This window comes from Hylobates moloch, unplaced genomic scaffold, assembly GCF_009828535.3.
Source record: "Hylobates moloch isolate HMO894 unplaced genomic scaffold, HMol_V3 SCAFFOLD_13, whole genome shotgun sequence".
NCBI lineage: Eukaryota > Metazoa > Chordata > Mammalia > Primates > Hylobatidae > Hylobates > Hylobates moloch.
The window spans coordinates 50,676,746-50,744,496 of record NW_026652288.1 but is presented as its reverse complement, the minus strand read 5'-3'; the positions used below and the strand labels follow the sequence as shown (position 1 = coordinate 50,744,496).

Sequence of the window (67,751 nt, the reverse complement as noted above, 5' to 3'; positions counted from 1 at the left end):
ACTCTTTTCAAGGGTGAGGGTGAGGCTAAACTTTGAAAGGTAGTGAATCTGCTTTTCTTACTGGTAACATTTGGAAGGAAAAATTCACCACTGTTTATGAACTTGCCCCTACTATTTAAGTACAAAGCATTTTAAAGATAAGACTTAAAATAGGAACTTTGTAGACCCCAGTGCACCAAGTTTAAAAGTAGATTTGAAACATGACCAACTGTAAGTGCATATTGTCATTGTAGGCTTCTGTATAAGACATAACCATGCCATTTCATATGTATTGTATTCAGCAAATGACAACAAATACAGAGCCACATCAAAATTAATAATAAGATTCCTGAGAGCTGAATAATTTGCTTTCTTCCTTTGCCATTATTCCAGCTAAGATTAACCAGCTTTTCAGAAGTCTATTATCATGGTTTCTCTCCCTTTGGTTCCCAGCCCTTGCCCACCACCTCCTACTTCCCCACATTTCTTTTTGAGCCCGAGATTCACTCAACCTTCTTTGACAAATCTTTATAGGTGTATGATTATCTTTGTCACACTTCCCTACCCCAAAATTGGGCTTAAACAACAGAAAATAGTCTTTTTATTCATTTGTTTCCCCATTTGGGAGGACCCCTTTCCACAGGGACCTGTGAGGGGAGAAGAAAGGGAAGGCTGATTCTTGGTCTTGGCAGTGGATGTCGTGAAGAGAAATTGGCAGTCAGGCTGTGTCCCTCTGGAGGCACAGGGACCTAGCTCCCGATCCTCCGCGTCTGTTCATACAAGCATGCTCATGAATGCCCAGGCCCTAGGGTGAGTCCGCTGTCTACCCACACACTCAGAGCTCTCCAGGAGCTTACTTGAGTCTCTCCTACCCCCACAAATAAATGCACCCACCTGTGTGCTCAGCAATAGGTGCACATAACGTACACACAGGGCATCAATCAGGATTGCGTGTGTGACTATGCCTGCCCCACTGGACCTGCTCTAGCGCCGGGCAGTGGAGCGGGCGCTTCCTAGTGCGGGCACTCATCCTGCCGCTCTCCAGTCGGCCATTTATTGTCTTGTGGGGAAGGGCTTTCGCCAAGAAGCTTGGTCTGGGTTAGTGAAATAAAATACTAAACAATTACTGTATGTAAATTTTTAAAACCAGCATATTAAAATAAACTAAGGAACTCTCTGTCTTGGGAGAAATCCACAGGAAAAGGAAGACAAGGAGTTAGATGCTGGCGCTGAGTTCCTGGCGGAGCCAGGCGGCGGTGACTCCTCAGGCTGAGCGGAATCGCCAACCGGGCTCCGCAAGCGACCCGAATCCCAAAATCCGTGGAAGAAAATTGCGCTGAAAGAACAGAGCCAACGCCAGCGTACTGCCAAGTTTGGTGAGATGGCAAGTTGGTTTCAGGAGCACAATGCCGCTAAATGATGCCTAAGAGAAAAATCCTCCCAGAGAATTGTCTGGGAGCAACAGCAAAGACGTGGTGTTTTTATTCTCTTAGACACGGTGTTTTTATTATCTATTAAAAATATAACTCTAAAAAGCATCTCTGCACTTACATATACCTAAATTCCATTTCTGTTTAATGGCTGACAGCATTAGAAAACAACACGAATGGAAATGCATTTTAACAAAGCATCTGTACTAATACACGTCTTACGTCTTTACCCACAGAACTATAGGTTGGTCAAGCCTCCCCCATCTCAGTGTGAGCATAAACACAATTAAAGCCTTTAAACTTTTTAATTAAACATAACTATGTTGTCATATTCAAAGAATATATTATTTTTAAAAAATTGTAAGATTATTGTATGGATAATAAGGTAATCCTAATTATATGGATATGGGTATCTGAGGACACATTTCTTATGTTAATATTTATCTGAAGTTCCCATAACACCAAGAAAAACATATACTACATACTTTCTTGTAGAAATAAGTCTATAATAGATGAGAGGAATAAATCTATATTTCTTCTTTGGAGGGAAATTCATTAATAAGCCAAGCACTGAAAAGAGAGCTACAAGTGCTTTAAATCACAAACACAGGCTATAGCAGACTATTCTCCCAAGGCCTCGGAGTAGGAGAAGAATTGCACAAGGTACCCTGTTTTTGGGCTTTAAGAAATGCTGCTCTGCAAACTTGAGGATGTTCTTCTTTCCCATCTATTTGCTTATAGTGGTTAAGCCTAAGGAGAGAAGACTGTCTTTGAATAACGCAGTCGGGTCTTTCCCAAGCTCACAATCTAACCATGTTTTCTTCCTTTTCATGTCCACCTCATCAGCCTGCCCCAACCAGCACCACTGTTACAACACCCACAAATGTCTCCATACTACACAAGCACAATGCATACTTGTTTTAACACATGTTCCCCAGCATGTGCACTGTCCAAAAACCAGGACTTAACAATCATGTTCCCCAGAAATGCTAAAGACTATCAAATTCGAGGTGTCTGGGGTGGTCTCTTTGCCTTGCAAGATATTTCCTCTGATTTGAGTTAAATTTTTTCTGACTATGCAGGTGAATGCATAATTTCAATATTTGGGAAAAGAAAAATGAATGCCCCCATTCTCCTTTCTAGTTCCTTAGATTTCATCAGCTTTGCTGCATATACAAGGCAACACCAAGGCTAAGATTTAAAAACTGCCTCTAAATACTCCCTGAAGAGGGGGAAATTTGAATGAGAGGGAGGAGGCAGTGAGGGAGGGAAAGTTTAACAGTCCCCAACTCCAAGGATATCAGAGTGATAGTTTCCCTCCAGTCACTAAAACTGTATCAAATTATATATGTTTAGGATGATTTAATTAATTACTACCAGCAAGAATCTTGTCCCAGATACTCAAATGTACAAGCTCCCTTCTACCTTTTTGTTCCATAGATCCCAGTCAAGGTTAGTCATTTTAGCAAAAAGGTGTTTCTTTCCCCCTTTAGTTGAGCCTTGGGTCTGTTTTCCCTCTCTTTTGGAAGTGGAGGGGTTAAATTTTCTTTCTTTTGATGAGGCATCTTCTGAAAGTCCTTTAATTTCTTGTATTCTGCTCAGTGATTTTCATATTAGAATGTGCTTTGGCTGCAACTGCTGAGGTGTCTGGTCATGGAGAGAACTAGGCTGTGATCCATCTAGGATATAATTTTTCCTCTTCCCTGTGATGAAATATATATATATATTCCTCCCATTATCTCCCTTTTAGGACCCCACTTCGAGGCCACCCTCACCTCATAAGAGGTGAAATGCTCGGCCCCTTCCGCTATGCCTTTTGTATTTGGTCATTCTTTGGGACAGGTTAACCAGTGCACTTTGACCCAGAAGAACGCTGAATTGAGGCCCATCCCTTCCCTGCCCTAAGAAAAATGTTATTTTCCATATCTGTTTTTAAAGTAACTGGAAATCTTTTAAAAGAAGGAAAAAAAGATTGGCTGGTCTGCCTCCCTTCCAGGAGCCTCAAACCTAAACTTTAAAAGATGAAGGAAATGATCGAAAGTGATAAATACCTTTTCCAGGCATTCGGTTTGTTGGCTTTCTGACCAAAAGGGGCTTTTGTTAGGTCTCTACGAGGAAGCCAAACTCAGCCCCCAGCAAATACTCCTCCACCTCTTCCCCATCCCCGCTCAGCTCTCTTGTCTAACTTGAAAATGAACTTGGACTTCCCTCTCAGACAGGCCCTAAAACCGAGAGAGATTTTATTTCTCTGTTTCTGAAGGGCTTCCTAAAAGGGGAAGGGTGTTTAGTGGGAAAGGAAGTGGACAGGGGCCCTTTTCCCCCAGTAGAGGACAGGGTGGGGGTAGGGGCTGTGGTGAAGCAGAAGGTGGGAGGAGATACTTTGTTAATTTCTTAACTCTGTGTTTATTCCCTGAACTTCTTTTGTCAATGAAGGGTAAGAGTAGGGAGGGGGCCAAGTGACTGACTGAGATACTGCCCAAAAGAAAAGGCGGTGGGTGGGGTAAGAGCTAGAAAAGGGCTGAGGCAGCAGGGAATGAGGAGGGTTGGGGAAGGGGCTCTGTGATGAGCTTGGCAGGGCTAGGAGGGCGGGGAAGCTGTGAAAGAAACAGGACTGGGGTTGGGGACTCCAGAAGCCATCGGAGGAGGCTTCCTGACAGTTCTCCATGGAAGGGGCCACTTGACTTCCCCCGACCAAACCCAGTACACCACCAAGCAGAGTCTGCAGCTAGGGGCATGCTAGAGGAGAAGCCAGGAGAAGATTTGTGATAGCCTAAACTTGGACCCCCTGTATGGATCCCTGCAGAGCCAGAGAAGAAAAGGTCTTCTGGGTGACCCCAAACCTCAGCCAGCACTGCAAGTCCTAACTAGGCAGCAGAGAGGAATGGATTTCCCTGATATCTACCACAGGAAAATAAGTGGGGCCTGGAGGAAGGCAAATTTGGGTTTAAGAGCAGAAAACTCTGAAACAAGGAGCAAAGTGATGCCTCAGCTACCCTGGTCCCATCTTCCCTCAAGCTGGGGGCCTAGGGAGGGAGAACACTAAAGGTGGAAGATGCCAGGATGGCAGCTGCTGTCCAGGAGGTGAGTTCCCAAGCTAGTAGAAGAGGCCCAGTGGCCCTTTTCAGAGGCTGGGCTGTGGGAGTAGAGAGATCAAAGTAGAGCAGGTTCCAGAGGGATCCAGGAGCCTGGGAGGTGGCATCCATGTCTGCAGGGTCCATGGCTGCAGGGACGAAGGGACCTCCTGGAGCCCAGAGAAGTGGAGGGAACGGAAAAAGGAGGGGAGGGGATTGGGCAGGTCCAGGGAGCTCCAGGATCAGCCAGTTTTCTTTCCTTCTCTACCAACATCACCCTCTGCAGCCCATCAGGAATTTTCTCCAAGCATGTGGGAGGGTCTTCCCACACAGACACACCCTCAAGGGTATACCCCCTCATATGCCCTTTCTGAACCCCCAATCCCTTCCTATAAGTGGCCTCTCTCAAACATCCCTTTCTTGGCTGGCTCAGGCCCTGTCCTCCTCTATCCTCCACAAATCTCCTCCTCCATCGGCAGCCTGAACCTTGGACAGGAAAAAGCCCCCAAACCTTTTGCCTGCCCTATAAGGCCCCAAGTCTGGGCCAGAATCCAGACCCCATAGTGGTGAGGCTTTTTGTTCTCCTATAGCCTCAACCCACCCCCTCCTTTTTTAAAACTGGAATTTCTCCCATAAAAAGCGGGTTGGGGGAGCAGGAGCTTCAGCACTTAAGCTCCCCCCACCCCCCGCGCCCACATGGAGGAAACAGAGAAAAGGGCTGCAGGGAGAGAAATCGTCTGACACCTAATTTTCAGAGGAGGAAATCTGGGCATTGAATAAGGGACACAGCAATGCCATTTCTTTCATCCTTTCCCCTAGCCTAGCATTGAAGCTACACCCAGCCCTCAAATGTGTGCATCAGGCTTGCTCCCTCCGCTTGCAAATGTTGCTAAGTTACACCTCTGACTTCGTCTTAGATACAGTGGGGCATGAATTCCACCCCTCAGCTTCAAAAAGACACAGACATCTGCTTCTTCATTTTTCTATATTTTCCTGGGGGATGTCCTTGTAAGTCGGAAGAACATGCAAATTAAAAGTGTATACAGACAGACAAGCAGAGACCTTTATTTGCATACAGAGGATTTAGGCAGAGAGCTGGGTATCTTTAGGAACACATTTGGGCTGTGTCCACAAGGCCGTGTGCTGAAACAGTGCAGGCAGCCTGCACCCATCCCTAAACTCGCAGGCACGCACGCGCGCGCTCGCGCACACACACATACACAGACGCTTCCCGTGAAAAAGCATATTAAATATCTCCTTTCTGTGTTGGAGCATTTAAAAGAAAACATTTCAGAGTTGAACTTAGCCGAGTGCTCGGTTCATGGGCTGTAGCTGAGGGCAGAGTGGCTCCTGCCGCTCCGCGGTTGTAGAAGTCCCTTTGAAAAAGCAGCCGGGAGCAGAGCCAGGGCTTCCTGACGAGGCTGAGGAGCCGTTTTCCATTTTCCTTCCGTGTAGTTAAATGCTCCGTCTTTCTCCGCATACCAGGAGCTGGATTTTCTCTAAACTTCATCCACAGTCAAACCTCACCGCCTCATCCCCGAAGGCCAGCGGGGCGAGCCCTGGTGAGCACCGCAGCCGAGGGTTTCAGCGCCAGGCCCTGGAAAGGCTTTCTAGGGCGAGATCGCCTTGGAGATATAATTACTACGTTTCTAGTGGTGTATATTCTCCTGGAGTGTTTAATTTGATTTTATTTGTGTCTCAGCGAGATCCACATTTTTTTTTTCGGGGGAGGGGGAAGAAACCACCCCAGGCTTAAAGTTAATTAACCAACAAGGCTTTTCTTTCCACCGCCCTCCTGCAGGCTCTTGCCTCGGCGCCTCCCTCCGCGATCCCGGCGCCCCGCCCCCCGCCCCCCCACCCCCGACTTGGAGACTGCGTTTGCAGGCGCGAAAGGTCTTGGGGAACCGAGCAAAAGAAGAGGGAATTGTTCAGAGCACGCGGACTTCCCCAGCCGCCTTTAGCGCCCTTAGCCCAAACTTCCCCTCCAGCCTTCCCACTCTTCCAAGTCGCTTTAGGGGCCTACAACTTCGGATGGTCTTGAGGAAGAGGACTATGGTTCCCTTTCTTTCTTCTCGCCACTAAATTTTGGCCACATAGTGCTCCTAGTAAATGGAATTGTAAAGTTGCCGGGTTAATTAAATCTATATCTCATTGCAATAGGAATAGTTAATGCTCTTATATAAACCTGGAAAAGACCATACTATTAATTTTATTTATTGCTTGGCCGCCCTGCACCCAGATCCTTCACGCCGTTCTGGTTCCTACTCCCGCCATTCTGGTTCCTACTCCCAAAGGCTTGGGACGTGTCTTTGAGTCCTGGCCCGCGGAAAACGGGTCCGGCGTTGGGCCTGACCGGGGAGGGAGCCCCAAGAATGGGGTGGGCGTTTCAGGCCCTTTGTTTCTCCTGGCAGCCCTGCAGAACCCTGTCCACAGCGCCCCAGTTCTTCCACCTGGCAGCAGCACTTCACAGAAGGGGAGGCCAGGATCTGGGTTCCACCTCTACTACCCGCGGCTGGAAAAAGGCAGGCGTCCCCACCCACCCACCCCCACCAGCCAGGCCTTAGGCAAGGGGGCCAAGGTCATACAACCCAGTCTAGACTTGGCCAGGCCCTGTTTGCTCTCCTCGTTTTACCTTGACCTTGGACTCCAGCAGCAGGATAAGCAGTTTCCTAGCAGAACCGGCTCCCAGCAAGACGCTATCTTCCACTGGGCTCATCTCTCCTCGCCCTTCCGTCATTGCCCTCAATGCACACTGGAGCTGATCTCCTTATGTCTTAACTCTCTTTCTGTTGTATTTTTCCTCCTAATGCCAGCCCAGCCCGCAGCCTGCTTTCTGAACTCTGAGCTGACCCTTCTGGATGAAGATCACCCAGATAAGAATTACTATCCTAACTCACCAATGTCCGGGTGCTCTCAACCGTCAAACACCACCTTCTCCCCACAAAGAGGAGGGAGGTGGCCCGAAGCGGTCTCTGCAGACCTGTCCATTTGCTCTCCATTTGAGGAGTGCAGTAGGTCTGGCTGAGCGAGGCGCTGCTGTGTGGCCATGGCCTGTGCGCTGGCTGCACACGACCACTCAGCATTTAAAATCTGTAGCAGAGGCAGGCAAGAAGGAAATGCTTTCTTTCTTATTTAATATTCTTTCCCCTCTTATTTTTCTCTCTTCATTACGATTTCTCAGGGAGGTCCTGTGCTGAAAGGCAACTTGACTCAATTCCACGGAGATGCTCCCTCAGAAAGAGTTGACTCTATTGAGGCTCCTGACAAGTTGGGAGATTGGGAGGAAAGAAGGGAGAGCTTTTGAAGAATCAGTAAGTTGGTGTTAATTTTTTCTTTGAAATAGGGGGCAGTTTTAGATCATGAAACTATTCCGCACTAAAAGAGGGTGACCTAAGAAAGCCGTGGGAGCTCCAGTGCGGGTATTCAAACTGGGGACTCTGTCGATGTGGCTTAACCCAGGCCCCTGAGGGCAGAGGTGGGTTCTGCAGGGTCCCCCAGAGTGGCGCCAGAGAGAGGTCCCTCCAAAGGTGTAGCACTGAATCTCCCCCATTTTCCACGTTTTCTTTTGTATACCTATAGAAAGCGCGCTCTCCTTCGCATCCAGGGCTTTTAGCTTTCCCAGGCTGAATCTTGCGCCCCACCACCCGCATTTCTTTGAAAAACCTCACTGTGAGATTTTTTATTTCTATTGCATATTGAAATATCAGTCTATTCTATTGCTTTTATTTCCCTCGTTTTATTCTTTCTCCATTTATTGCCGAGTATATCCCATTGCCTCTCAATCCCCTGCCCCAGGTGATGAATTCTGTATTTGGGGGTTGTCACACCCCTCTCCGCTTGAGAAAAATCCAGCGAGGTAAAGGAGAGTGTCCTTTTCAGACATCTGGGGTTTTGGGGAAAGTGGCTGAAGGTAGGAAATGGAAACACAATCCCGGCATCAAAGGCTCGCTGCGCAGCATCGGGTTCTTTCCAGCCGCGAGCGGAGGGGAGCTGCCAGGGCCGGAGCGCTCCTGCCTGTTTTCTATTGTTTTCATTTATTATTTTTTAAAATCTGATTTCTTCCCCACCCTTACCTTCAAGTCCCAATCCAGAGACTTGGGCAGTCACAGTGATCGGTTTGGGAGTAGGGGTCTGTTTCCCCGGTGCACATCCTATGCCTAGGCGGAGGCTCCCAGTTACAGCCCTCTCCTCCCTAGATCCCTTTGCGTCGGCCAAATTCAGCCTCCCCCCCACCCGCCTCCCTCCCTGGGGCCTGCCAGGGGCGTCTCCCTGTCCCTTTAAATCTCCCAGCTCCCGCCTCCTTTGGCCTACCTGAGATCCAATCAGCAGAGACCTTTTTCCTTTCGCCCCGCCCCACCTCGAGGGGCGGGAACCCCAGGAGACCTGGCCGGAGCATCACGTGCGCAGAGCGGGTCACGTGGGCGCGGGAGGGGTGCTGAGAGGCGGAGAGCGGGAGCCGGCGGATTTCTTAATGAAGTGTCTCCGCATGCGTAGAGGGAATGTAGGGAGGGAGGTGGAAGCGCTAGGAGGAGGGGAGGGGTGGAGAGAAGAGGGGAGGGATGGGGGAGGGGAAACAGGAGCGAGGTGTCTCCCCAGCTCGCTGCCTCTGGCAAGTGGAGTTTTTAAAAAGCTCCAGCAGATCATGTCATGACGACTTCGCTGCTCCTGCATCCACGCTGGCCGGAGAGCCTTATGTACGTCTATGAGGACAGCGCGGCGGAGAGCAGCATCGGCGGCTGCGGAGGAGGAGGCGGCGGCGCGGGCGGAGCGGGGGGCGGCTGCAGCGGAGCGAGCCCCGGCAAAGCCCCGAGCATGGATGGTCTGGGCAGCAGCTGCCCGGCCAGCCACTGCCGCGACCTGCTTCCGCACCCCGTGCTGGGCCGCCCGCCGGCTCCCCTGGGCGCCCCTCAGGGCGCCGTCTATACGGACATCCCGGCCCCGGAGGCGGCGCGCCAGTGTGCCCCGCCGCCCGCACCCCCCACCTCGTCCAGCGCCACCCTGGGCTACGGCTACCCCTTCGGGGGCAGCTACTACGGCTGCCGCCTGTCGCACAACGTGAACCTGCAGCAGAAGCCTTGCGCCTACCACCCGGGCGATAAATACCCGGAGTCGTCGGGCGCCCTGCCCGGTGACGACCTGTCCTCCAGGGCCAAGGAGTTCGCCTTCTACCCCAGCTTCGCCAGCTCCTACCAGGCGATGCCCGGCTACCTGGACGTGTCGGTGGTGCCCGGGATCAGCGGGCACCCGGAGCCGCGTCACGACGCGCTCATCCCCGTCGAAGGCTACCAGCACTGGGCTCTCTCCAATGGCTGGGACAGTCAGGTGTACTGCTCCAAGGAGCAGTCGCAGTCCGCCCACCTCTGGAAGTCTCCCTTCCCAGGTAAGGAAGGGACCCGAGCGCCGCCGCCGCCGGGGACCCCTCCCCGCCCTGCCTGCCCCGGGGCTCCGCGCCCCAGCCACCCCCGCCGTCTGGCCCCGGCGCGCCCGCTCGGCTGGGCTGCCTATGGAGCCGGCCGGGCGAGCTGCACTGAGGAATGCGCCGGGGAAGAAATCTGCTCCGACACGTTCTCTGTAGCTGCCCGGCCGAGAATGAAGCAATCACAGGCGCCCGAAAGCCGGGCCGCCGGCTCTCCTCCGTCCGGTAGCTCGCCTCCGCCTCCCCTTGCAGGCTCCAGCCTCCCGCCGGGCTCTTGGCCCCTAAACCCGCTTCCAGCCAGGGATGGGGGCGGGGTGGGCCTATAGTGCCTTGGAATCCAGGACAAAACCACCAACCCACCGAATAACTGGGGAAGGGGGAGAATAAGAACCCCCACTTTCTTTGACAGAATTTGCAGGATCGTTCAGGCATTAAACAGTATTTTTTAAATAGGGGACTAATTTGCTGGGGTCTACAGAAATGTGGGATTTCTTTTTTTCCTTTCTTGACTTATTTTAAAAATCTGGCCACGAATTTCCTGATTGTTGAGGGAACAGAAGATCCAAAATCTCTGGAGAGGGAGTGGAGAGGAGGCTAGAATCCCTCCCCAGCGTTGTAAAGTTTTCTTTGCCTCTTTGGTATATTGAGCTCAAACCTGTAGACATTTCCACTGCCAACTCCCCCATATGTGGTCGAGAAAAAGAGTTAGTTATTGGTGCCCCAACCACAGAAAGAAGGGCGTGGGGATGAGAAATGAGAGAGGAAAACCTGTTCAGGGGCTTCTGGAGTCCAGACCCAGGCTGGGGACCCCTTGGTCTTGTCTGGCTAAGGATGGGAAGGGAGAATTCATTCCCCTCTTGTTCCGTTTCCAGTTGAAGAGAGAAAGGATCCTGTAAATCCCACCGCTCTCCTTTCGGACAAGACCAGTCCCACGTTTCCCAAAATCACACCAAGAGCTTTGGATCCTGCCTTGTGCTGAGAAATCAGGATTCCGGTCTAGGGAGTCCAGCATTTGAGTCTGTTCTCCCTGTAAGCAGAGCTCAGTGGGAGAGCGTTCTCCCTTCTGATGCCTACAGAGGTCTTTGGGGGTGGGGGGCCCAGGGCAGCCACAGATGTCTCCCGACAGTGCCCAGCTCCCCGACCAGCTCCACATGCCAAGCTCAGGGATATTTTCCTTGGAAAGCATAGACCCAAAGACCTCCTAAGGGTGGGCCTGAAATTCCTCTGCATACGGAATTGGAGGCAGAGGTAGGTGGTTTTAAAAAAAATACTGAATGATATTAGAGAGTGTAGCAAATAACATTCTTGTGAATATTATGAAATTACTTAGTATAACACAACTCAATACCAGGGTATGACTTACACTAGGCACCCTGACTCCTGATTGCCAGAATTAAGGATAGTATAATTTTAGTACATGGTATTATGCATCACCTACCCTGTATTGGCTATAATATTTTTATATAATATGATTTCTTTTATTAACTACCTAATATTAAATATACAATAATACATTTCTAGAAAGACACGTCACATGTTCATAATACAGCAATGTATTTTAGAGAGATGGCCCTTTAATTCTCTATCTCACCAAAACACAAAGCTTCTTAGGAGATTGGGGTCCAGCAGGAATTCCTGGGGCAGGGAAGCCAATGGGCTATGCCGAGGGGCTAAGGGGTAAGGGAGCAGGTGCCCACCAAACCCACTGTGGATGGGGGCACAGGCCCAGAGCAATGTGCAATGGGTTTAGAGTGAAGAGGTAGAAGAGAAGGAGCTGTTCCATGTATGAATGTGTGTGGAGTAGGGGTGAAGGATAGGAGAAAAGCTGAGAAATATCTCTGAGCAAAATAAACATCTCAAAGATTCCCAGGAAAACAAAACAAAACAAAACAAAACAAAACAAAAAAAACCCTCCACTAAAAATAAATACTTTTTTGATCACAGCCTCCTAGAGAAAAATATCTTTGAAATAAAAAAGTATAGCCCAATTGAGATTTAATACACTTGCAAATTATGGCATGGAAATGTATATAAAACCTAGCATGCCTCAGCAGCAGCTATGTGCTCCCACAATCCCTGTGTGGAAATAGAATTGGGCTGATGTATCTCAGTGAGTGCAGAGGTACAGGCAAGAGGCAGACGAATAAGAAATTATCTTCAGACACCCTCCATCTTTCTACCCACTCAGAGATCTTTTAGAAGTAGTGAGATTTCAAGATAACTCTGTCTATGCAATTGTGGTTTGTTCGGCAACATGTAGGCATAAACACTGCTGTCTCTCTACAGTGCCTCTGGCTCTGAGAAACCTCATCTGTGGTAGTCTGGGCTGGTGTGGGAGATGGAGGCAATTGTTCAGCAAGATCCAGATAATTAGGGCCGAGATATGTCGTGGCTTCTTCCTTCTCCCAATTATACAAACTCTTGCTTTATTGCTCTGTTGTTTTTTTTTTCTCTCCCTATGGTGAGTGTAGACTTTTTAATTTTTTTTATTTTTTTTGAGAGACAGAGAGGCAGAAATTCCAGGAGAGAATCAGAAAGGGAGAAAAAAGAGAGATGGGGTTCAGGAGAGAGAAAGAGGGAGAAAGAAACAGTGGGCTCTTTGGACCATACTAGAAGTCTTTACTGACAAGCCTTTGGATTTGGGTTGGGAAGAGTAGCAAGCCGGATTTCTAGCTGGACAAGGCACTCTTCAGAGCCCAGAGCTCGCTTGTGGGGGGCGGGTGGTCAAGAGTGGGTGGGCTGTGGGGAGCTGAACACAGGGGCCCCCAAGCCCAAAAAGAAAGCCATGGCTGAGCACTGAGATGATTTTTATTTACTCCTCAAAAGTGTCTATCAGGTTTCCAGGCATGAAGTCATTCGTGTGTGTGATCTGGAGGGAGACTAGGGAAGGGGTGATTGTAAGACTAATAACTAAGCCCCCACTCACTTTAGGCAGTGTACACACATCTCCAAGTCTAAGCTACCAGATGTTTCTTCACCTCTACATACCACTTCCTTTCCAGATAAGGCAGCAGACAAAGAAAGGGGGCTTCTTTGAGAAGGCAAGACTGGAGTTATTTCCCCAGGAGGCCAAACCAACCTGCAGTTGGTCTGATCCAGGACAAATTGGCTAAATCAATCCTTGGCATCCTATAGAGAAAAATAACCAGTTTAAACCAGTTGCCTACTTTTTAAACTGAATTTTTTTTAGGGTTGATTAAATCTCTTTGGAAATTTAGAGCTAGAATTTAGGAAACCAAAATTGGATAGGTAATTGTGAGAGTTTAAAGAAAGTAAAGTAAAAAATTAGGGACAATTATCTGGCTAATTCAGAAACAAAAACCCACCTTTACCCTACTTTATTCTTCTCCAGGGAAAAGGAAGTGTCTTAAAGCTGGATTGTATTAGCTGGCCTATTTCCATTTGAAAACTTACTGTATCATTTTAAGAGTCAGAAAGTCTGGCTTTAAAATCTGGTTCTGCCACTTAAGTTATTTTACCCACTCTGAGCCTCAGATTCCTGATCTTGTAAAACGAGTTTAACCAAATAATCCTGAAAAAATGTTCTGAGGATTAAAAACAACAATAACAACAACAAAAGCAACAAACTCATGGTATCACTACTTATCCTCTTCATTTTATTCTTCTCAACAAATCATCAATTTCCCAAATCATGGTTACCTCTGTAAGAGTAAAACAAATTTGAGAACTGAGAGATTTAAAGGCAAAGGTCTTGTTCAAAAACAAATACTTTTTAACCTAAAAGATCCATACTGTTTAAATAAAGTTATTTTGTTTCTTAGATTTTTTTTTTAAATCATGGTCTATTCTCACAGAGGCAGAGAAAAATGCCAGGTCCAACAGTTTTCCTGAGAAATTGTCACCAGGACAGTCAAATGAGGCCATTGGACCCCATGTCTCCCATTTTCTTCCTGAGCATTTTGTTTTCCCCTGTGTCTCACTGTGACCACTACTCTTCCCATTGTGTATAGAGTCCCTGAGAGAAAGCAGACCCAATGGGGATGGGTACAGGGAAAGCGTTCTGTGAGGGTGGGTTGGGAACAAACATTTCAGAAAGAACTTTGTGTCTTCCCTCTGGGCTGTGTCTATAGTTTCAAAAGGTGGTAAGAATGAAGGGGAAACCCCAAATATTCAGCCCTCCTCATTAGCTTTCACCTAAAGTCTAATAATTACATGGAAAAAATTGAGGGCTGAGCTATCCAGATAATCTCCCTAGTTCCCCCACTTCCCCTTGAAAGTGTTGCAGTGACCTTTATTGACAGGGATGAGGGTGGAGTAGAAAATGGAGTTAGAAGTGATATATATTGGTTTTAGTTTCTGTGAAATTCTCAGAGCCTAAAGAAACAGAACTGGTAGTATTGGTTTGGATGACAGGTATCTAGGGTTTAGGGTTATGGTTGGTGCAAAGGATGTAGACAGTTTCCTTCAGCCGTGAAGGAATGGAGAGGGAAGGGGGTTGGACCGGAATTTGTTCTGTTTTGGTGGGACTGCGGTGTGGACCCTCTACTTCCAGGGACACCTGATTCCCTATATCTCAGGTTCAGGACCCCCCACCTTGGGTGTTGTTAGGTGGTTCACAACATTGGACCCCCATTCCTAGAGTGTGGACCTCCAAGCAGGCTGGCTTCACCTGGACATTTATCTTCTATCTGTGCCTCACATCCCTAAAGTAGGGCCAGTGTTCAAAGGCGTGAAGACCCATCTGGTGGTCTGGGCCCACTGAAGCTGACCCCCTGCCTGCCGTGCCCTCCCTGAAACATATAACAGAATGTCTTCCTCTGACAACGGGGCAGAATATAAACTAATAAGCACCCAAGCAATCTAACTGCAGGAAGGAGGGATTTTTCTGAATATCTGAAATTCTGCAAATATGGCAGGCCAGGCTGGAATTTGGAGGGCCCCTTCTAAGTTCACAAGGATCCTAATATTGAGTGCTGTGAAGAGCCATATTGGGGCCTGAAACAAAAGAGAAAATCAGTAATACCGAACCCATGTTTATTTTTTTAATTGATATTTTGTTCATCATGGATGTTTTTGTATTCGTTTTGCTTTTTTAAACATTGCATTAAAATGTCATCTTAGGCCGGGAGCGGTGGCTCACGCTTGTAATCCCAGCACTTTGGGAGGCCGAGGCGGGCGGATCACGAGGTCAGGAGATCGAGACCACGGTGAAACCCCGTCTCTACTAAAAAAATACAAAAAAATTAGCCGGGCGTAGTGGCAGGCGCCTGTAGTCCCAGCTACTCGGAGAGGCTGAGGCAGGAGAATGGCGTGAACCCGGGAGGTGGAGCTTGCAGTGAGCCGAGATCGCGCCACCGCACTCCAGCCTGGGCGACAGAGCGAGACTCCGTCTCAAAAAAAAAAAAAAAAAAAAAAAAAAAAAAAAATGTCGTCTTGATTACCGAGTTTTTGGCGCCCCCTCCCTTAAACTTCGAGCCCAGTGGCCTCACCATAGTTGTGGTCTTGCTAAATAACAGAAATGAAAAGCATTAGGGAACTTCACTATGCAGTGCAATCCTCTGGCCCCGTTGAGCCCCTGCCAGAACTCTGTGCCTAGGCAGCCTCGGGTCCTCTATCCCAGTCCAGCCGCGTGCCTCACTTCTTCCCGCTTGCCTTATCTCCCCGCAGACGTGGTTCCCCTGCAGCCCGAGGTGAGCAGCTATCGGCGCGGGCGCAAGAAACGCGTGCCCTACACTAAGGTGCAGCTGAAGGAGCTAGAGAAGGAATACGCGGCTAGCAAGTTCATCACCAAAGAGAAGCGCCGGCGCATCTCCGCCACCACGAACCTCTCTGAGCGCCAGGTAACCATCTGGTTCCAGAACCGGCGGGTCAAAGAGAAGAAAGTGGTCAGCAAATCGAAAGCGCCTCATCTCCACTCCACCTGACCACCCACCCGCTGCTCGTCCCATCTATTTATGTCACCGCTTTGTACCATAACCGAACCCAGGAAAAGACGCTGCGCGGGTGCAGAAGAGTATTTAATGTTAAGGAGAGAGAAGAACCCCGCCGCCTGGAGGCAGAGAGGCTCCATGGCCGTGCTGCTGGGCCATCCCCAACTCCCTATCCCATCCCCAGCCTCCACCCCCATCCAGATGGGACTCACCTGGCTTCAACAGCTTTGGAAATGGGTCCCGGGTGGGCCCTGCGAGGAAGGCTGTCGACCTCTACTCCTCCTTGAGCTCACCTTGCCAGAAAGTCCGGTGGCAGCGCAGAGCCCAATCATTCCAGCCACAGCAGGGTTGGGGAATCCCGAATGGCCCCAATTCTTGCCTCATCCTATGACCAGGCTGGTAGAGGACCTTCTCTAAGGGCGCAGTTTCCGGGCAGGATCTGTCCAGCTCATACTTTGCTTCGCTGTCCCCCGCACTCCTTAGGCAAGATTTCCCAGTAAAGATTTTCTGTGCATATTTTAAAAGTCGTGTTAATACTCATGATAATTATTAGGGATCTGGCAGCATGATTGGAGTATGGATGTTTCCGTAAAAGCTGGAATTTTGTAAAAAGCGTTGACACAGCCCCTACACTCCATCCCAACAAAGAAACTGCATTTTTGGGGGCCAGGTGGGAGCTGCCTTTGCCCCACTGCCTCCCCTGTTCTGCTCTGTCAGTCAACATGTGGAAATCCAAGGAGGACAGAGACTCCAGCCACGCTGCTAAATAGGGCTTCTCTCTCCTCTCTCTTTCTCTCTCCAGGTGGTAAGGTTGGGGATTAGGCCAGGCACAGAAGCAGAACTTTTTTCGAAGGATAAACATCTCTTCCAAAGGGATGGAGAGTGGGTCCCTCAACAAAGTCCCTTTCCAGTTACCTTTCCATCAAGGCACTAGCCCAGGAGGGACTCCTCACACTTTCACTTTTACTGATTTCCAGAGGAAAGCTAGAGGATCTAGTTCAAGAGGCGAGAAGATCTGGCCCTCAATTAGCTAAATGTAGATGCTGCCTAACAGTTCCCTCCTCAAAGGCCACCTTGGTGCTGTGGGGGCTCCTTGCCTCTTCCCTTCCCACTGGTGCATTACAAAACAGTGTTCTTTTGAAATGTTCATCAGGAATAGGCTTTTTTTTTTTTAATGTTGTGTATCTGTATATAGTATTGTGATGTCTGAATGACAATGTACTGAATGCAAAAAGGAAAAAAACCCACAAACATGTTTTTAAAATAAAATCTTTTTTTGCCTTGATTTTATTGCTCAGATTCTTTCTGAAGTCTATTCTGTCCACTGGCTCTTCAGGACAGTCTACTATGCCCTGACTCAGCCAGAATGATCAGGGGGAGGAGAACAGAGATCACTCCCAGCTGGGTAGATTCCAAACCCTTGTTTTGCTCCACTTAAGTTTTTGAGTTATCTATACCATCTATATAGGAGAAAACTTCCCATCCTGATGCCCAACTTAGATGAGTGTTTGTTGAGGAAGTAAAGATGTAACTGGTGACTGAAAGGCCTGGAGGCAGTGACAAAAATACATTGATGGTCACTTCGGTTAATAATTGGGGCTCAGATCTGGTTCTGGGTACTGAGAAAGTAGCATCCCAGCTGGAAACTGGATGAGGTAAATGTGGTGAGAGCCGGCGGCAGTGAGGAGCTAACCTTAGGCTCCTGGTGCCCTATTGCCCCAGAGGGCCCCAAATACCTTCAGCCAGTTCAGGACTGGAGTTGGGGCTGGAATGGGGTCAGCACAGCCTGCCAGGGGCAGCTTCAAGCTCAGCTTTTCCTGGCTGCACTCTTTTCTTCCTCCCACTTAATCTATGTAGAGAGACTGAGCTGCTAGGACCCCTTTGGCCCCCAGTTTGCCAAACCAATCCCACTTTTACTCTCTGCATTCCTGGGAACCCCAGTCTTCTAGGCAATGAGGAGCCTATGTAGATGCTACCACTAATGTGTTTTCCTGGTCGAGTCAGTGCCTATCTCCCTATCTGGCAGAGTTAATGAGATCATTAAGTTGTCAGGTTAAGAGACTTTTTAAAAGCAATATAGCTTAAAACAATGTTATCTCAGATTAAATCTTTACTGCAGCAATTTTTATTTATATATAACATTTTTCCTCTCCTGAGACACAGAAACACTGCAGATGTCAGGCTGGAAATCAGAGTTCTCCATTCTCCCTTTGCCTGATGGGGCTGAAGATTTAACAATTTCATTTAAATAAATGTTCTTGGGGAATAAACACATGCACATTTTGCGCGCGCGTACACACACACACACACACACACACACACATCCCGAGTCTGAGAGAAAAAGAACCTGAAGAATTTGCCGTCTGTGGAGGCTCTGCTACTGACGTGGCTGCCAGTGTTGTTCTTCTGGGTCTCAACCCTGGGTTAACTACTAGAGAGCCACACCCTGCGCAGTGGAGATTTGAGGGAGAATAGGTGAATTTCCAGGAATAAGGTTAATTCTTAATTCCATCTCTCCTTTTTCTCCCCACCCACCATCCCAGCCTCTCTCCCAAAATCCCTGGGTTTCCCCTAAGATGAAAGGAGTTGGAGACTGAGTGTGTGTGTTTGGTCAGAAAAAGAAACTAAGTGGACAAGAAGCCTGGGGCTCTGTTACTATGACCCCACCCTTCCTGACTGCTTTGGGTAGTCCCAAGCACAGCTGTAGGCAAACTGGAAATTGGGGACTCTGATTAAAGAGAAGTCTAGAGTTCTCCGAGGAATCCCTCTGCTTCTGCACACAAACCCATACATAATCATATGAGGTAGTCATCCCATATTGAGGGAGCCACCCTAAGGCTCTAGAAGGGAATAATGAAAAAAAAAAAAGAAGAGGAGCCAGGCGCGATGGCTCACGCCTGTAATCCCAACACTTTGGGAGGCTGAGGCGGATGGATAGCTTGAGCTCAGGAATTTGAGACCAGCCTGGACAACATGGTGAAACCCAGTCTCGCCGGGCGCGGTGGCTCACGCTTGTAATCCCAGCACTTTGGGAGGCCGAGGCGGGCGGATCACAAGGTCAGGAGATTGAGACCACGGTGAAACCCCGTCTCTACCAAAAATACAAAAAATTAGCCGGGCGTGGTGGCAGGCGCCTGTAGTCCCAGCTACTCGGAGAGGCTGAGGCAGGAGAATGGCGTGAACCCGGGAGGCGGAGGTTGCAGTGAGCCGAGATCGCGCCACTGCACTCCAGCCTGGGCGACAGAGTAAGACTCCGTCTCAAAAAAAAAAAAAAAAGAAAGAAAGCCAGTCTCTACCAAAAATAGAAAAACTTAACCTGGCGTGGTGGTGCATGTCTGTGGAGGCTGAGGTGGAGGATCTCTTGAACCCCGGTGGGGGGCAGGGGGGTGGAGGTTGCAGTGAGCTGAGATCTCACCATTGCATTCCAGCCTGGGTGACAGACTGAGACTCTGTTTTTAAAAAAAAAAGAAGAAGAAGAAAGAGGAGGAGGAGGAGGAGGAGAAGAAGAAGAAGAAAAAGAGGAAAGCCGGTGCAGGCTCGCTGCTGGTGCATTGGGCCACTGGTAAACCTAACAAGGACTGCAGTTCCTGAGTGCCTGTGAGCCCTCGTGCGGTGCATTAAATATACCCAGATTTATTTTGGAGGAGTATCATGCCTGGACTTATTTGGATATGACTTTACCATAAGAGTAAGCAAACACTGTGTGAGTGTGTGTGAGCATGTGTTTTGGGGAGGCACAATTGTGAAATGTATTATTCTTTCCCTGAATAAGGATTTCTTCTTCAACACAACTCTGATTGTGTTGATCTCTTACCTTTCCTTCTCCCAAGAATTGGCATTGTCTTTGGGGACTCTATGAGATAGTTCATCTCTTAGTCATGTCTCTAATATGTCTTTCTCTCCAAGGCCAGTCTCCTAGTGTTTGTGTTAAAAGTAAGACTAAGTGTGAAGGCAAATACGAGGGTACCAGGGGATACAGGGTGATCTGAAGGGCTCGTGAAACCTCTGTGTAGAAATGCAGACACACAGAGGGACTGAGACTCCTGCTATCTTTCTCATAATCTGATGGCACTCCCCACTTCCCCTATCTCCCTAGGCCAGAGCTGGGAGGTCCAGGCAGCCAAGGGCCTCACAGGACTCTCCATCTAGTGGTCACTCTCCAGGGTTGCCAGAGAGGGCTTCAAGAGATTCTTTGCTGAGCTTGGGGGAAAAACCCTTCCCTACCCACATCTTAGTTTCCAGACAGAGGCCCAGCAGAATGGGCCTTTCAGCCAGCAGTACCACAGCCCGAACCCACCTGAGAGAACAAGGGCAGCAGTTCTTTCCGCAGATCCCTCCATGGCTGTCTGCTCCTGAGACCATCTGCTCCTGGGGTTGATCCACAGGCGGCTGGGTCAGCAGTGTGGGGACAGTAGGCCAGTGTGGGTGCAAGGCAGGGGCAGGCCCCTGGGGCAGCCGCTATCTCTCTGAACAGCTCTCCCATTGGAGGTGGGGTTCAAGCGGCAGGCAGCCACTTCAGTGGCTCCATCTGTTCGAAAGAGAACTCCCCACCCTAGGATCTGCCGGGATCTGTCTTGGGTGGTATTGGAGCCCACCCCCAAGAAAACTCCAAGAGCAGTTCAGGCAGATGTGTATCTAGACCGGCACTGGTGGAGAATTGAGGGGCCCTGGGGAGCTAGGGCCTTCTGGGAGGAGGAGGAGGGGGCCAGAGCCTTTTCACAACCAACCAGGCTCTTCCTTTTTTAGCCTTGACCGTGACTAGGTCTTTCTGACCTTGACATCACAGGGAGCACAGGGAAGGGGGGGGAAGGGTGGAAAAGGCCTTGATCTTCCGGTGGCCAGCGAAGGGGAGGGCTGCTTGCCCTCTTGACGCGCCATCCCCCTTCCCGCCAGAGCCCGCCGCATCTGTTTACACACAGAGGAGGTGTCGTCTCCAGTCTAGACAAGGGCGCTAATAACGCCCATAAAAGGCGGCCTCTCCAGAGATGCTCTGGCAACTCCGCTCCCGCGCGCCTGCCGCTGGCCGCTTTCTCCACCTCCCCCTGCCCCGCCCTCCTCTGATACCTTGGCGAGGCCGGCACACGGCCTTGGGGAGGAGGAATCCAGAAGGCATCTAGAGGCTGAGAACTCCTATCCCTCACCCTCATGAACCTCTTCTGTCTCCAAAGGTAAGTGGACCCTCGTTCCTGTCCGCGCTCTCCCAGCCCAGGGAGCCCCGGGGTTGGTAGTCCATTCCCCACCCCCACCCTCCTCCTGGGCCCGTTGCTCCCACCCCAATCTGCCCAAGCTCCCCTCCTCTGCCCGGAAGTGGGGCCCCAGGTTTGGAAAGCAGTTGTGTAGCGGTGCTGAGCAGACCCTAAGCAGATCTCAGCTCCTCCCCAGAGCTGGGCCGGGCCAGTGGACAGGGTCAAAGCCAGAAAAGGAGGCCGAGGGGCGAGGGCACACCGGGTAGTCCTCACCCCCACCCAGCTTAGAGGTCGGTGGAGACATTTCACTGTTGCATTGCAGGCGGCTATGGGTGTGGCATTTGATGCGATTTTTTTTTTTAACTCGGTTCCCACACCTTACCTGACACTCAGTAATTCACTAGGTGGAGGAGATCCTCTACTGGTGGAGGGGGAAAATGTCAGAGCTGCGGCCCTGTTTAACTGTTAGCGCCACCGAAGGAAACACGAAACGAGGGAAAGTGGTCCATTTAGGGATGCTCAGGTTGGGGTCGAGAGATGGCCTCCCAGATGTCCTTGCCAGGGGGCTCTCACCTACCCCGCATTTTCTGAGAGGCAATCTGGCTGGAATCTTTTGGTGACAGAGGACTAGAGAAGCCGCGGGAGAACTGGAGGAGGTAGGGGCTCCGTTGGCCCCAGGCTACTTGCCTGAGCCTAAAAGCCTTACTGGGCTCCGTCACTGAGCGTTCCTACAAGCCTGCCTCCTCCAGGCTGCAAATCCCTAGAAAGCAGCACCTGGGGAAGGGATTTCCCAATCTGCTCCTTACCTCCCCGGCACCGGCAGGGAGGGCTGGGAGCCAGGTGGGCTCCAACCCCTGAAGGAGCCTGGAAGCCACGAAATAGGAGACTGAGCTCCCTACTCTACCCCCCAGCCTTGTTTGAACCGGACAAAAGTCAGGTCCCAAGCCCAAGTTGCCCCGAAGGGGCAAGATAGACAGGGCTGCAGGGTTGGGCGGGGGGCAGGGAAGGGGGCAGGCCCTCCCACTCAGCCCCCTTTTCATCTTCCCTTCTCTCCGCCGGCCAAACCCCTTCTGGTGCTGAGTCCCGGCCTAATTTGCATACGAGGCAGAACCGCTTTCTGCAAACTAGACAGTGACCTTGAACTGGGCCGCTGAGGCCTCTGGACAGACCAGGGGTAAGGCAGCACTGCGCGGAATCACTCCCGACCACGGGTCGGCGGGGGAGCCAGAACGCGGTCACTCACAGCCGATTCCCCGCGGCCTAAGCCGCCAGGAGCCACGTTGCGTCTCCCACCAGAATCAGCGTAGATTTTATAATTAACTCCTTTCGCTGGGCTCAGCCGCAGTGGAGGCTGCTAGGATGCAGGAGGGATGGAGGCACAGAGAAGGTGTGAGAGAGGCGGCGGGGCATCCAGCTGGAGGACGAGCTGAGGGACGCGGGCTGCCTTGGTCTTCAAGGAAAGGCTTGGACCGCATCCTTGCTTTCAGCTTTAATTAACACCGAGTTAATGAGCGAGGCTTAGTCGAGCCTGGCCAGCTGCGGCGGGAGCCGGTGGCCCAGGGGCCAGCAGGCAGGCCACCGCTCTAGCCTTGTGATTTGATAAATGTGCGGGAGAGTTCGCACCAATCGCTCCACGGTTCGGGTGCCTCGGCCCGACCACCTATAGTTTTGCGCGTGGTCAGCGAAGTGCCAGCGGGTTAAGCCCGGCTAGACACGGCTGCCCCAACTCCTTGGGCTGCGAGTCCCTCCCAGTCTCCTCACCCAGCCCCGGCCTGCTCCTGGCAAGCATCTCTCACCGAGGCTGGATTTTAGATTTCAAGCGTCTCACCCGAGCCTCCCGCCGGCCCCGGGGACCCAGGTTGGGAGCAGCATTTTTGTCCGAGCCCGGTTAAAAAACGGGTGCCTGAGTTGCGTGTGTCTCGGGGTTCCTTAACCGCAAACGGAGCCTCGGTGGTGCACCGGAAGGCTGGACGCTTAGATTACCTGGGTCCTTGCCAGAGTCCTGAAAACCCCTAAGTTCCCAGTGGGTCTCGGGGAGCAGGACACCGGGGATGCGAATTTTGCTAGTGGTTGTCGACAGCTCTCCCTGAGAGGAATCAGGGTCAGCTGCAAAGAAGAAAGAGGGGTTTGTGCGTGCGTCTTTGCCCGCCGAATCCAAAACCTGGGGAAAACGGCCCGCTTTGATGAGGCTAAATCAGGCTAGAAGAAATGCGTGCCTGGAAGAAGGAAGCCTTCAACCAATCTTCATTTCTCCTGCGTTGCATCCGCCGCCCTGTGGCCGCTGCTCCTCACGCTCAGCGGCCTGGCCTGGGAGGGCAGCGAGCAGAGCTACCGGCCTGGGATTTGCCTGCTGGGGTGGAGGGAATGGGGAGAGGCTGAGACCTTCCTCTTGGGGTCCCTCTTCTAGGAGTTTGGAATTATCTGGGAAGGGAAAAGAGAATGAGGAGAATACTCCACCCCACAAAGGCTAGTGATTATTTGGCAAAGCCCAGCTCGGCATCCCTCACACCAACAATAGCGGCTGAGCTCAGAGGCCTGGAGAGCCTGGGCGGAGACCTAGCTGCCCGCACGATGTTCTGATTGAAATCAGCAGCAATATTAAAGTCACACCCTGTTTATCTTTATGACCAAATTAACCCTCAAATAAAATGTTTTTTAAAAACTAAAATTTCAATGGCGCTCATCAATGCAGCTTGAGAAGGGGAAATAAGATGTTACAGATGCTGTGACCTGGAATTTGCAGCTGAGGGATGCTCCTCTCCGCAGCCTCCCAGCCTCTTATCAATTAGGCACAAAAAGGCCAATCCAGGCTGAGTCTCCTGCTCATTCCTTGGCGCCACCTGCTCTAACTGAAGGTGACCACTTCTCGTTTGCAGCCCATGGCTTGCCCTAAGTTCCGACAAGTGGGCCTAACGCGGGGCCGGCTCCTGGGGGCGAGAGGGGCCGGGCCAGGCCGGACAGCTAGGCGAGCAGGGGCGGGGAAGGGGAACCGGCCAAGCAGGGCGAGGGGCAGGCACCGAGCTGCGAGCTTCGAACTGCTCCGGGCAGGGCGGCGCCCGCGGGGACACATTTCTGTCGGAGTGAGCAGCTACGGTTTGGGATATGAAATCGCTCGGGGAGCAGTGGAATTCAAAGAATCTGCGTTTCTCTCTGCCACGTCCTGCAGAGGAGAGAGGGGAGGGAGAGGAAAAAAAGGGAGAATCTTCTCTGCTTCGATCGCTTTTGTAGCTTTGGTTTATTCTCAGGCTTTCTCTGATATTTAACTTTCACCTAAATGGGTTTCTTTCGCATTCTCTCCGACTCTCTGTCTCCAACTTTCTTTCAATCTTCTGGTATTTTTTCGTGTTTAGACGTTTACTGAACTATTTATCCAACCTGTATTACTTAAGCCGTGCATTGGTTAGAAGCTCGAAATGATCACATGGAAATTCGAGTTTTCTCTATTAGACCCCAAAAGGAAACATCCGGTTTGAGGGAGTTTTATTTTGTCTTTCTTTTTAATCCGCTTGGCTGCGTTCTGTGGACCTAGTTGAGATCGGATTGTGGTTTTGCAGGTGTTGATTATCTCACCAATGGCCATCATTGCTTCTCGGCCTTCTCTGGAGGGAGCTTCTGAGTTTGCACCATAAATATAATTTCACCCCCCAATAAGATAATTCTTCAAGGGTTTTTTCCCTCAATCCCAGCCCCCTCAGGAGGCAACCTACTGCGGGCCTCTGCACTGCTATCTGATGGTCCCAGGGGCAGGCTGGGCCGGTTCTGGGGTGCGGCTGTCTCCTCTGCAGTGAGAATTAGGCCCCTCTCAGACCAGTCAAGCCGTGTTAGGGGTCCAAAGCTTCTCGCTGCAAAGACTCCAGGAGGCCCCCAGAAGCTCCTCAGTCCCCCGGAAATGACAGCGGAAGAGTAGTTCGAGTCCCCAGATTTTCAGGAGCAGGCAGGCAGGTCCATGCGGAGCTAGGCACCTCCTTTTGCTGCATTCTCTACCTCCCTTCCGCATCCTTCCTCTAGCTGTGAGTGGAGATGTGAGGCTGGGTGGCTCCCGGCTCCAGCGGAAAACCCGGCATTATCAATTATCCTTGAGTACTGGGGAAGAGGACTTCAAATGTGTCTCCAAATTTCTGAGGATAAAGAGCTGATAAAGAAGCGTGCAGCAGCAGCTGGGGCGGGGAGAGATAACGGCAGGGAAACCTGTCCTTATCCCCACTTCGCCTCCATTGTAAATAAACCCCGAGCCAAAGGGCTTATCCGTCTCCTTAAACAGCCAGTAAACTTTATATGACACAATATCTAATAGTCATTTATTGGGGGAGATATTGTAAATTCCAACGGTTTTAGTTAATAAAGAAGCTAATTAAAGAGGGACGGGCTGTGCTTGGCCAGCTGTTGGCGATAAGATAATATATGGGGGGGTGCAGGTTATAGGGGTGTATATATGCGGGCATTTTTTGGTGTGTGTTTTTTTCCCTCTTGGCCCGTGTTGGGCAATTGCTTTACTCTCTGCGTTAGGTTATATACATTTTTTTTAAAAATCAGAATTCAGCAAATAAACCTGCCCCCGCCCTTTGTTCCCCCACTCACCCCCAGGATTGAAGAAGGGGGAAGTTGGAATTGGTGCGGGATGGTGGGGGGGGGGATCGGTTGTCCCCACCCCTCCCCCTGGCGGCGGTGCCCACGTGAGTGGGGCGGCCAATGGGTGGCCGGTGCAGGTTTAACTATGTTTAATGTCAGATAGCAATAAAGTAGAAGCTGCCGGTCGGGCCCCGCGGAAATGGGCGAGCATAATCTCCTGAATCCCGGGTTTGTGGGGCCGCTGGTAAACATCCACACGGGAGACACCTTCTACTTCCCCAACTTCCGCGCGTCCGGGGCGCAGCTTCCTGGGCTGCCTTCGCTGTCCTACCCACGCCGCGACAACGTGTGCTCCCTGCCCTGGCCGTCGGCGGAGCCGTGCAATGGCTACCCGCAGCCCTACCTCGGCAGCCCAGTGTCTCTCAACCCTCCCTTCGGCCGCACGTGCGAGCTGGCGCGCGTGGAGGACAGCAAGGGCTACTACCGCGAGCCGTGCGCCGAGGGTGGCGGCGGGGGCCTGAAGCGTGAGGAGCGCGGGCGCGACCCGGGAGCCGGGCCTGGGGCAGCGCTGCTCCCGCTGGAGCCGTCGGGGCCGCCTGCGCTCGGCTTCAAGTACGACTACGCGGCGGGCGGCGGCGGTGGCGACGGCGGCGCAGGACCTCCGCACGACCCGCCCTCCTGCCAGTCGCTGGAATCCGACTCCAGTTCGTCCCTGCTCAACGAGGGCAACAAGGGCGCCGGCGCAGGCGACCCCGGCAGCTTGGTATCGCCGTTGAACCCCGGCAGCGGGCTCTCGGCCAGCGGTAAGGACCCCGGCCACTCACGCGGCGGATTCAAACCCGACATCTTACCAGGGCGGGCAGAACAGGACTGAGCTAGGGACGCCCAGGGTGACAGAATGTGTGGCCAGGAAGAGCTTATTTTTAAAATGAAGTGCGGGTGGGGGGAGCCTATAAACATGTGAATATCCCCATAAAAGAACTGGAGAGTGTTCCTTTTTCGTCCGCCTGCGGCTGGAGGCGGCAGGGATTCTGGAGTTGGGGGATCCTGACGGGGACTCCCCAGGCCTGAGGGTGAGGAGGTGGGGGGGACAGAAAGCCCGGCCCTAGTTCTCCCAGGCGCCTCTCCCTCCACCTTCCCACAGACACCATTACTTCCATTTCAAAAGAAACGCCAGTGGATGCGTTTACTCTGCCATTCGCCCATGTCTGTTCTAACTGATCCGGGATCCAGTCCTGAAGGATGTGAGAGGAAGGGACCAGGAAATAGGGAAGAAGAAAATTGGGGAGAGGTTTGGGGAGAAAGGAGGGGACAGGGACTTAGAAGGGTCATGAATACTGCAGCAGGAGGTAGGGTTGAGGAGGTAAGAGCAAAGAATGAAAGGAAAAAAAGAGTAAAGAAGGTGGGGGAGTTGGTGGGGATGGGGGTCTGGGTAGAAAAGGAGATTCAGACGACTGGCGGCAAGGAGAAGTGAGAGAAAGGGCCTGGAGTCCAGCCGTGAGGCCAAGGTGAAAGGGTCTGGGGAAGGGCCAAGGGCACTGGACTGGTCACCGTTAGATCCTTTGGCCAACCACTGCCATTTATCTCCACCCAGGCGCGCCCTGGTACCCGATCCACAGCCGCTCTCGGAAGAAGCGCAAGCCCTATTCGAAGTTGCAATTGGCAGAGCTGGAGGGCGAGTTTCTGGTCAACGAGTTCATCACACGCCAGCGCCGGAGGGAACTCTCAGACCGCTTGAATCTTAGTGATCAGCAGGTCAAGATCTGGTTTCAAAACCGGAGAATGAAAAAGAAACGACTTCTGTTGAGGGAGCAAGCTCTCTCCTTCTTTTAAGGGGCAAGACACGGGCGCCAGCCCCAGACTGAGCCTGTCCCTGGCAGAGAGCAAAAGAGGGCGCCGCCTAGAACACAGTCCCCGCTTAGAACGCCAGGCGTCTCTGGCAGGCCCTCCCTGGACATCCTCTTGTCTGTTTTGTTCGTGGTTCCCTCCCATACACACCCAAAACACCCTGCCAGGTCCCAGAAAGAAGGGAAGAAACCTAGCCAGGGAGAGCGGAAGCCGGCAGCTGCCCGCGGTTGGCAGGGACAGGAAGGCTGAGGTGCTGAGGGCTGGTTTATTTGAGGCGGGACTGGGGCGCTGCACCTCTGCTGAGGATCTGGAGAAGCAGCGGCCCAGATGTCCCCTTCCTCTATTTCCCTTCCGTGGTCTTAATTCTCTTTGCTGGCAGGAGCAGAGAGCAGGGCCAGTGGAACCAAGGCACCTCAACCTCACAGTTCCTGGGGTTAGAAGAGGCTGGGAGGAGAGAGGAGGGTGGAGGGTCAGCAGAGAGAGCTGAGGGGGTCAGGTGGCTCTGGTAGGGCTGGAGGAAGTGGGGAACCAAGGAGGAAATGTGGTTTGTGAGAAAATGATCAGCAAGAACCAGAGTCTGCTTGGGTCTGGGTCCCCCAGGACACCCAGTGGGCAGAAGCTTGGGCATTTGGCTGGCCAGGCTGTGGACAAGGACTATCAGCCTCGTGTTCCCTCTAGGACCAGAACAGTATCCTGATCCCCAGCCCTCTCCCGAGCCCCCTGCCCGCACCGGTCGAATGTCTGTTCACAGGTGTGCTGCCATCCACTCCTCCGTCGCCTGCGGCGGCTGTGGGCCTGATGCAGCAAGCAGGGACCTGAGATCCCAGCGGACACAGCCTCAGGTTCATTAGCCACCCCAGAGGTCCCCAGCTGGCTCTCCAGACAGAAAGTGCAAGAGGCTTAGATGGGGCTACGGAGAACCACACTGATTGGCCGGGAGAATTTCTGGCAGCCACAGCCGAGGCCTCTGATTCTCCCTTCCCCGCTGGCGTTCATGGTCACGGCCGGCCAGAGGCTGGACCAGCCCTAATTTACGAGGCGGGAGGAGAATTCACCCTTAAAGGGGCTACCAGCCATTGAGGCCCCACTTAGTTCCAGTTTCCCAGGCTGGTGACAATGAAGGAGGGGGGCGCTGCAGCCCCTCACCCAACTCCCTTCTCTCTTCCCCACCCGCCCCCCAACATTGCCCTTTGTCTTCAGAAGGGCTGCCTCCGCCTCCTGGCCTGCAAACCTCCACAGCCTAGCACATGGACCAGAGCAGAGGGAGGGGCACAGCCCTAGAACCCATTGGAGGTCTGAGAATGGCTTCTCTGAGTGGGAAGGCCTTTCATCCAGACTCCTTCAGACCCCAGCCCCAGCCCAGTAGATGCTGTGCCAGCTTGGAAGAGAGGAGCAGTGAGAGAACCATCAACCTTTCTGCACTTCATTTTTATCCTTCTCCCCAAGAGTCCCCCAGCCTCCCATCTGCTGTCCGGCCCTTTCCAGGAGCAAGAGGGGTGAGAAGCAGGGCACTGATGGGAGTTAACTGCAGCCTGGACAGTGTGAAACTGGCCTGCTGGCTTGGAGTGTTTCCCATATGGGCAGAGTCTCCCCTAACAAACTCTCCAAGGGCAATCCACAGAGCTTTTTACTCTCCCACCAGCACACAGCTTCTGTACAGGCAGAGGCAAAGGCAAACACACACACACAGCTGAGCCCAGCACAGCACTGGGCCCACCCCACTCTCCCTAGTGCACTTGCAAGCAGGCAGCCTCATAATCCCCACATGGCCCAGAAGAGTGGAGATACAATCACATGCCTCCATCCCCCGCTGGGTATCTGACACCTGGCAATTCCCCATCCACACATACTTGTTTCACCCATGTGCAAGTTCCCCCAAATTACCACCATTCCAGCTGTCTGCAGTCTCCTGTGGGCTTCCCCTGGGCATGAAGCACTCCCCACCTTGCCTGGTCACCCACTGTACCCCCTTTATGTAGCCCTTTCTGTGACCTCTGGGCTCTAGGGTGCTGGATTTGAGCTCTACCACTCCAAACTAACCTGATTCCCAATCTAATAATGAAGAGAGACCAGAACACTCTAAAAGGGGTGAGAGGACAAAGATATGCAATATTCTCTTTCCATTTGCTTTAAACTTGACTTCTGTGAGCTTCTCTGTCAATCTGTGTCTTGTTCTCTGTGTCTGTCGCTGGTACCTAGTGTAGTCCCCGTGGATAGTTGCCCTTCCCCTAGCTGCCTCCCCAGCTCTCTGTAGTGTAATTCTCCTATTCAAACATCTGTCTTTAGCACGTTTTCCCTTTATATAGTCCTTGTACAGAGTTGCTTCATCATATTAATATTGATAATAATAATTAAACATGAATTATGATTATGTGATTTTTTGAAAACAAAAGTTCTACCCCAAAATAATGGGAGTCCCAGCCTCCTAGCTGTTCTTCACTTTATATTCTCCAGCTCAGGTGAATAATAAAAATAATAAATGTATAATAATAATAAAGGAAGAGTGGTTGCAGGGGCAACAAAAATATATAAGCAACCAAGATCTGTTGATGAGCTACCATCTCTAGTCCCAAGCAATTATAGCAGAGAGAAAATTGGGGGGTGGTAGACGGGGCAGGAGAGGGAGCTGTGGGAGGTCATGGGGCCATAAAAATAATGTGGACAGCCTAAAGGAGGTTGAAACCAGCTTCAGAAAAGGAGGTCTGTGCTTCAGGAACTTGACAAATAGAAGCCGGGATAGGGGCACTGGCGATCTGAGCTGGATACTGGGGCAGTAAGAGTAATTCATAATCCAGGGGCTGAGATGGAGCAGGGTTGTTGGGCCTAGAGCTTCAATCGTGTGGTCTTAATCCTGTGGCTTCACTCTGAGATGACGCTTGTGTATTGCAAGATGTTGAGAGGGGGCTAAAGACTCCTTGGAACTGGCAAAATAGGCTCCGCCTTTTGAAGCCAGAGACTCCCTCTAGGCCATGCCAGAGGTAAGCCCAGTCCCAGGCCAGTGGTAGAGTCCAGATGTGCCCATGAACCCTCTGCACCTCCACCTACCCCTTCCTTCGGTAAGAAATGCCCTCTCTCTTTCTTACCCTTTTGCCTCTTCCCTCCCCTCTCTCCAGTTACCTTTTCTAACTGTAAAGCTCTTATCAAAGGAGTCTCCTCCAAATTCCTCTTCCACACTCCTGAGCCTGTACCAGAATCCTAGGGGCCCCCACCAAGTCCAGCCTCTGAGCCACACCTCCTGCTCTGAAATCTTTCTCTCTTTCCTTCCCTTTCTTTATTCCTATAATTAGAGAAACTAGCGAATTTAGATCAAATACCATTCTCTTTTTTACCCCTAATCCCCAGTTGCTTTGCGAAGCCGAGGAGTATGGACAGGAAGGAGACCCAAAGCCTTAGGGTGCTCATATAAATGCCCCACAGAGTGAAGCATCGACCGAAGACCGGCAGCTTGGGCAGCCATGAGCTGGGGGAGGGGCCTGGTTTTTGAGCCTGGGTCTGAATAGAGGAGGGTAGGAGGAGTCAGAATCCCAGGAAATCCAGGCAAAAGAATATCTGACTCTTATGACGTGTCTACACAGGAAGGATCAACAATAGGGACATCTCTGGCAAAAGACAAAGGAGGATTTAGGAAGGCCGCAAATAACTGGTCTTTAATTTATTCCCAGAGATACTCCCAATTTGAGAGAGAAGGCATCTAGTTGGGTGGTGTCTCTGCAGGTCCAGAGACTCAACGCAAACACTGGGGATGTTGCCAGAGAAGGATGTTGCCTCCTCTCTATGACTGAAAAACAAATCGTTGGGTCTCCCGGCCAAAGAGGAGGTCACGGTTGGAACCGCGATCCCAATACTTAGGTCGCAGCTGAGCTCTCCATCTGGGTGAGGATTTCTTCTCTATTGCAACTATTTGTCCAGTTTAAGCCCCCAAATTACAATGTATTCCACTAACTTTAAGACAAAGCACTCCGTGTCTCTCGCCGGGTTTTGAGGAGCAAGAAAAGGGAATAAATATCCAAATAATTTAGGTAGACAATAATTCTGCTGTTGTGCGTGTATAAACTTACGGCGCCCGAGTGAGTTCTGTATTTGGACCTGGTTATTGTTGCAGTTATTCTGCTCCACTCTGACGTGCACAGACGAAACTGAGTATTTAAAGCCACTAAGCCGCTATGGAGCCGGCAGGTGATGGGTCTGGCCGTCTGGGTTCTGTGGATGCTAATGTAGCCGGAAATCCGGCGCGATCGATAGCTGAGACCCAGAGCTGAGCAGGGACCGCTGGCCCCGGTCCACGAACAAAGCAAACTCCGGGGACTGGGGGTTCCGGCCAGGCCGGAGCCCCTGCCCACCCTCCCTGCTATATCCAAGAAAGCAGAAGCGGTTTTTCGGCCCCAGGCCGCGCGAGAAACGCACTCGGGAGCCGCCAATCCTCTCTGCATGGCACCTGGAGGCGCGGAACGTTCCGGTGTAATTCAGCGGGAGGTGGAAGGCGGGCCCCGATCCCACAGCGCGCCTATGCTCAGCCTTTGGTCCGAGCGGCCGCCCTTGTGAGTGTGTCTCGGTCGAGACGGCCCTGCCGGTTTTCCGCGGAGAGGCCGTGGCCCGCGTCCGCCGCTGCGGGACTCCCCAGCTTCGCCCTCCGCTCCGCGCTGCAGCCCTGCGCGGTGCTCGCGGTTGCCACTCTAGCCGAGGCCCCGAGACAAAGACGCGCCGGGCACTGGTGGACGACGCGGGCGCCTGGGACACTCCCTGACTCGCGCCTGGAGTGCTCAGCATCCCGGCCCTGTGGCGAAGGCTGTGAGACCTTGGTCCAATTCCTCGACCGTCGTGGTCCCGGTTGCGGTCCTCTCCAGGGTTCAGGGTGAGGAAACCCGGCGCGCCCACAGCCCCGGCTGACCTGAGCAGCTCCCGCGCCCGACAGCGCCAGCAGCTCTGGTCTCCTCCGGAGGGCTGCTGTGCCCCCGCGAAGGACGAGATGACCCCTGCTGGCCGGAGCTGTGGAGGCGGCCTCGCCGAGACCCGGATCTGTCCAGTCGCTCGTCCCTGAACACCCTAGGCCTGGGGGGACGCCCTGTGAGTGTGAGAGACCTCCAAGAGCGGCCGGAGGAGTCTGAGGCACTGGCCGGGCTGCGTGAATTAGACCTTTATCATAAGCTCCTTCCCTCTGCCGGGCACTCGGTGTCCCCACAGCGGCTGCCCGCCCTCCTGCCCGGCTTCTCATCGCTAGAGGCTCTGCCCAGGAGGCTCCTAAGACCTGTGCTGCCCGCTAGAGCCTGGCATAGGAGCCAAGAAACTGGGCCTCGACAGGACCAAACACAGCTGGACCTTTAGCCAATCTAAACCAGGCTGGAGGAAGTGGGGTTGCCAGCAGGTGATTTCTCTTCTTCCAGCCAGAGCTGCTTAGGAGGCAAGTCTTCACTTTGTCAGTTTACCTGGCCCAGAGTGGAGAGCTTCCTTCAAAGACAGATCTGTGAGGATGGAACCCCCCAGCAGCCCTTGCTTGGGAAGCTCTATGTAAAAGGTGCATAGTCCACATGCAGAGCATGGAAAAGATGTTCCATAAAGCACACACCTGGTCATAGTGCTGCCAATAAATTGAAACACAGTCTAAAATGCACAGATATCTCTATTATGGGTACATTGTTGGCATAGAAAATTATTTCTTTATAAAATATACACACAGAGGCACTTTTATCTACTATATGTGAAAGCAACCTACTGGGGAAAGATTACGTACAGCATGTGTATTCACCACATGTAAAACTTTATTTATGCATAAAACCACCACACACACACATCCTGCACAAGGAATGTGCAGTCCTGAGTCTATTTAGCTACATGTGAGTATATACTACATAAGGCATATAAAACCAGTGCATAGAAAATGCATCCAGATATTAATATATCTACATTTTAAAACTGCATGGAAAATACATTATTATATATACACAAAGTGCATACCTACCCAATGTATGGAAAATATATTCTGTGAGTTGTGTTTATATACATACTGTGTGTGTACTAAATACATTGAAATTGCATTCTTCTGGGTTCATGAACTGTTTAAGACATAATTCTCTAGCAATCTTAATAGCAGGAGGAAGTTCAGGCATTGGGAATGGTAATCTCCATCTGCTGAGTCTTTTTTCTGTTCTTCTGTACTTCTATTATTTCTGTCTTTTAAATACCCCTTCTATGTCTACATGCATCACTTATTTAAGTGTTCTCCTATGTCTATGTTTCTACTGCAACTTTTGTCCCAAGGTGGGGTCTATATTTAGAGTGCAAAGTCCCGTTTGCAGCAGGGTCCCACTGCATAATCACTCCTGTATGGAATAAGCATTATATAATTAGGTTACCCATGTGTCTCAAGATGCATTCTTCTAGATCTAATATAAGCATATTATAGAGTTGCTCTGTGCTGCCAGTTAGAAAAGCGGTGCCACTGTGGCTTGGAGAGGCGTGTAACAGGCAGGTGGATTCCTGGGTGGGTGCTGAGCCTTCAAGAGCTTCCAAAGGCTAGGGCTGGTTTCACTTTTAAAAATTTGTTTTTGAATCTTAAGTCTAGGAATCAGCATGAAGCAAAGGCTGGACCTCTGCTTCTATGTTCCTCTCAAATCCCGGAGCAGCTCAAGTCCCCTGCATCCAGCCGGGACAGAGAGGCTTCCGGCCTACACAACCCCTTCGCTTCCTTGTAATTTTTAAATTGGGCTGGGTCTACACAAGAGGCAGGGAAAGGCTTTCCTATAACCCAAGCTTTTTTCCAACAAAACACACTCCCAACCCCTTTGGGGAAGCATTTTCTGACACTGAACTCTGGGCCTCCTAAAATTAGTCCCATTTGGGTCTTTCCTTAGCAACTAAAAATCCAGAACCCTCTGACATATGCCTATGGAAAAATTATTTGAGAGACAGTGCACTCACGCCCAACAGAGATATTGTTTATGAGTCCGTGGGTTCCGTGTAGACGCCGCCATATTTTACCGTCCAAAGGAATCAATTAATTAGTGCCTCCCAGTCCCCCGCCGGCCCGGCCCCTGCTCGGCTGAGCGGGGGCGGCTGAGATAGATGTGCGTGGCCAGCTCTCTGGTCTTGTTAACAAGCCTCGTCATAAAGATGGAGATGATAAGAAGAGCAAGGAAGCCCGGGTGGCCGCGGGGGAGGGGGTGGGCTTGGTGGGCCCGGTGTGGGCCAGTGGCTGGCCGGGGCAGCACCCGGCTCAGGTTTTTCCAGAGTTCTCTCCTGCTGGGCGTTCATGCCGCGATCTAGACCCGGATTATTCTCTCTGTACTCCCGTTCCCCAGATTTTCCCTTTTCCTCATGGAACGCCAAATCAGATTTTAAAAAAATAAAAATACATAAACCTCTGTCTGTGAGTGCCTGTCTTGCCCTCTGCCACGTTTGTTCCGGGAACTGCCGCCTTGCTCCCTTGCCTGCATTTCTCTGCGTGGTTCGCTTTCACCTTCGTCTGGAGCTCTCTTCCCTCCTCTGGCTCTCTCTCTAGTTTCGTGGTTGCTTTTTCTACCAGGTCGGTGCTGGCTCAGGCCCCAACGAGCTTGTAAAAAAAAAATACAAATGCCCCCTGGTTATCTCTTGCCAGAGTGAACACCCCCAGATAAGCCAGACCCAATGAAAATAAAATTAAAAAAAAAAAAAACCTTGGGTGTAATTGCTGGTTTGGGTTGCAGCACTTAATTCTGTTTATTCTCGCCAATGTGCATACTTAATGGAGAGATATTGATATTAAAGGGCAGGGGGGAGTTAATTTTACTTTTATAGTCATCTATTAAGAGCAGAAGATGATCTGAGTCTCCTTCAAAGGGACTCAAAAAAGGGGGAAGGGAAAGACAAAGAAAGGGAGGGGGAAGGGAGAAATATGACTGAAGGGGAACAAAGATCTTTGCCTGAAGAAACAATGTAACACTAGACAGAACTATAAAGTCTGGGAATGTAAGAACGCAGGACTCTCTCCGCTTCCCCCATTTGGAATTCTGTCCCCTGCACTTCCTGCTGAAATCCTGACCCTGACTACACAGTGGTATTTCAGGAAGAATTCATGCAATTATTCGGATAATTGTAGTGGGAGAGAGAGAAAGCATTTCTCTTTTATTGTCTGACCCTCTCTGATGTCTGTGCAGAGGAGGAGGGGCCAAGGGTGTATGGGATGTAGAGGAAAAGGAGATAGTAGGGTCTCCCAACATCACCCTAAGCCCTACAAAATGGCTACTCCTAAATCCAGGAGGCCCTAGGCAGGAGCTTATAGATTTTGGAACATACTCAAGAACGCACAAGAGATCGAGTATGAATGCCCCTGATCTGGTTTCGTTTTCCAGGATATTTGCTTGGCTTTACTTTGTCAGCATAGACCTGCCTCCTCTAGTATTGTAGTCATTACAAGTAAGGGGATAATAGATAATTACAGGGGTGTCAATAATATTATTTTATAGCCACACAAGATATGATTAGAGTTAATGTCAGAGGCTCTGCTGGAGCCTGGGAGGCAGCAATAGACAAGGCGGAGAGGCCCTTATAGTCTTTCTCTATCCTATTTTTACATATGCGTTAATCTCTATAAATCCCTAGTTCTCTAAATCTCCTCCTCAGATGTCTTAAGGGAAAGCTCTAAGATTTAAGGGGCTGAAAGCCAAAGAAGGGTGAACCACAATTTGGTACTTGAACTCTGCTCCCCTCCCCATAGTTTCAGGAGCTGTGGGGTCTGCTTTCCCCATGCCCCCACAGCCTGAGGCTTTGCTCTCAGTCCAAGGCCACTAGGACCACAGAGACTTTGCAGGTGGGGCCAATGCGAGGAAGACAGGGTCTTATCCAAACCAATTTCATTGTCATCACCAAGTGGGCACTGGTCTCAAAGTGAAGCCTCTTTTAATCCTAAATTGGCCTTCCCCCTCTCCCCCAGGAACACCTGGGTGGGGCAAAAGCCAGGCTGGGGCTGTGAAGGCCAGTTCAGAGTAGGGATGCAGGAAGGACTGAAAATATTTTTGCTGTTGTTGTTTCCGGGATTTGAGACCAGAAGGGACCAGAAGGCTGGGAAGAGATCAAGGAAGTGCCTGAGAACAAGGCAAGAGAGAACTCAGGGAAGCTATGAAACCAGCTGGCAAAGGTAAAAAGAATGAGTGAAAGAAAGGGGGTAGGAAGAACAAGAGGAGAAAAAGAAGGAAGGAAGGAAATGAAAAGGAAAAGACAGAAAAAGAGGAAGAAAAAGACAGAAGGAGGGAAATGAAAATAAGAAAGACAAGAGAGAAAGATTGAAAGATAAAAAGAGGCGGGAGGGAGGCAGAAGCAAGGGTCGGCGGTTGCTCTCCCTCGCCCGGCCGCCTGCAGCAGTCTGGGTGGGCGGGGGCGCCATGACAAAGTGAAGGTCAAGTTAGCATCGTACCTTATAAGGAAGGCGCCGGTCCTCCATTTCAGCCTTTTCTCTGCCAGGACGCGGCCGTGGCATTTCTGGTCTTGTAAACATCGGACTCTTTGGGGCCTTAAAAAAATAAAGACGCCCCTCCTTCCTTTACCGGGGGTGAGCCGGCTGGGGAAAGCGGCGGAGAGGGAAATCAGCTAATGAAGACTGCGGGAAACTTTTCTCTCTTTTTCTCTCTCTGGCTCCGCTCCCCGCCAGCTGGGGACCCTTCCCTCCCTCCTTCCTCCCCCTCCCTCCCCCCGCCTCTCTTTTTCTCTATCTCCCGGTCTTCCGTATCTCTCGCCGCTGTCTAACTCTGGGCTCCCTCTCTCCACTCCCCACTCCCCTACTGCAGGCTTCTAAATCCGTTCCATTCCACTGCGAAGCGGAGCAGGACCTAAGAATTGGAGAGAAAATTAAACGTCATAAAGAAAAGTTCATTTACAGCTTAAATGTCTGAATGTTACGGTTTCCTTCAGAAAACAAGGCGGTACACTCGGTAAGGAGAAGTGAGGCAGCAGGGGTGGGGAGGGCTGGTGTGGTAGGAGACTTGGTTTTATTTCTTTCTCAGATCCAGAGGCGGAAAGAAGGGGGGAGAAGCAGGAAAGTGCGACAGAAGCGTTTCACCCGGCAGCTAGCAAAGAAAGAGGCTGCAGTCGGTGGGACTGGAAGCAAAGCGCGTAAGGACCCAGTGCGGGGGCAGCGATCCCCGAGGGCTGAGCTGGCTGCGCGGAGGCCTGGGGTGCGGAGAAATAAATATATTGGATATTTGTTGGTCTAGGGGAGGGGTGAGGCAAGAATGGAGGGAGACAGGGAGACCGGGAGCGTAAGGCGGCGCCGCAGCCGGCCGGCAAGACCAAAAGAGACCCGGATCCGCCGCGGCGGCCTTTGGCGGTGGGCAGTGGGCAGGCTCAGCTCGAAGGCTCAGGAAGGAAGGATCCCGAACGGAGATCCTTGATCCTTTTCCTCCAGGGTAGCGCTGGGGATGAACAGAGAGAAAGAAGGAGAGAAAATTAATTTGTGTGGGGATATCTGCGGAGGACTTACCTTTTTCCTGGACCTCACAGCTCGTTTTCGCCTCCTCTGGGCTCATGGAGCCATTTTAAGGCCTAATCATTGCTTTTTAAATTGAAATTCTAATGGCAAGGGAAGGGAAGGATGCACAGAAAACAATGATGGGGAATTCTGGTTCAATCTGATGCTCCAAAAGCCTCTAATTGTTGTCACCTCCACCCTCCTCAACTGGAAAAATGGCCTCTGGGATCTGCCCCCACCCCCCCACTTTACCTTTCTGATTGAGAGCACCTCCGGGATATTAGGGACCTGAGGGTCTAAGTCCCGGGTGGGAGCCGCCAGGAGCAGGGGTGTTGGTCTGTGGAGCTCCCAGGCCTCAGTCCCTGGTGCTCTCTTACCCTGTGTTTTCATCATAAAAAACAAAGGGAGAGGATTTGATTATTTCTGGTGATGTTAAATGATCCTGGCTTTCAAAGCAGCTCTGACCCCAAGATCTAAGGTGATAAGTGTCTCTGCCATAGACGTTTAATCTGGGCAAAGTGCCACTTATGTTACAAAATGCCTGGGCTCAAGGGGCTGGAGGGGTAGCCGGGAAGCCCCAGGGAGGGAACAGCAGGCTCTCTTTGGCAGTATCTAGAGTTCCGTGGATAGTATTTTAAACAGTTGAAATGGACTGGGGAGGCCCTTTCTTATGTCCCCTCAGTCTGGGAAGGGGAGCTCCAGTTAGTGAGGTGGTTTATGACCTGGACGCTTCCCCCCTAGTGTGGGAAAGATAGAGATAGCCAGACCTCACCCTGCAAAAATGCGCTTCATGTCTGTGACATAAAATTGGCAGGCACTTTGGAGATTTAGGGACTTGCAGAGAGTGGGGCAGGGCCAGACAACCTGGAGAAGGCAGAGGCTGAGGTGTGATTCAGGGTGGGTGGGGGTATCTGAGGGAGTAAGCCTGGGAAGATATCACCCAAAACCATTTCCTGAGAGAAGCCAAATACACACAATGCACTCCAATATTGAAAAACACCAGATGATCTGCTTGGAAGGGACGTAAACAGGCCAAGCGGATGCAAGTTAATAAAACCTGAAAAAGCCCAGGCAGGAACACTTAAAATGCCCCAGAAACAAAGCATACCATGACAAATTCTCACCCAACACACAAGTACACGCACCGGAATGTTCCCCAACACAGAGAAAAAGAGACTTCCCTAACTTGGGCCTCCACTCGTACCTGCCCAGCTCCAAGAGCATACACAAATGTGTGCACTCTCATAAAATGACCCAAAGAAACCCCTGGGGCCTGGGGGCAGGCACCGGCTGCACAAACACCCCACAGAGCCAGCCCGATGTCTCCTGAGCCTCGCTAATGCACGATCCATACCCGGAGATAAAAGTCTAGACAATAGACGGCTGTTTATGACAACGAGGCTCTCCAAGTTTGGGGCCAGGCGATAAATCTCTGGCGAATCTTCCTGTAACTCAACTTCTGACTGTAGTGAGGAGAAAACCACTGAGCCTGCAGAAAGCAAAGCAGCAAAATGGGGGAGACTTGTAAATCCTGAGCAGAAGGCAGCTTCCCTGCTGGGGCAAGGAGGCCACCACACTCACCCCACGGAGCAGTCCTCACTGTGGAAGCTTTCAGATCAAGCTTCAGCGCACAGGAGAGTCAGAGTTCCCCACTGCCTGCCTAGGCTTCCAGGTTCCGGAAATCAGGGCAGAATGTGCAGGCAGAAGGCAGGGCCTGGAGGCTGGAACAGATCCCAAACAAATGATTCTTGCTGGGGGCAAAAGATCTTTTTTTGTTTTTGTTTTTGGTGACTGGAATCTTTTTGCTTTGTGTCACCTGAATTTTTTCACCCCATGCCTTCCCACCCCTCTCTTTTCTTTTTCCTTTTGGATTGATTAGCTGTTTGTTCCCTTTTGCATTTTCGACCCAGGCATCTGATCGCTAATAAAGAGTCACTGAAGTTGATCTCATAAAAATGCCGCGAGCTCACTTTGATCAGGAGAACTAGGTCCGAGCCTTAATGTAGGAGCTAAAGCCAGAGAATCAGGGCTCCGGCCAACCCGCCTCTGCTCTGCGGTGAGGCGGGAGATCTGGGTGGCCCAACAGGGCAATCCCGCCCAGAAAAGGTATTTTCTGTGCCACTGCAACTGGCTTAGGAAACTAAAGCCCAATAGCAGTGGCTCCGTTTCCAGCCTGCTTTTAAGACATTTCCTTCATTTTGGAGCATTTGGTGAGGGGGCCAGTGAAACTGGCTCGTAAAATAGGGCTTTTATGGGAAGAAATAGGGTCGGGTTGCTAGCCTCCTGGGACAATCTCTCCACAGAGGAAGGTGGGGCCTGTGGGGGCAAAGGAGCTGTCCTTCTCCCTCCCCACTACCTCCTCCATAGGTCCCAGGAACCTCTGAGCAGGGTCCACCAGCTTAGGTGGCTTGACTTGGGGACTCAGGCTTGGGGCAATGGCCAAGTCTGAGAAGAGGTGGAAGCCAGGAACTAGCAGTCCCACCCGCTTCTTGTTCCCTGGCTGGGGCTGGGGTGTCCCAGGTGCAAGATAAACCACTGACCTGAAAATCCCAAAGCATACTAAAGGGATTATTGCAGGCAGTGATATTACTGTAAGGGAGAGAAATATAGGCAAGAAGGTGAAAGCCAATTTCTAATGAAGTCTCCTTGCTGGCCCAGCCTGTGAACAAATGAGAGTGTCCATGTGTGGGACTCTCTCCGCTTATCTTTTTATTGACTCCACACAGGCTTAATTTACAATCCAAGCCCACTGGAGCACATGTGGGCCCCATTTCTCCTTTCAGCATTTTCCTCCGCAGTTCATGGTCTGTGGGATGGGCTCCTTTCCCTACCACGATCTGCTCTCTAGAACCCAGAGCAGAGGAGGAGGTAGACAAGTTAACAGGAGGCCCCAATGCTGTGTGCGGGAGTTTGCTCTGGCAGCCGCCCAGGGTAGAATTTAGGAGACACTGTCCCCTTCTGAAGCTGTCCCTGTTGTCTGTGTGTGGGAAGGAAGGGTGCTGGAGTCTGCCTTAACTTTGGTCAGGCCACCGGGACACTTGCCCAGACCGCAGCCGCCTGCTAGCGGCCAGGCTGGCTGATGGCGCTGACTGAGGACACCAGGAGCCAGTGGGGAGGGCCGGATGGCCCTGCTGCAGAGAATTTAGGGTGAAGGCCAGGACTCAAAGCAGATGGAGGGGCCACAGGCACCCACCACATAAGATACAAATAAGCCACCTGGAGCGGGCTTGACAAGGAAGGGATTGGGGGCCAGGGATGGGTCCTGTATAGGGAGGTATTGATGCTGTGGCCAGAATCCACAGGCTGAGAGGGTGCAGCCTAGGGCAAGCATCTCAGCTGAAGCGTCCAGGTAGCCTGGACCCAGGGCTGGGCAGGGAGCCTACTCCAGACCATGGGCATTTTTGCTAGTAAATGTCTAGCTGACCTCAGTGGCCAATGCCTTCTTTCCTTGACCCTAGCAGCAACTGACAGTTGCTAGAGGTTTTTTGATTTGTTGAAAAACTAAGCCATATCAACACTAGAGAACATTTTAAACTTCATGCCTTACTTTTAAGGGGAGGAATATTACTTTCCAGAAGTCTCTGTTGGGAGACCCCAGCGTTTCCTAGACATCAACTCTTTGACATTCTTTCTTGCATTTCTTTTTTGTTTCAAGGAAATAGGGCTGCCAGCAGCTCCTTGTTGCTGCCTGGCTCACTTTTATGGTGGCCCGGGAATAAACTTTGGTGGTCAAATTCAAGTGCTCAGTCCAGCAGCTGTCTCCTCACAGGAAGCAGCCCCTACCCCCATCTCAGCCCTAGCTATGCTGAGTCTGCCTTGAGGGATTGGGCCCCACATCACCCTGGAGGGCCAGGAGGGGGAAGGAAGCAGAGCCTTGGGTGGAAGTGGAGAAAGCGGAATCTGAGACTTGAGCCCTCATCCACACCTCTGCAAGGATAGGGGTACCTCTCACTTCCCTCTTGCTTGTTCCTATCACTGTTTGGGCAGCATTTTGCCTTCAATAAACTCGAGTTTAATGAGGTCAGTGTGAACCCCATTAAAAGCCATAGTCCATAGTTCCCCACCACTATAATTAAAAATGCTGGCCCCAGCTCACCCTATAAAAAGGGCTAGAGGAAAAAGGAAACACAGCAGATTTTTCTTTTCGTGGCCCCTTAACCAACAGAAGTCTCACACTTCAGCAAAGCCCCAATCTAGTTCTTCTTTGCTTCAGTTTAAGATCTGACCAGAACTAAAGGAATAGCGCCCAGCGTTGAGTGGGTAGGAGGGCACCTGAGACCTATCCCTGAGTATTCCAGAACCACCCTGAGAATGGGACCCATGGTGGAGGCAGACTCCACTCAGGTGTCACTCTAAATGCTGAGCAAGTTTGAGGAGGCAGGAGCATTGAGGAGGAATGGATTTTAGGGGTTACATACGGAGACAAGCTACAATTTTTTGTGTCCTCCTTATCTGGTTTGGGAGCCGCAGCACTTCATCATGTTTCGTCAAGACAAATCCAATCTAATTTCTTTAAGTGGAAACTAATTTTAACTGAGGGTTATGGGTGTAAAGAGAGTTTGGGCTATTTTTTGTTTTCCCCTGAGTGTGCATTGGGCTGAGCCCTTGGGGGCTTCGGTTCTTCCCCTCCTTCCCAAACAAATTGTGCCCTGGCAGCTCCTCTTTGGATCCAAGGTTGCTTTCAGCTCATGCCGGTTGCTTTTGGCCCCTTGGACCCAGTCCAGAACCTTTCAATAAAGTGATTTTCAGATGCGCAGATGTGTCCTGCAGTGCTCAGAGGGATGGAAGGCAAGGGGATGCGGAATGACTGAGCCTACTTCTTGGGCTACGGCTATCCAGGAGGCTGACAGACATGTAGGAGGGCAGGACAGGGCTGAGAGATAGGAAGGAGGCACTAAGATCTGGTCACAGCCCCAGGGACAGAGGCTGGGGGCTTTGACTAGGGAGTGGCCGCTGGGCCTCCCCTGACGCCACAGCATCCACCACTCCTTTCCACTGTCTGGCTAGTCTCTTCTGGAGACCCATACCTGGCCCCACCACCCACCTTACAGTCCCCAAAATCATCCAAGAATAAGAACCCCAAACCTAGTCCCCCCCACCACATTCTTCCTGGACCCCTACACTAGGCTTCTTTTCAACCGACTAGCTGAGGCTGAGCCACTAAGCCAAAGGGCCCTGACGTAGAAGATACATGGCTCTCATTCCAATCCTTTTCTTTGGGGTTTGGGATTTGAAAATCCACAGTGGATGTAGCTTTCTTCACATTGATTGACAATAAAGGCAGGCATGAAATATTCACCCAGGGCCACTCTCTCATACTAAATATTTAACACAACATTAGAGAAGGTTTTTCCCAGACTTCGCCAGGCACCGGCTGGGCGGCTGGCGCACTGCTCACCACTCGTTTATGACTAATCTGACTCCCTAGCCAGCGGCAGCACAGCAAGCCAGACAAAGTTGGGACACTGGCTTGCAGCTGGGCTGCCTCACCTTTGGGAAACTTCAGATACTCTTCCGGGAGTCTCTCTAAGGACTCCAGAAAGGTAGTCTTGACACCCAGCTCTGGCCAGGAAAAGAGTGGACTTCTTCAAACTCTTGTGAACAGGCGGTGTCTCTGCGGGTTGGAAGGGTAAGAGTCCCTGAGATTTAAGGGAAAGGATTCACTTCTCTGGGGAAATCAGGCAGTGGGGAAAGAAGTCCTCACTCCCACCCTCCTGGTGCTGATCACAGAGAGGAGGCAAGACCCCCATAAGTGAGAGCCCTCCTTCTTCCCCCAATCCTGGGGGAAAAAAGAGCAGCAGCTAGAAAAAAATACAATTACCCCCTCCCAGCCACCACCCTCGCCCATCCCACCGCCCACCCCACCCCAACCCTCTCCTCCTTTGCTCGTGCTGTGGTATGGAGAGAAGGGGAGTGACGAGAGAAAAACGAATACAAATCTGCAATTGATTTTCATAATGTTTCTGCGGTGTTTGCAAACCAATCGCCTGAACGTCCCCGATCTTACCTAAGAGAGAACCCCTCCTACGTCTGCGAAGTGCTCCGAACTGATATATGACAATATCTACTTTGGATCACGTGCTCAGAGAGAGAGAGACTAAGACGGATAACGCGTCATCTCGCCTTCCCAAATTTTCCCCCCTCGCTAGACCGGGTCCAAAACCTCCATCCGGAGCCGGCAGGAGAGGAGAACGATGTTTAACTCGGTCAACCTGGGCAACTTCTGCTCGCCGTCGCGCAAGGACAGGGGCGCAGATTTCGGCGAGCGAGGGAGCTGCGCCTCCAACCTCTATCTGCCCAGTTGCACTTACTACATGCCCGAGTTCTCCACGGTCTCCTCCTTCCTGCCCCAGGCCCCCTCTCGTCAGATCTCCTACCCCTACTCGGCCCAAGTGCCCCCGGTCCGGGAGGTCTCCTACGGCCTGGAGCCATCCGGCAAGTGGCACCATCGGAACAGCTACTCCTCCTGCTATGCGGCGGCCGACGAGCTTATGCACCGGGAGTGCCTGCCTCCTTCCACCGTCACCGAGATCCTCATGAAAAACGAAGGCTCCTACGGCGGCCACCACCACCCCAGCGCCCCGCACGCAGCCCCCGCCGGCTTCTACTCCTCAGTCAACAAGAACAGCGTCCTGCCTCAAGCCTTCGACCGTTTCTTCGACAACGCCTACTGCGGTGGCGGCGACGCGCCCGCCGAGCCCCCCTGCTCCGGCAAGGGTGAGGCCAAGGGGGAGCCCGAGGCGCCCCCAGCCTCGGGACTGGCGTCCCGGGCTGAGGCGGGTGCCGAGGCGGAGGCTGAGGAGGAGAACACAAATCCCAGCTCGTCCGGTTCAGCCCACTCCGCGGCCAAGGAGCCGGCCAAAGGAGCCGCCCCCAGTAGGTAGCAGCGGCCGGGGAACGGGCCGGCAGCGAGGGAGGGAGTGAGAGAGGGAGGGCGAGAGAAGGGGGGAGGCAAGGGGAGCGGGGACGGCCTCGTGTTTTGGGTCAGTCCGATTTTATGTGGAGTTTTATAAGCATTCAAAGGATTTTATTATAACCTACAAAGCCCTCTCTCCCAACGACTCGACTTTTTACGATGGAGAAGGGGTGGGGAGGGAGGGAAAAGGGCTCTCTGGAAAAGCCGGGTGAACCCCCCTCCCCCGTTATCTCCCTCGGTCTGTGAAATTTTTAAAAGCGCCACCATTGCGGGCGATATTAACTTTGATCGTGAACTTAGAGGAGCATTTAAGGAAGGATGGGGATCCGGGCTGCTGAGGAGTGGGGAGGAGGGGAGGGGTGGAGGGGGAGAAAGGGGAGGGCGAGGGAAAGACAGGGAGAGATCCAGAGAGGGGGAGAGGTGGGGGAGAGGAGCAATGGAGCAGAACCTGAGACAGGGAGAGACAAGCCAGGGCCGCTGTGATCGTTTTTAAAACTAGTTTTGAAAATGTTCAAACTATGTGTTCGCGGGTCCTCGAGCAGAAACCCAAGCAACTCTGGGGTCAGCGGCGACAGGGGAATGGGGCGAGGCGGCGCAGGACTCCATTGCGTTCCAGGCGGGGGTCTGGGCGTTTCTCGTGGGTCCGCGGCCTCCGTGCTGGCCTAGAACTGCGGTGTGGAAGGCGAGGCCCCGCGGGCGTCCCGGGGCGCCAGGGCCCCGGAAGCGGCTCTCTGGTGTCTCTGTGCCTGCTGGCCGGCTTCCTCCCCGCCTCCCGACTGCTCTTGCCAGATCTCACTGCTTCGCGCCTGTTCTCAGCTTTCCCCCCAGATTTCTGGGGGAGGGGGTGGGCTTTCCGAACCACTAGGAGGGCGGCGCAGGAAGGGCCCGAGGGCGGAGGGGGAGCAGACAGGGGCCCGAGGGGACGCACGTGTCCCCAGAGGGCTTTCCTTCTGTCCCAGACCCTGTCAGCTGCGGCTCTCGCCTGAGGACTGGGGATGGGGTCTCGCAGTGGCAGGGGGTGGGGACCCGCTAGACCTGGCAGGGGGTCGAGGCTTGCCCGGGCGCTGCGGCTGCAGGAGAGCCAGCCGCCTGGCGGGAGGGCTGCCCGCGGTGGGCTAGGACAAGGGCCGCTGAGCACTCAGCGGGCTGGGGTCGCCCGGGTCTCACGTGTCTCTCTCCCCCCTCTCCTCGCACTTGCCCCCTCCCCTCCCTCCAGACGCCCCCCGCACCCGCAAGAAGCGCTGCCCTTATTCGAAATTCCAGATCCGGGAACTGGAGCGAGAGTTTTTCTTCAACGTGTATATCAACAAAGAGAAGCGGCTGCAGCTGTCCCGGATGCTGAACCTGACGGACCGACAAGTGAAAATTTGGTTTCAGAACAGAAGGATGAAAGAAAAAAAACTGAGCAGAGACCGGCTGCAGTATTTCTCGGGAAATCCGCTGCTGTAACCTGCAGACCGGGCCCTTTTGGGGGCGGGGGGAGGGGAAAATTATTTTATTTTATTTTTATTTTTTATTTTTTATTTTCTAACTCGTCTTCTTTCCGCCGGTGGAAAACTGGACTGTGGCCAGGGCTGGCCCCCACCGCCGTGGCCGGCACTCCATTCCGGAACCTCCTGGACCCTCGATCTGACTCTCGCTGTGGGACAGGGACCGGGCCTGGAAAGGGGGTGAAGGGAAGAGTCTGATGCACGGCGAGTGAACACCGTTGGCGCCGAGGCCAAGACTTTCATTTAAAAGAAAATACACCTCGGCGACAATGTCTTGCTGCTCGGATTGGATGGGGGAGGGGCGACAGTAGTGAGCGCCTGAGCCGAACAATCCTCGAACTAAAAGCCTTCCCTTGCCCAAGTGAAAAGATCCGCTAAGACAGCATGTCTGCCAGCGGAAACTTCTCGGGCTCCCCCCTCTACCCCGCCTCACCTTGCCCCACTACTTTAGGGGGCAGCTAAATGTGATCCTGCCTTGCTGTGAAATTTCTGTACCTTCAACCTGGTGTTAGGTGTGCAAAGTCCGTGTCCTACCTCCGTCTTCGCCAAGGCCCCGCCCGAGCCTACTTGTTCTCCCCCTGAATGTGTAGAACCTTCCTTTGAAATTTCTTAATCGGTGCATTGAGATTTCCAAACCTTTTTCCAAGCAGTGCCCCACTTCATGGATTTATAGCTATAGTCTATGCAGTCGTTACCTCTTTTTTGTTGTTGTTGTTGTTTTAAGAAAATTGAAGATTGGGATGGTGGAGGCAGTAGGGAGATGGGATTGGGCACCTCCCCGGTGCTGAGGCCTGGATTTTTGTAAATAAATTTCCCAAGCGTTTCTTTCAACCTGGAGGGGAAGGGGGGGACGCCCTCAGTGAGATTCAAATCACCCATCTCTCCTCCTATGCGTGAGTGCGTGTGTACATGTGCACTCCCCACCCTGCTCCCTTCCCAGAGGGATTGCTGTGAAATTTTTTTGGTGGCAAATAAAGATAAATTTCATTCTGTTCAATATTATGATTTTATTTGACCCTTTTATTAACCCCTCTCCTCTTAAAATCCTCCATGCTCCCATGGCGGCGGCGGAGGAGGAGGAGGAGGCAGGCGGGCAGAGCCCAGCGGGTGAGGACAGGCAGGCGGAGGTGAGACAGGCCGGTGCTGGCCGGCCTGGAGCTCCTCTCCGCTGGCAGGGCCAAGAGTGTGGCCGTAGTTTCCTCACATTCTCAAGCTGAGGACATTCCATAGCTACTCTGAAACTCTCCTTTCTCACGTGCAGCTCGAGCTGTGTCCAAACGCCCAGCAACGGCTTTCTGTTTAAGTACACGTTTGTTGTGGAGTTAATTGTAACCATCATCGAATTTAAATTTATAGGAATTTTTTTGGCTCCACCGCCCTTCTGCCAGATGTCTCCGTCTGTCGCAGTTAAATGTGTAGTGTGGAGGGTAGGGCTTTTTTTTTTTTCTCTATGAGAAATCTGTATTGGAATTTTTATACACTGTTTTTAAGGAAGGAGGGGACAGAAGGAGAAACCAGCCCCCTCCCTCTCCTCTTCACAGCTCCTGGGGGTGGGAAGGTGAGGCCTGGCTGCTTTCCCTCTGGCACAAATGGCCAGGCTCTTCCAGACACAACAAGACGCCTATACTGGGGCCACCCTAATGTTTATACATTGGGTGTCCCACAGTAGAAAGCCCCAGAGGTTTGTTTTGTAGAGTTGGCACTGGTGATGGAGATGACCTGCGGGGACAGTCACCATACCCATCTATATTTGCTGCATGTTTCTTCTGTATAAAGATAATCATGGCCTTCGCAGTCCTTTCAGTGAAGGCACTTCGTTGGTCTCTGTTTCAAATTCGTTATTTGGGGGCAGAGGTTCAGGACCACTTATCTCATCTTTCCCTCCTCTTTCTGTCTTTGTATAATTCAAAGAAAATGTTTTTGTCAATACAATTCTGTTGGATGAAAGGGAAAGCATCATGACTATCAAATCTAGGTTCTGTCATTTTTGATGGTAGGAATCCCTGCAGCTTAGGTATCTAAATTTCTAATTTGTAAACATAGGTCGGGTCGTGAGACAAGATTTGCAAATTAGGGTGTATATGCAGCCCACAATTCCCTCATGTGCCCACACACAAACTTTTCATTTAACTCAATGTGCCTATGGGTGCACATAAGAAGGAATATTATTTGTATGCTTTTGTCTGTTGTGTGGAGTAAACCTGACCACATACACATCTAGAGCTTGTGTCTCTGTGGTGTGTAACCATTGGCAGTGTTTGTTGAGTGTGGGCAGGAATGCAACTGAGGGGCCTCTGTACATTTGTGTGTGTGTGTGTGTGTGTGTGACACTTCTCTAGGTATGATGTTTAACCACTAGCCACATTAGGAAATATTAGCCTGCTGGTCATGTTTCCTGTAAAATTAGGATACAGGAAACTCTATAAGATGAACTTATTTATAAAGCAAAATATTAGCCTCCAAATGCCTGATTTTGGATAAAAATATTTAAAACCCGCAGGTACCACTTTCTCTGCAATGTGGAGCCCAGAAATGTCCTTAGCTCCAAAAGAGAGTTCTGGTGGATGAGAGGAGAAAGTCATCATGAAAGAAAAACAAAGGCTTCTGTGACCCAAGCCAGGAAACTGCCAGTCCTTGGTGACCCTCTAAAAAGGAGGAAAAAGGGTTTTTTGGCCCCCAAACAAACCCACCTTCAGTCTCCCAAGGTGTCCAACCCCCCTTGCAGGTCAGGGGCACTCTGGGCTCGACCTCTTGGGGTAATCCCCTCCAGCCGCAGCACTGCCCACGAACAAAAGATCCTCGTCTAGACGCTGCCATAAAGCACCCCCCCACGTCTCTAACCCCAGTTTCATTTCGACCTTAACGACCCAGTCTGGCCTGTATTAGAAACTACTTCCGCCCTAAATAGTAAACAAAAGTGTAGTGGAGGGTCTTGGCTCTCCCAACACACCCCAGACCCCCACCTCCTCAGCCCGTTGCCCCACATTTTTCCTCTTCTCTCCAGCCTTTCTCAGCTCCCAGCTCCCCAGCCCCTTTCCTCCCCGCCCCCCCGCCCCCACAGTAAATAAACCTGAGGCCGAGTTCAAAGTTTCCCGGAGCTAAGGAGGAATGCTGGTTGTAAAAATCCAAGTTTATAGCGCACGTGGGAGTTTACAAGGGTATTAAGTGGTGTGGGCTGAGAGAGCACTCTGGGCCCCTCCCCCTCCCACCATGGGTTTTGGGGGTGCAGGAGGAATCAAGGGCACTCAAAATGAGAAATGGGTTTGGGAGTAGCCTTGAGTTTGGGGTTTCTTTGTCACTTAGACTCTTAGGTGGCTGAGGAATGGCGATGCAATGGCCCCTTGTAAGAAGACCCAAAACCTCTGCCAAGCACCTCTGAGAGAAAGCCCCCTGGCTCTAGGTGTCCCAGATGGAAAGACTGGGGAGCCCTGTTCTGGGGGAGCAAAAGGTGCAAACCAGGTGTCTGAAAGGTGAACAGAGTTGGAAATACCTAGAGCCAGTTCTCAACCAGAAGGGGAGAAACTACCTTGGGCTAATTTCTCGAGTGGGCTGAGAGCAGAGAGGGCTCTTCTCTTAAGGGCAAAGAAGAACTTTGAACTTCAGGGAGTCAAGGGCACCACCCCTTCGCTTTCCCCGCCTCTCTCAGGAATCCATAGGGCAATTGTTTCTGGGCCAGTATTCCCTGAAGGGGGGAGCTACTGGGGTTTTCTGGTGCCCCAGGGTTGGATAATGCTGTTTGCTAACCCCTCCCTACTGAAAGCCCGCCAGAACCAGTGCACGCGACTGCACTCTTTATTATTCATATAAACCTTTGGAAAAGGCAATGCCCGGGAAGTTTTTATAACTTTGTTTGGCATAAAAATTTTACAAGATTCCCCATCCCTTAAAAAAAAAAAAAAAAGTAAGTTTTGGTCTTACCATAGGATGAAATCACAGGTCTTTGAAAGGCAGGGGAGAGAGGGGCTCTGAGGGGTGGCAATGCAGGGCAGGGAGTGTATGGAGCTGCCTTTCTCTGTCTAAGGCAAAAAGTCTTGAAGGTCTGAGTCAATCCTTCCTGAGGCCCATCTTGGACTCAGCTTTGGAGCCTCTTTGGACAGAGTCCTGTCTACTCTGCTCTTGCACCTTTACAAACTCTAAAAGTTTGGACAATATCAGCATGATAAGACCTTCCCCCATCACACCCTCTTGTTCTCCTGTAGGCACTACTCTCTCTCTCCCTCTCTCTCTCTACACACACACACACACACACACACACACACACACCTCTCTGCACAGCCCCCCTCCAACCCACTGCACAAAGCAAAGACCCATAACCTTGACTCAGACTGCTGATTTGGGAGGGTCTCTGCACACACAGCCCTGCATCCCTGCCTGCCGCCTGTGAAGTCAACAATGGGTTTGAAGAAAGAATCCAAAACACTAGGAAACTCCTGCCCAAAGACTGCAGTGGTTGCAGGACCAAAGGAGACAGAGCGCCAGCAGAGCTGCAGTCCAGGAGCAGAGAACAAAGGCGGCCATGTGGGAGATGGCCTTGCCCACAGATGACCCCTGGACCTGCCCCTCAACCTGGGACTGACAAAATCCCACTTGCTCATTTCCCCTGACTCCAGCCTTGGGAGCACCAACTGGGCTCAACTTTGAGCCATTTTAATGTTTCAGCTCTGGAGGTCAGGACAAAGATGTGACAGACTTCTCAAAAGGTAGGCCTGGTAGACAAGCCTCCTTTGGGGTGATGGAAGTGAAAATACATGACCCCTGAATCCTGGCACTTCAAGTAGCCATCAGCATTGTATGGATGTGCCCCAGAATCCTATTTTTCCTCCCTCTAATGGCGACTGCTGGGGCCTGGCTGCTGACAACTGGCAGCCCTACACTTCGCCTTGTGAGGAGGAGCTGAGCTAAGGCTCTAGGCGGGAGAAGGTCAACTCCAAGCCTTAGCAGCTGGGCTAGGGAGGCATGCGACTGAGCCTGGTGCTGTCCCCCTCACTAAGCCCAGCACATCAGAGAAAAATAAGAAAGGCTAGGAAAGAAAGTCAGGAGGAAGGAAATAATTGGAGAGAGAAAAGAGCAAAGAATGAATTGAATAATAAAGAAAGAAGGAAATAAGGAAATGGGAGAAATAAGGAAGACAATTAAGAAAGAGAAAGGACTGGAAAAAGAAGGAAAAAATAAATTACAGGGAGAAAGGAAGAAAAAGAAAAACAGAAAGAAGCAAATAAAGAGAAAAGAGGAGGATGAAACAAGAAGGAAAGAAAGAAGAGAAGAAAAAAAAGAAAAATAAGAAAGGAAATGAAGGCAAACAGAGATCTTTGAAAAGGAATTTAACCGGTAAGAAAGGTTCGGTGTTTTTCTCCGGAGCAAGCCAGCTTAACCACAGCCCTAACTCTAGCTAGAAACCTGACTTACTGGGGGCAACTTAGAAGCAAACCACTAAAGTGGGGAGCAGGGCCTGCCCCTAAGACATCCTCCCACCCTCCTCCCAAAGCTTCTCTCCGAGGTGTCTTCGGTCTGGTTTCAATTCAGGGGAAAAAATTAAATAACTGGCCAGCTTCGGCAGGGCCAGGAAGCAGTCAGACTGGCGCGGGTTATCAGAATTCGGGATTCGGAGATCTCAGACAGCACTTTGGGTAAAAGTGAATATCTGTGGCTGTGTATACATATTTAAGTGCAAGTTAGACAAGTGTATAGATGCTGAACTCCGTAGCATCTGTGTGCAAGTGTGTACAATGTCAAGATGTGAGAGATTCTGCTGGCCGAGCTGCGGGGGGCTGTGAGGTCCAGAGTAGACCAGAGAACCCACTAAGCGTCCTCAGCCTCCTACCTCCCTCTAATACCTGTTTGAAAATCTTTTCTTTTCTGGGTCTCTGGGCATTCCGAATTTTGCCTGGAATTTCCCTGCTCCCAATTCAGCTGGGGCAGAGCCTGGTGCTAGTGAAGAAGAAAAGCGAATCTTTTCTTCAAGTTTTGGGAAGGGAAGGATTTATCTCGGCCTCCAAAGCAAGGGGAAAAAACCTGCAATCTCTGGTGTGATTCTGTTTTCTCTTTGCTTAAAAAGATTTCAATACACACACTTTATTTTTATTATATTATTTAACCCAAAAGGGAAAGACATTCTTCCTTTTTCACTTCATCTTCAGAATTTCCCAGTTGACTTTCTTAACCTGTTGGGGAAACTTCAATTTTTTGCTGGAGAAACCAGGGTGCTTCTGGGGTGTGTTGAGGGCTACAGCCAGGAAAGCAACCAAGGTCCTTTTTTGTTCATTGAGCATATTTTCCTTCTTCTGCTTTCACGTGGGGACGCCTAGCGCCCCAGCCTTTGGGCTGCCCTGTGGAACCCTCTGGATCCTCCCAGAGTATTCACAGAGCTCCTGAACCCTCCTCCCCTGCATTGCTCACAGCCCCACAGGCAGAAGGAGGCCCAGCCCCATCCTTGCTGCCTTTCCAGGATCTGGGTACCCGGGAGGGGAGAAGGGGGCCAGGGCATTGGCCCTGGGTGGGATTTGTCAGGTCGTATGCACAGCCTGAGCCCCACTGTGGCCTGCAGCCCCTGGATTTTCATGTTCCCAAGTTGAGGTAAGAAGGGGGAGCCCCACACTTAGGCTTAGGCATAGGTGTCTCGGCACCCTCGGAAAGTTGGAGAAATGGATTAATAAGAGTCCATATGTGGGTGATTCTAGCAACACAGGCCTCCCCTGGATCCTAATCCAGTTGCCAAGGGCACAGGCTGAAGGGTCTTGGCCCTGTGGGGCAGGGCGGTGGGTGCCTGGCGGTGGCGGCAGGCGGGGTGGCTGTGGCGGCCCGCATGCCTTTGAACGCCAGGCCCGGACAATAGGACCGAAACAGCCTTTGCTCGTGGCCTCGGGAAAGACCGAGCCCAAGGGGGCAGGGCTGGGACCCAGGCCCGCACGAATGCTCCCTTCGCCAGGATAAAACACTCACTTTTTCCTTCCTTTTACCTCCACTGAAGCAGAATCTCAAAGTCTGTGAAAACCCAAGTTATTCAGGTCTGCCTCCGAGCGGGCTCTAGTTTAACAGCTCCGGGTTTTCGTTTATCTTGCGTAATTAGAGGCAAACATTTGTCCCACCGGGGGTCCCACTTAGGCTGATGAATTTGATTTCTTTTTTCATTAATGGTCCGTGTTTATCATACTTCTAATTATTTCAACTTTAAACACTATTCGTTCTTGTGAGGAGGTGGGAGTTCTTGTGAGGAGGCGGGAGGCTCCTCCCTGGAGTATTATTTTCATTAATGATGGCGAGAATTCCGAAGCGACTCTGTCCTCTCCCTTGGCTAAGGTGAGAGGTGGGCTTGGAAAGAGGTTGGGTGGTGGGGCTCCTGAGGCCGATGGCTCTGCCCCCTGTGTGCTGGTTCCCCAGGCTACGCCTTGGGGCTTGTCTGAAGTTTATCTCCTTCACCCTTTGCTGCCGACTCCTTCACCCCCTCCCAGGCTGGGCTCAAACCCTTTGCGGCTCTTCCCTGGAAACCTTTCTCTGATCCCAGCCTGTCCTGGCTGGCCTGGGCAGAGGCTCGGGTAGCGCTGTCCTGGCCCCCAGCTACTAACACCTAGAGAAAGAAAAAAAAAAAAAAAAAGAAAAGGCTGAGGTGGCCAAGGGCCACTTGGCCGTGGGGAAAAGGACCCACCAGACTCCAAAGGGGGTGGTAAGGGTAGGGAACCGGGACGCTAAATTCCTGGGAAAAGCACACCAGGCAGGAAAATAAAGGAGACGTGGAAGAGGGGGGAGGGAACCCCCAAAGCCATATAATTCTCAATTGCTTTGGTATTTAATTTCATCGTCCCATAAATGAGGAAATATCAGTTCCCATACTAAATTTTTATCCCTGGCTGATAAATATGACGGGAAATTTTCGTTGGGTCCTCGTAAAAGGGAACGGTTTCGATCAAACTTGTGGGGAAAGACTAATGCAGATAATACAAACAGAGTGGCCATAAAGTCTCGCCCGTTTCCCGCGGGATGGGCGGTGGGACAAATGGCTCCCTGGATTGACTGCTGCCCGGACTGTCCCAAGTGTGGGGCCTAAACAGCCTAACCTTGCCCTGGATAACCCCCATGCTGAGGCCACGGTGACCCTGCAAATGAAAACACGAAACCATTTCAAATCTCCCCTGGCCGGTCCTGCAAGCAAATCATACACTCCACATTTCCTTCCAGTTTTCCGGAGGTTCAGGAACCCCTGCGTCTTCTCTCTCCACCCCTGGATGGGGAAATTCGGCGGATTTCTTTCCGAGGTCTTCTAGCGCAGCGGGCTTGGGCCTCCTTAGAAGCGGTCTAGCCTCCTCACTCCTCCACGCCAGGGAGCTGGGCTCCAGTCCTTTCCCCGCCAAACTCCAGCCCTTCGGAAAGTCTGAACCCTAGGCTCTGTCCAAGGAAAAATGTGGGGCGACCGGAAAGACAAGTTGTTCGCCAGATTCCGTTTCCTGAGGAAGGGGTAGAGAGTTTAGTTCGCTTTGGAAGAAGGCGATGGAGAAACGGAAATAACTGTTTGAAACATACGGTTCCCCTTATTTCTTCCTTTTATTTAAAAACAACCACAAAAATAGACTGGTCTGTCTTCTTTCAAACATGCTCCCCAGCACATGCGCTCTGTAAAGGACGCTTCTCTGGGTCGGGTTTTGTTGCGTCTTGTGTGCTGGTTTCCCGTGTGATAGGTGACTCCTCCAAACTGACCGAGGCTCCGCAGGTTCCCTCTTTCTTTCCCGGAATATTCCCTGTTTTAGTGGGGGCAAGGTCACGCGGAAAGCGAGGACGGCAGGGCCTGAAGTAAAGCAGCAGAACCGGCTCCAAGGCCAAAGCCTTGTGGGCCCCTGAGCTGGTGACCCAGGAGCCGCCCAGCCTGCCAGGCCCAGGCCACAGTCGGGGATCGGGTGCCTCTAGTCTCTGGCTTCCTCTTTCCCTAACCCGCGTCCATTCCAAACCTCCTTTTCCGAGCAGCCATGAAGCGACCGTGACCCCCTCCCTGGCCCACCCTAGAGGCTGGAGATTCCCAGTCAACCCCCACAGGGAACTTGCAACTCCACCAACCTCCAACCTCCGGCCCCTAAGCTTCCAGCCCCGAGGGCCAAGCCCGAGGAAAAGAGGAGGCGGGAGAGCAGAAACTTTAGTCCTATTTGGGATTCCTTAACTTTTTTTCCCCTTTTTCTGCTCATCAGATCCCCCCAACCCCTCCCCCAAAAAAACCTCACCCCACTCCCATCCCCAAGGTAAGAAGCAGGAGTCGGGTCCGGGGAGATGAAAAGGGGAGATGAAGAGTGGGGAGAAGTACCTGATTCGTGTCTCGGACCTTTTAATTTGAATTTGACTGTTTTGAGCCCCGGGTTGCCTCGCTCTCTCCCTCTCTCCCGCATTTTCCCCCTCTCCGCCCCCTTCTCCCCAGGAGTTACAGGCTGGTTACTGGATAAACAAACCCCACTCTTCCTAGAACCCTCACCCCCACCCCCCTCCACCCCGCTACCGCCCCTGCGGCCCGGGGGGCGCTTCCTTTGTTCGCGGGGAAGGGCTCCAGTGCCCCTACCCCGAGGCAGCTGCTAGGTGGCGCTGTTACTCCACTCTGAGCGCTCCGCCTGCCGACAACTTGACCCCGCTGACGTCACGGCCGTCTGAATCATCAAGGCCATTTTCAAATCCCATTGGTCTAGCCGTCACATGGTGAGAACCGAATGCGCGGATAATTATGGAGCTGATATTTCCCCCCTCCCCTTCTTTTTCCTCCCTCCCCTCCAACCGCGCCCCCCCTCCCGGATGGGGAAAAAAAAAAGATGTCAGCTCCTCCGCTGTAGTATTGCTCCTTAAAAACCCCTCTCTCTGAAAATGACATGCCCTCGCAATGTAACTCCGAACTCGTACGCGGAGCCCTTGGCTGCGCCCGGCGGAGGAGAGCGCTATAGCCGGAGCGCAGGCATGTATATGCAGTCTGGGAGTGACTTCAACTGCGGGGTGATGAGGGGCTGCGGGCTCGCGCCCTCGCTCTCCAAGAGGGACGAGGGCGGCAGCCCCAGCCTCGCCCTCAACACCTATCCGTCCTACCTCTCGCAGCTGGACTCCTGGGGCGACCCCAAAGCCGCCTATCGCCTGGAACAACCTGTTGGCAGGCCGCTGTCCTCCTGCTCCTACCCACCTAGTGTCAAGGAGGAGAATGTCTGCTGCATGTACAGCGCAGAGAAGCGAGCGAAAAGTGGCCCCGAGGCAGCTCTCTACTCCCACCCCCTACCGGAGTCCTGCCTTGGGGAGCACGAGGTACCCGTGCCCAGCTACTACCGCGCCAGCCCGAGCTACTCCGCGCTGGACAAGACGCCCCACTGTTCTGGGGCCAACGACTTCGAAGCCCCTTTCGAGCAGCGGGCCAGTCTCAACCCGCGCGCCGAACATCTGGAATCGCCTCAGCTGGGGGGCAAAGTGAGTTTCCCTGAGACCCCCAAGTCCGACAGCCAGACCCCCAGCCCCAATGAGATCAAGATGGAGCAGAGCCTGGCGGGCCCTAAAGGCAGCCCCTCGGAGAGCGAAAAGGAGAGGGCCAAAACTGCCGACTCCAGCCCAGACACCTCGGATAACGAAGCGAAAGGTAAGGCCGCCTGGGCCGCGGGCGCCACTGGGAAGTTCCGGCACTTGGTCTTCGCGGCCGGGGAGGGGGGCAGGGGAGAGGGTTGGGCCCAGGAGGCCCCGGACCATTTCGGGAATGCGACCCTGGCTTTCGACTAGTGTCCGCTGAGCTCCAGGCTGGTGGCGCGTCACTTAGCTGGGGAAGGTAAGCGGCGACGTGGAGGTGTCGGCCCGGCCCGGCCCGGCCATGGGTGCTAAGGTGGGGGCGGTGCGCACCGCGGGCAGCCTGCAGGCGCAGTGTGTTGCACCGGACTGGTCGCTGCTCCCAGGCGCGTGCTGGCTGTGGTTTGCTTTCTCAATGCTGGTGTCCTGGAGAGCTGACGTCCCCCAGCTCAGGTCAGGGGCTTGCAAAAAGCCTAAAATGGCGATCTTGGGCCAGGGACTAGGGAAGACTGGGGAGATGGGGGGGTTCTCTTTACTGCGTTTTCCCAGTTGAAAATTGTTTCCTGCGAAACGCGATTTGTTGTTTGTGGGTCTGATTTGTGCGTGCAGCTTGGGCTCCTGCGGCTTTTGGCTCGGCCGGGGGCCTTGGGCAGCGAGGCTGGGGCCGGAAGAGGTGGAGGTGAAGGGCTGCCCGCCACGTCCCTCCCTCCTCCAGATGCCTGGCTTGGATGACGTTGGAACAGGGCATTTGGAATGTTGTAAGTTTTCTGTTTCCTCTTTTAATTTTTTCTTTTCCATTTTTTTCTAGTTAAATTATCTTTTTTCATTGGTTTCCAAAAGCAGCTTACAAATGAGTGGTTGGGAAATTTCTGTGTGCGTGGCAAGAGATTTTCTCCTGAAAGGGAATGTGGCTTTGGTTGGATTTCATTGTAATTTTGGTTGAGAGAAAGCCCAGCCAGAGTTCAAGCTCAGGGTTCAAGATTCATTTCTGCTGTAGGAGCTGGGGGCCTTCGGGATCTTTCTCTGATAGCTGGGGAAAGAATGTGGAGGAAACGGGAGCAGGGGAGGGAAGCTGAGGGGAATGACTTTTCCTGAAAAGTTGTAGCAAAGAGCCTCAGAAAAAGGCCCAGCCAACGGGGAAGAATAAACCTGCTCCCCACAACACTGGCTACTGGTGACAGTATATAAGGGGCTCATTGGGTGTAGAGGAAGATGAAATACTGAGAGCGGAGCAGGCTGGGGGCGGCCTGGATCTCCTGGTGCTTTGTATATGGACGCGACGCACACGCATGTCTACGGGCGACCTGTGCCACACTCACACACATCCATATTGCATGATCCTTGCACACTCACGCATGCCCGCTCACACATGCACAGGCACTCTTTTGGCGGGCAAGGGCAGAGCCTCATCCTCTTGGGTGTGCAAAGGTGGCCTTGGTAAATCATCCCCATAGAGACACTGACTGGAATATGAGCACTGGTGTGTTCATGAGGATAAGGGAGAGGGTGAGGCGCCTACAGCCTCGAAGCCGTACTTGTGGCACGTGTGCAGTGTGAAGGTTTAATCTTATACCCTCTCTACAGACCCTGAGCTTGGTTAGGGAGCAGATTTGGGGCAGGAAAAGCTGCATTCTAGCCCCACCAAAAGCAAAGTCAAGGTTAACAAGTTCACCTCTTAACTCGACCTGCACCCATTCCCATAGGCTCTCCCTTTTCTCTAGCTGTCCCCACAGCAACCTAATCCCTCCCACCCCAAAGAATCTCTCTTACCCTGTACCCTGTCTGTGCCCTTCTTTCCCCTCCTCCTGTTTTGATGTCTCCACCAGGCCAGAGGCAAGAGAGCTTTTGGCTAAACTTCTCCATTTATAATTTGTCTTGTCCCCCCACCCCACCAAACCTAACAACCCCAGTAATAAACAGGACGTAGTTAGATGTGGAGAGCCTGTAAACAATCTGGCAAGAAGCTGCAGGTGCAGAGACAGGAGAGAAAATTCGGGACATTCAGATTTTTTAGACTGCAGCCTCAAGTTTGCCTTTTTTGTGTGTTTTCTGGTTCCTCTTAGGCCCCCACCCCACCCCACCTCCATCAAGATAAGATCCAGGAACCTGGCAGCCTCATTTGGAATAGGGAGGAGAGAGAGCTCAGAGCCATCAGCAGAGTCCTTTGCTGGGTGTCCTCTCAGGTCTTTGGACTCTGTTTTTTGCCCTTAAAAAGATGTCCAGGTTCCCTTCTGCTACTTGAGAAACAAGGCTGGTCCATTTCAGCAAGAATGTGTGTCAGGGATAGAGGCTGTCAATAAGATCATGGGAAATACACAGTATTCTATAGTATCTCATTACAAAAAAAAGATTCATGTACATATCTATGTGTGTGAACTTATGTGTATAGGTGTGTGTATCTCTGCAGGTATACATGTGTACTTGCAGGCATACACATCTACGTATGCACAGACCGGGCAGGGGGTTTCTGGGAGGCTGCATTTCCTCAGGATATGTCTCTCCCTTGACCTTAGGTCCTTTGGCCAGGAAACTTGTTTGAGGACACCTTAGGATGCCCCAGCTCTGTTGCCCCTGACCTCTGCTGCTCTTACAAGCTCCCCTCAGCTACATATACTTAGGAGAAATGATTAAGAGAGCAAGATATGGCAATGGGAGACCTAAGGGAGCAGAGTCACTCTGTGGCAGCTCAGGTTGGGGTAAGAGCTGGGGGCCCAGTACAGGGACCACTGCAGTGGCCTCTGGCCACAGATCCTGGAACAAAGTCCCTCCACTGAGTTGAAACAGGTCAAAGCTCTCTGGGAATTTCTCTGGTCTGTGGGTGGACTCTGCTCTGATCTGGGGCCTGGAAAATGCTTTTCCGTCTGGTTGGATTTTTCCAGAGCTGGAATGGAACAGAGAGAAGGGGGGACCTGGCAAGGTTTAGGGAATCTGCCAGGGTCAGCCAGCTGGGGGAAAGCCAGGGTACTCAGGATCTTTTAGATTAAGATGGACTTGGGTAATTTAAATTTAATAAACGCTAGGAGGCAAGAACTTCCTCCCTTTATCTCCCTAAGTCTAAACCCTAAAGAAATTGTAAGAACCCTGAGCCTAAGAGGAGCCCACCGGCCAGGCCCTTGGGGCAAGAGCAGCTCCCCTGTGCTCCCTCAGCCACCCCACAGCAGGCTGGCAAAGGCTGCAGTGCTGAGAGAGTTTTCGACTTCGAGGGATACTTATGTAAATAATGTTATTTTTAACAGAGGAGATAAAGGCAGAAAACACCACAGGAAATTGGCTGACAGCAAAGAGCGGAAGGAAGAAGAGGTGCCCCTATACTAAACACCAGACGCTGGAATTGGAGAAAGAATTTCTGTTCAATATGTATTTGACGCGAGAGCGCCGCCTGGAGATTAGCAAGACCATTAACCTTACAGACAGACAAGTCAAAATCTGGTTTCAAAATCGCAGAATGAAACTCAAGAAAATGAACCGAGAGAATCGGATCCGGGAACTGACTTCCAATTTTAATTTCACCTGAGCGCGCGGCCTCTCCTCCTCCCTTCCCCCTCCTTCCTTTCCCCGCCCCTCCTCCCTTTGTGCCTGGTGATATATATTTTTTTCCTCCCTGAGTATAAATGCAACGCGCCTGCAAAAAGGGCAAAGACCTCAGACTCTCCTTCCAAGGGACCTATGGTTCGTGCTGCGAAGATGCTTCCACTTAAAGCATGAGAAATGGGATGCCGGGGTGTGGGGTGTGGTGTGTGCCCCCATAGATGGGGGTGGGAGTGTGGCTGGTGTGTGTGTCAAACCCTCACTCACCCACGCACTCACACACAGCATTCTGTTCTCCATGCAAAGTTAAGATCGAATCCACCCGCTTGTAGGGGAAAAAAAGGAAAAAAATTAACCAGAGAGGGTCTGTAATCTCGCAGAGCACAGGCAGAATCGTTCCTTCCTTGCTGCATTTCCTCCTTAGACTAATAGACGTTTTGGAAAGTTCGGCTAGTGTTCATGTGTTTGTCGTAGCACCCAGAGCCTCCACCAAACCCTCTCCGTGTCTTTACCTCCCAGTCGCTCTAAGAATCTGCTTGAAGTCTCGTATTTGTACTGCTTTCTGCTTTTCTCCCACCCCTCCCAGCACCCCCACATCCCCCATCTACTAACATCTCAGAAATTTCATCCAGAGGAACAAAAAAATTAAAAATAGAACATAGCAAAGCAAAGACAGAATGCCCCCCCCAATATTGCCCTGTCCCTGTCTGGAGTTGTGTTATTTAAAGATATTCTGTATGTTGTATCTTTTGCATGTAGCTTCCTTAATGGAGAAAAAACATCCTAATAAATTTCCAGAATCATAATCCTCAAATGGATGGTTTTTTGTTTTTAGTGATTTTTAGCGACACCCCCTCCCCCGAAGAGGCTGAGTGTGTGGATGTGTGTGTTTTGTGTTTGACTCATCTCCTAGAGCCTTTCTAGAACGTCTCTTGGCGGGTTTAATGTAAGTGAGAGACCATAACGTTGATTTAAATATTATCCAGGTGACCACAATAAGTCAAGGTCATAAAACAGTAATGTCAGGACGGTCTTGGTGCGCGCGAGAGGTGGATTTTATGATCTGCAAATATAATGTGGTGCTGCAGTAAAAGATGCATTTAAAGGTGACTGGAGGAGGGAAAGAGGCAGAGAGCAAACTGCAATCTTGAGGAGCAGACGGATCTGATTGCCGGGGGTGCTGGGCTGGGCGCACCCCACTGCTGCTGGGGGTCACCCCAAGAGCCCCCCACCCATCCAAGGAAAGGAATAAACGTAACCGCTGGAGGGGCATGAGGAGCTCAGCCTCCCCAACCTCAACAGCAGCTAACAGAAACGCCAGGAGCAGAAGGAGAAGGAGGCAGCGACAAGGTAAGAGAAGCGGTTTCTTGTTCTTCTGTTGGCGGCGGAGTGGGGATGAGCGGTGTCCCCAGGTGCCCGGCGTGCAGCGGACAGAGCCTGGAGGAAGGTGTTTAGGGCATCCGTGCTTGCCGAGAACCCAGGCTTTCCTTGTGGCCGCTGGCAGCGGAGGGCAGCGACTGGGAGCTCCCTCTCCTCCCCTCCCCGGCCCATTGCTGTGGGGGTTCCAGGGTTAAAGGGATAAAGTGATGGTTTTTGGCTTCTTTATCTTTTCGGGCACTTTGGGTCTCCTCGAGGTCGACACTCTGGTCTAGGTGTTGCTCAGTCTGGTCCTCTGTTGGTGGGGGAGGGGGAGTACAGTGGGTTGAAGCTTGAAGCTTAGGTTTTCCTGCTTTTCGCTGGTTTGGATGTGAGCCTCGTCCAGCCTCTTGTTCCCTGTGCTCCCTGGCTGTAAGGTTTTGCCAGGCAAGAGGCCTGATTGGAAGTGGCTCCAGAGCACAGGGCTATGATTCAGCCACCCACATTCGCTGAGAAGCCTAAATCGAGCTGAGAGGGAGAGGATCAGAGGGAGTCTAGGAGGAGAGTTCAGGAGAGCCAGATGGACAAGACAGGGGACCCAGCTCCAGAGTGGAAGGAAGATCCAGCTTCCCCCAGGGCCAGGGCCAGATGCAGGGGAATAGCTCCACTGCGGTGCTGGGGGTGGGGCAGGTGTTTGGCGGCCAGCGGTCCCATTTCACCAGATTTTTCCTGAGCAATTTGCTTAGACCAGAAACTAATGAAGGCAGTCAGACACCCTACCCACCCAGCAACCCAAAGTCTACTCTCTAGTCCTTAGGGAGGTTGTGGGGGTGGAAAGGGGGACGGGGCTGAATTTCTTCCTTCCCCAACCCCGTTCCCTTCTCCTCCGGATAGATGCAAAGCTGAATCTCCCGCCCTGCTCGCTCAGCTGATCTGTGGCTTAGGTAGTTTCATGTTGTTGGGATTGAGTTTTGAACTCGGCAACAAGAAACTGCCTGAGTTACATCAGTCGGTTTTCGTCGAGGGCCCCAACACACCTCTCCCACTCCTACCCTCCCCAGTGGGACTGCCCCACTGCCCCCTCCCAGATAGGGCAAAGTGGGTGCAGACCAAGGAGGGCAAGCTGTGAGTGGGGTTGCAGAACAAGTCTGGAGAACCCTGCTTTATGCCATCCTCTCAACCTGTCCCAATCCCTGTGACTAAGGGAGAGGAGTTTTTCCTGCAGCTATTGTCTCCTGGGCCCAGCTGATGGAGACAGACAAAGAGGGTCCAGCCAATTCCAAGGAAATTCAGGAGTTTGAGTAAGAGGTGGCCTGGCGGGCCAGCTCAGTTGGGCAGCAGGGTGGGGCAGAATCATTAGCAGAAAGAGGAGCACAGAAAGAGAAGAGAGTCTCTGGAATGGTTAGCCTCTCCCACCTACCACCTCCAGTCGACTGGGGCTCGAGATTCCCCTTAGAAAAGTGGGGTACCTGGAGGTTCCAAGAGTTGGGGAACTCTGACCCCCAGTCCAGCCCTTTCCCCTTCCCCTTCTATAGCTCCATCTCCAGGGGAAGGACATGTTTGGGGTGTTGGTAGGTTAGAGGAAAGCCATCAAGTCCAAGTAGAACCCCTCACACACACACATGCAACTGGGAAACATCAGGGCAAAAAACCTGACTCTGGTCTCTGTTTAGTCGTCTGTGGCCTGTAGGCCTCGGTCTCTGTGGCTGTGACTGGCAGGCAGTTGCCTGTCTTTGCACTATGTGGAAACATCTGGGTGAACAGAGGCTGCCCGTGCCCACCATTGCTATGTTGGTGGAAAGGTTGTTGGCTGATGCCAGGGGGAGGAGGGGAGAAGAATGGGGTAGAGGAAAATCTGAGCAGTGTGAAACTTTGCAAAGCTTCCTCTAGTCCTTTCCCCCGCTGGTTCTTCAATTCTGGCCCTGGTTGCTACAGAGAAAGTTCTCAAAAGAGGTTTCTTTGCCTGCCTGCGGGCGGAGTTGGGGGGGAATAAATGGGGGAGGGGTTATGGAGACTGAGGAGATACACCCCTGTTCTCAGAGATACTGGGAAAGAGAAGCCAAAAGAAGGTCAGGTTCTTGGTTGTCTTACTTTGAAATTATTATGATTATTAAAACATTATAAATGTCTAAACAGGGAAACAAAATTATGTCCCTGTAACAAAATATATACAGAGTTCTATATTCTCACAGTCATCTGCTGGGAGGGATATATGTGACCTTGTATGAGTGTAGGGCTCTGTTTCTGTCTCCCCTAGGCTCTCTTAAATACCCTGTATGTATTTATACGTATATACATTTATTTTTCCCCTCTCTCTTATGCGAACATATTTGTTTTGATTCCCAAGGAAGCTGGAGGAGAAAATGGGAATAGAATTTCTTGTCTCCCTAGCTGAATTGTTGGTCTGTCTGTCCCCCATCCCTTTGTGGGAGAAAAAATTTCTTCTCTTGGAGTGAAGTATTCAAACCTCTCTATGGCTCCCAGGGAAATGGGGAAGTTTCCAGAGAGTCAGGCCAGCCGGTGGGAAGCAGGCAAGGGAATCCCCTAGTTTGGGAGCTCCTAGCAGCCTTTGAGTCTTCAGGCTGCCCCAGGCACACAGTCAGTTGGGGCAAAGCGTGTCCCAGGCAGGGACTGGGTGCTCAGGAGCATTTGGCTTGGAGATAGAGTCCCTGATGGGCCGAAATTCACTAATGAACGACTTCTATGCTTTGGGTCTCTGTGCCCCCATTTCCGTTTCAGAGCTGTTGGGCTTATGTGTGGGAGGTCATAGAGCGGGGGGTTGAGGTGTCTCCTCCCCAAATGGAGCGAGGTCTCACAGGGCCAAGGTGAGGGCCAGTCTGGTGGTCAGAGGCCACTCCCGGCACAAGGCCGTGGATCACGGCTAAGGCGATGGTAATTATTTATTCTCTTCGCTGGAAGGGAGTCTTCAGAAGGAACAGCGTGAAGAGAAGAGAAAAAATTATCTCTCTCCTCTGCGGATATTAAGATGGATTTTTATTTCTTAAAGGACCCTCCCCGCCGAGAGCGCATAAGCGTAAACTTAATATATGCTCCGCAGCCCAACTCCAGAAATCGCAATAAAAGTTAAAACCTCCCCTACTGGTTTTTTTTAATTATGATATGGGAAAGAGGAGCAGGATTTATAGAGCTGAACTCTCAGTGTGTGAGTGAGACTTGCGGGAGGAAGAAAAGGCAAGAGCTCGCCAAGGCGAGCCTTGGTCTCTGAGATCTCTCGTCGGCTGCTGGGGCTCCGGCTCAGCCTGGCAGATCCGCTGTGGCCTCTCTGGGACCTCGCCCTGGCCCACGGCCTGACTTCGGCTCGGAGATGCAGCCCTTCCCGAGAACAGGTGAAGAAGGCGGCGGCAGCGGGAACTGGGGGCTGCAGGTGGGAACGCCAGGGCTCAGGGCTTTGTGTGGGTCGTGCAGGGGGCGAGGTTCGAAGTCCTGGGCCGGACCGCAGTCCGAGTGTGGCCCGGACGGCTGCGTGGCCAGGAGGGGTGTCCGGGCAGGGCGCGAGAGCACCGGCAAGGTGGATTGTGTATGGACTTTGGGCGCAGACAGAGCAAAGCGGGCTCCCGGGCTGTGGCCGGCGGCGAGGCGGGCAACCGGATGTTGAGTCTGTAGAGAGGACTTTGAGGTCTGTTGGGTGTTTGGGCTGCCCTGGGGGCGGCGGCCCAGAGTGTGGAGCACGCGGCACGCGGGGCGCGGCGGTCAGCGTGGGCAAGGCACCAGGCCCTGCACATCTCTGCAGCTGCCGGGCCGTGTCCGGGACGTCTGAACTGAGGCCGACCAATGGTCACAGCATGAAAAATAAAGGCAATGGAAGGTCTTTCTTTCTTTTCTTTTCCACGTAAGAGGTCTTTTCTTTTTTCTCTCTTTCGGAGATACCTGGATTTGGTCCAGAGCAGGTTGCCCGCGGGAGGGCCCCGCGAGCGGCAGCGCGCGAGGGAGGGAGAGAGAGGGAGGGCGAGAAGGAGGGAGGGAGGGAGGGAAGGAGGGCGGGCGGCGGCGGCCGTGGTGGCCTGGGCTTCCCTCCCCAGGCGGGAGGCGGCTGCCCTGTATCTATGGCCGTGGGGAGCGGAGGAGCAGGTAACGAAGGCGCTTCCGAAGCGGGATTGGACCAAACCAGAGGGACCGAGTCTTCTGGGTCTCTCTGCCTGAGTCCCTGGAGGGAGAGAAGGTAGGGAGATCGGCGCCCGTTGGGCCTGGCAAAGAGGCCTCGGGAAATGTTGAACCTGTATGTGATCTCAGGCTCACACTCATGTTGTGGGTCTGTCTGCCTCAGGAGATGCGGTTTGCCTTTCTGTCTGAGACGCCCCAAACCCTGAGCTCTCCTTCCCAAGGCTGGAAAAAAATCGGGAAAAACGGCGTAATTTGCACTTTCATTCATTGGGTTATCTGCAACTCAGAGGGGCTGGTTAAGGCGTCCCCAAGTTGGAAGGGCGCTTTGCTTCTGTTTTCTGGATGCAGAGTCCTCTGACTCCCTCTGCCACGGGCTGAGTTTCCGGCTCCAGGTTCGCGTGTCGCCCTGAGGTTTGAGGCCAGACAGCTCGCAGTCGGGCAGGGAGGGCGGGGGAGAGACGAGCGGCTCTGGTTCCTTAATTGTACTTCGGACCCGTATTGTCTCTCCTTTCGCCACCTCCGCTTCCTCAGTCTGGGCTCCAAAGTCACTGCAAATTTCCCTGCGACACATACATCACACAAAAGATCAGGTAACAAGGCGCTCAGGGCCATTGGGGCTCCGGGCAGGGCAGGGAGCGGCTCTAGCTCTGGGGCGGCTCCCCCTCCAGCCACTCCCAGGCTGGAAAACCAGACCGTGTTGGGGGAGCCGGAAATAGCCCCGTTTGCTGCGGAGCGGCAGGGCGGGGGCGCCGGCGGGAATGCAGGCCCGGCAGGCCGTGGCGTTGAGAGGGCCACGTTCACAGGCCCTGGGGATTTCACTCCTGCTGGGCTTAGGGACCTGACTCCTGGTGTGTAGGGATCCCAGATACCCACCTTGGGTGGGGGCAGGACGCGGGTCTCCTCGCGGCAGGCCAAGAGAACTCAGTTTCTGCTTCCAGCGCAGGCCTTAGCTAGGAGGAGTTGTGTGTGGGTGTGTTTTTCCCAACAAAGAGGGATCAGGAGACAGAAGGGGGGAAAGTAGAGGGGAACCAGGGAGGGGGCGGGGAGGAGGAGAGGGCAGTGGAGAGGTGAAATGAGCCCATTTCAGGGGGAGAAGGAAAATGAAAGCAAATGGAGTACGGCCTTCTCCGCGCAGGGCGGGTGCTGACGAGCCGGGAGCGGGCTCCCTGCCTGCGGCAGCCGGGATGGCCCGCTGGGGGCACGGGAGAAAGCCTGTTTTAAATTTAATCCGAACTTGACGGTGTGGATTGAACCGGAGGGAATTTAAATCACTAAAAGGGAGGCGCGGGGCAGGGGGAGGGGACGACTCTAACCTGTCTATCTTTCTGACTGTCCTTCCCACGGTGCTAGTTTGGTTGTGGCCGCAGCTGTCCAGGTTTCAGGTGATGGAGTAAGGGTGCTCCTCCCCCTCAGGGGTCTCTCCTGTGCCCAGTGAAGTCTTTTGGGGGTGGGAGGGAACTCTAAGAACCAGAGTGAATGCACAGCTGCGAGCTAAAGCTGGGGTTTCCCCCTCCCCAACAAGAACTCCTAGTGGCCTCCAGTCCCTGAGTTTGCCCCAGCAGTGCTGAGGAAAATTGAAGGGAGTATGTGGGTGAGGGGAAGTCTGGAGTATGGCAGAAGATTCAGGAGTAACTGAACCCCAGGAAGACAGACCTTCCTTCTTGGTGCCCCTATATCCTTTGTGCCCCGCCCCCCGCACCTACAAACCTGGATTTGAGGGAAATCTGCAGGTCCGCTTCAAAGCCCTGGTCTGCCACCCACCACCCTCCAAATGTGGAGAATGGGGGCTACAGGCCACATGCAGTTATGGACCTGCGGAACCTCTGCCCAGTGGACTCCGGGACTCCCAGCCTCTTCTAGCCCCCCTCCCCAAGGCCGCCTCTCTCCGAAGGGCGCAGGGAAAATGAGGCATTGGCTGAGAAGGGGCTGTGGGCGAGGCCTGCTTCCAGATCCACAGCCGTGCCTGCCTCTGAGTGGGAAGAGTTCGGAGTTCATACTCCCGGAAAATAAAATA

The 67,751-nt window shown here is 52.1% G+C and overlaps 5 protein-coding genes and 2 long non-coding RNA genes across 7 annotated transcripts; 4 read left to right on the top strand and 3 right to left on the bottom strand.

Annotated features, from left to right (window-relative positions):
- The first annotated feature begins 9,051 nt into the window (after positions 1-9,051).
- Positions 9,052-17,072, top strand: HOXC13 (homeobox C13). Its single transcript, XM_032172146.2, has 2 exons — positions 9,052-9,860; positions 15,525-17,072. Exons 1-2 carry the CDS (start codon positions 9,128-9,130, stop codon positions 15,779-15,781), a joined length of 990 nt encoding a protein of 329 aa, XP_032028037.1. The 5' UTR covers positions 9,052-9,127; the 3' UTR covers positions 15,782-17,072.
- Positions 17,073-25,714: 8,642 nt separating this feature from the next.
- Positions 25,715-29,752, top strand: HOXC12 (homeobox C12). Its single transcript, XM_032172147.2, has 2 exons — positions 25,715-26,345; positions 27,137-29,752. The coding sequence occupies exons 1-2, from the start codon at positions 25,742-25,744 to the stop codon at positions 27,373-27,375; spliced, it is 843 nt and encodes a 280-aa protein (XP_032028038.1). The 5' UTR covers positions 25,715-25,741; the 3' UTR covers positions 27,376-29,752.
- Positions 29,753-33,567: 3,815 nt separating this feature from the next.
- Positions 33,568-36,892, bottom strand: LOC131380943 (uncharacterized). The gene is made up of 3 exons (XR_009209255.1): positions 36,776-36,892; positions 34,746-34,936; positions 33,568-33,707 (listed from the first exon to the last, which is right to left on the bottom strand). It is a non-coding gene; the product is annotated as an uncharacterized LOC131380943 (long non-coding RNA).
- A 391-nt stretch (positions 36,893-37,283) lies between these two features.
- Positions 37,284-42,679, bottom strand: LOC131380930 (uncharacterized). Its single transcript, XM_058426188.1, has 5 exons — positions 42,643-42,679; positions 40,182-40,270; positions 38,598-38,689; positions 38,078-38,162; positions 37,284-37,769 (listed from the first exon to the last, which is right to left on the bottom strand). Exons 1-5 carry the CDS (start codon positions 42,677-42,679, stop codon positions 37,425-37,427), a joined length of 648 nt encoding a protein of 215 aa, XP_058282171.1. The 3' UTR covers positions 37,284-37,424.
- Positions 42,680-43,903: 1,224 nt separating this feature from the next.
- On the top strand, positions 43,904-48,451 carry HOXC11 (homeobox C11). Its single transcript, XM_032172243.1, has 2 exons — positions 43,904-44,701; positions 45,958-48,451. Exons 1-2 carry the CDS (start codon positions 44,020-44,022, stop codon positions 46,188-46,190), a joined length of 915 nt encoding a protein of 304 aa, XP_032028134.1. The 5' UTR covers positions 43,904-44,019; the 3' UTR covers positions 46,191-48,451.
- Positions 48,452-54,755: 6,304 nt separating this feature from the next.
- Positions 54,756-56,319, bottom strand: LOC116480986 (uncharacterized). Its single transcript, XR_004251396.1, has 3 exons — positions 56,276-56,319; positions 55,764-55,883; positions 54,756-54,960 (listed from the first exon to the last, which is right to left on the bottom strand). It is a non-coding gene; the product is annotated as an uncharacterized LOC116480986 (long non-coding RNA).
- On the top strand, positions 55,945-61,073 carry HOXC10 (homeobox C10). Its single transcript, XM_032173523.1, has 2 exons — positions 55,945-56,810; positions 59,968-61,073. Exons 1-2 carry the CDS (start codon positions 56,060-56,062, stop codon positions 60,243-60,245), a joined length of 1,029 nt encoding a protein of 342 aa, XP_032029414.1. The 5' UTR covers positions 55,945-56,059; the 3' UTR covers positions 60,246-61,073.
- The last annotated feature ends 6,678 nt before the right edge of the window (positions 61,074-67,751 follow it).

Excerpts from the sequence above, each read along its gene's own strand:
- HOXC13 (XM_032172146.2), top strand. The coding sequence starts at position 9,128 with ATGACGACTTCGCTGCTCCTGCATCCACGCTGGCCGGAGAGCCTTATG. Across the intron at positions 9,861-15,524 it reads CTGGAAGTCTCCCTTCCCAG|ACGTGGTTCCCCTGCAGCCC; the intron begins GTAAGGAAGGGA and ends ATCTCCCCGCAG.
- HOXC12 (XM_032172147.2), top strand. The coding sequence starts at position 25,742 with ATGGGCGAGCATAATCTCCTGAATCCCGGGTTTGTGGGGCCGCTGGTA. Across the intron at positions 26,346-27,136 it reads CAGCGGGCTCTCGGCCAGCG|GCGCGCCCTGGTACCCGATC; the intron begins GTAAGGACCCCG and ends ATCTCCACCCAG.
- LOC131380930 (XM_058426188.1), bottom strand. The coding sequence starts at position 42,679 with ATGTCTGTCAGCCTCCTGGATAGCCGTAGCCCAAGAA. Across the intron at positions 38,690-40,181 it reads TCCTGGGACCTATGGAGGAG|GTTGTCTGGCCCTGCCCCAC; the intron begins GTAGTGGGGAGG and ends TGCCTTCTCCAG. Across the intron at positions 37,770-38,077 it reads AGGTGCTCTCAATCAGAAAG|CGCTACCCTGGAGGAAAAGG; the intron begins GTAAAGTGGGGG and ends GTTCATCCCCAG.
- HOXC11 (XM_032172243.1), top strand. The coding sequence starts at position 44,020 with ATGTTTAACTCGGTCAACCTGGGCAACTTCTGCTCGCCGTCGCGCAAG. Across the intron at positions 44,702-45,957 it reads GGCCAAAGGAGCCGCCCCCA|ACGCCCCCCGCACCCGCAAG; the intron begins GTAGGTAGCAGC and ends CCCTCCCTCCAG.
- HOXC10 (XM_032173523.1), top strand. The coding sequence starts at position 56,060 with ATGACATGCCCTCGCAATGTAACTCCGAACTCGTACGCGGAGCCCTTG. Across the intron at positions 56,811-59,967 it reads CTCGGATAACGAAGCGAAAG|AGGAGATAAAGGCAGAAAAC; the intron begins GTAAGGCCGCCT and ends TATTTTTAACAG.